The sequence below is a fragment of the Anarhichas minor genome, unplaced genomic scaffold (assembly GCF_050575085.1).
Source record: "Anarhichas minor isolate MPS153535 unplaced genomic scaffold, ASM5057508v1 ptg000028l, whole genome shotgun sequence".
Lineage (NCBI taxonomy): Eukaryota > Metazoa > Chordata > Actinopteri > Perciformes > Anarhichadidae > Anarhichas > Anarhichas minor.
Genome location: NW_027466474.1, coordinates 14151939 through 14220391, shown reverse-complemented (window position 1 = coordinate 14220391; position 68453 = coordinate 14151939). Strand labels below are relative to the sequence as shown.

Genomic DNA, 68453 nt, shown 5'->3' with positions numbered 1-68453 from the left:
GGTCGATTCCGGCCCCGCCGACATTCCGGAGTGGTCTGTCTGCGTTCACGGTCCAGTGAGGTCGCTGACAAAGCCGTGATGGGGCGAGGCTGCGTGTGGCGCCTCCAGGGCGAGCCCAGGTTGGTGCGACAAGACCGACCGGGGACCACAGACCTGAGCCGCAGCATCAGGCCAGAGTACAGGATGAAAGAGTGATAACAAAGTCTCAATATTTCTGATAGACTCAAGAGAATTCTGGTTCCCATGCGTGGCTTTTTCCAAACTCTTCTCCTGGGCTTCAAAGCATCTGAGAGAGGAAGGCTTTGAAAGTGATTTTCAAGTCTGGGCTTTATCTGTGTGTGGGAAATCACCCTCTAGCTATTTTGTAAGCTTAGCTACCTTTGAATGGACTAACAGAGCCTTAGGATGAAGGGATCTACTGAGCTAGCGTAGCAACACACCAAAATGAGGCGCAAACCAGCTTCTCCCTGTGCTGGTGTGGAAACGACAACAACTCTGTCAGGATATTAGAAGTGGATAATGCGAGTATCGAAACAAATCTAAGCAGTTATTAGTTGTGATTGAGGTCTGATAGCAATTAGTCCCGCTCCGGCACACAGACCGACTCCTGTCTAATGATGTCATTGACCTTGTCCCCCCCCAGAGGTCAAAGTGTCCATGTTAAACCATGCGTAATGGTTCCGTGTTTAGACTACAAGGGCCTGTCCGGCTAAATGGTGATGGATCGCTTCTTTCTGCTGCCGGTGGTGTGTGTTGCATCAGATGATACGGGTCTCAACATGATACGCAGTTGATTAAATCAATACTCCGAGGAAATGTGCGGTGGTCTCTCCATTTCAATCCAATAACGCAGGGGCTTAAGTCGTGCGTGCGCGCACGCTGCCGCACAAGATCGTGCCTGCGTGTACCCTTGAGGGGCGTTTGCACGGTACACAAAATAAAAAGGACAAGGACGACGTGTTTGTTTGCGATATGCTTCTGAAATGAGGTCATCAACTGCAAATGCAGGCCTTTAAAGAGGCATCATGATCGTCTGACACACGTGAAAGCAGAAATCCCCCCTATCGACGATGACAGACTAGACGACGGAGGTAATTTACTGCCCCAGGTTCCTAAATCATAAGGGAGGGATGGGAAAAAAATGACAGCCAACCGGGCTCATGCAAAAACCGAGTGGCGTTTTTCTATTTTCTCCGGCTTGTTTATTAGATTTGTTTGTCGAGAGGAGGCCAGCTGCTGCTGGTGGAGAGGCGGCGGATCTGGATGTAGAATAGTGGATATGAAGGAATATCCAGCCATATGGCCACTGCCCTACGCGTTGTGTCAGGGATTGTTAGCAGGACAGGTGTTGCCCTAAGGCTCTTTCGCATTAACAAATGCATGCACGCTGTTCATCACACTGTTTCGCACGCAAGCACAAACACAGCACAGCGACACGGAGCTCAGGACAGGGGAAATCATTTGTGCTATTTTACTGCCTATACCTGCTTCCTCTCCTTCTCCCTGTTTTCTCCCCCTTTGTTTTCTTTCTGCCTCACCCCAGCGGTGACCCGTAGCAACCCCCAGTCTAATGACCACAGCAGTTTGACACTCATTAAAGGTGGCCAATTAACCAGAGGGCCCAGAGTCACTTTCATTAGGCGACTTGTGAAGGTCTATTTTAGTCTGGCTTTAAACAAAAGTGTGTGTGTGTAGGGGGGGGGGGGGGGGAGACAGGACGGGTACCTGGAGGTGGTTGTAGACGCAGCAGAGGGGGGAGGTCTTAAAACCTGCGAGAGGAAGAAAAAAGCACCTCTTGAGAGTCATTTGTTTTGTTTGTTATTTGTTTTGTTGAACTGGATTCTGTTGGTGTTTTATGGAAAACAAACTGAAATGGTGAAAAACAGCGAAATTGCTTAACAGAGCACAGAAAATGAGATCTCATGAGAGGGAAGATGAAAAACAGAGCCATCTGCTCTGAGGGCTGGCTCTCTAAAGACGATCTGGTCTCATTTCAGTCCTCTGTATCACTCTTTTACAGTAAATCAAGGGATAGGTTTTTTTTTTTTTCTTCCTATGATTTAAGCCTGTGTGTGTGTGTGTGTGTGTGTGTGTGTGTGCGTGTGTGTGTGTGTGTGTGTGTGTGAATATACTTAAGGCAGCATGTGTGCAAATATAGCTGCGAGTGCACCGAGGGGAATGTTTTTCCCATTGTGCATGCTTCCTGCTGCAACATATCTTAGTAAGTGTGTATCTGGTTTTAGGCAGAAAGCGTCTCCCGGTCCCAGGCCTCCAGAGTCATCGGCCTGTGAAGGTCAAGTCTGATTCAGAAAGAGACAAGGCAGATTGGCATGGAAATGGAATCTGCTGTCTCTGTGCCAAACGTCCAGACTGACTGACTGCCCTCAGCCTCTCATCACATCCAAGTCTATCCTCTCATCGCACCGTCCACTCCTCCTCCTCCTCCTCTCGCCGCCGCCTCTGCATACCAATATCAGAATAACACAAAGGAGGAGCAGCACTGAAATGGGCCTGTTTAATAATCGCGATGTCAAACAATGTCTGCATGGACGGGAAACATGAATCCAGCTGTTAGTTGCAGCTAGGAACCATCTGCTTAAAGCAGAGCTGTCTCTTCTCATTGATTTTTATTTTTTATTTTATTTTTGCATATGGCAGATGCAGCCTGAAGCCATTTTAAGCAGTTATTTTATAATGAAACAAGAAATGCACTTACTGAGCTTGTGAATTCATAAGCAGCCGCTGCTAAGAGATATTGCTCAAATGTTTATTATATCTTTATGAGAGAAGTCAAGTTAGATGAGTTGCATGAGGCCTAAACGTGCGTGTGTGTGTGTGTGTTTGTTCCGCTGTTGTATGTAATGAGCATGCGCTTTTGATATGAATGAGTGCAGTGAGGCGTGAGATGAGTATGTGCCTGCTGGTATGGAACAAGTCCTTGCACTTCTTGTGTGTGTATGATTTTGTGACTGGAGTGAGTGAGAGAGAGAGAGTGTGTATGTATGTATGTGTGTGTGTGTGTGTGTGTGTGTGTGTGTGTGTGTGTGTGTGTGTGTGTGTGTGTGTGCGTGCGTGCGTGCCTGTGCATGTGTGTTAGAGCGAGAGAGAGGGAGGGAGTGTTCATTGGGCTGAAATGGGTCCCTGCCCTTCATGAATATTCAGTTACCCCCCCGAGTTCCCCTGATGTCTCACTGATGTCAGCTTGCGTGTGGGAAAAGTATAGTTACCCCGGCTACCATACTCCCCCAAAGCTGTTCTTACTGCTGCAAAAAAAAGAAGTTTTTATTTGAGGACACATAGTGTAGTTCATCCACGAAATGCAAAGCGTGCTGATCTGGAGCCAGTAATAAAAATACAGCTGAGGGAAATCTTCTTGATCTCATGTGGCACCCTGAAAACTAGGGCAGCACTTAGGTCACATGTTCAGGTCAGTCACCCTTCACTGGGGGATTCTCTAATGCATCCTGTCAACCGCTGTGCAGCCGCAGCATCGCAGGGAACACAAAGGCATGTCTGCGCCCGCTCATGATGGCTCCCGACTGCTCCTCTCACTTTTAATTTCTCAGCTGGGTGTTTGCCGTGAATTTGCCTGCTAAGCTGAAAAGCTCCGATATAAAAGGTCTGTTTTGCTCTCTTCACGCCGGGTGACATTGAGAGATCCTTCAGTGCTGCACTGAATGAGAGATATTATTATTCTGACACTGTCATTGTCAAACAGGCTTGCAGACAGACACACAGGCATGCACACACAAAAACACACACAGACAATCTCTCTATCCGTCAGCCTCCACCATCTCTGCCGCCACAGATGTTGCCTAGTATTTAGGTCAGTTAGTTTGCAGATGGGTGGTCAGTGACGCTTGTATTAGCTTGGGTTTCAAGGAATTGATACAATAGACCAGTCAGCTCTAAGAGGCCACCCTGGAGAAGCCGGAAGTGAAGCTCTTTATAATCATAACGGACAGAGTTCGCTTACGGATACTAAACAGCTTTAAGGTCCGACTAATGATCGTATAAGATTAAGGCTGTACTGATGAATGCTTCTACTGTAGCTATGGAAATACGATTTCTCATGTGACTCTGTACCACTTAGCCTACTGTGTACTACCACTGAGAATATTATGATCAAGCATGTTTTTTGCATTACTGTCCTTTGGGCTATACATGCTTTGGCCACGAGTCAGCTATTTTATCAATACTTAAAGGGCACATATCATGCTCATTTTCAAGTTCATACATGTATTTGGGGTTTCTACTAGAACATTTTTACATGCTTTAATGTTCAAAAAACACTTTATTTTTCTCATACCACCTGTCACCTGTGGACACCCTCTGTCTGAAATGCTCCGTTTTAGCGCCTGTCTCTTTAAGGCCCCCTAACGAAAAAACCCAGTCTGCTTCTGACTGGCTTGCGAGGAAAATGTGGCGCACCTTTGCAATGGTAGTTGTCAAGCTCTGGGTGCACATAGAGAAAAGTTCATGACATCTCACCAACATAATGTTTGAAAAATGTCTCCTTTAATGTTACTGAATATCTACTCACCCATTGACACAAAGTATATGCTAAAACTGTATTACAGTACATAACAGAAACATCATTATGTCAACATCATGCATAGTATGTATATACAGTATTTCATTTAATATTCTCCAGCTTTTACTTCATGTTTTTAGGCTTTTGTTCATTCCCATCAGGTTTTAGTTCAATATTTCCATATTCTGATTCAATATTCTTTGGTATTCATTTATTTTTCTTTAAATATTTATAAGAAATGTCTTTCTATATCCTCAGGGTTCGATATTCGCAGACTTTCATTTTATAGTCACAAGTTTATATTCAATAACCTCAGGTTTCACCTCAATATGTTTCAGTTATACAAAGTTTTCATCAAATAGTTTCAAGTTTGAATTAATTAACAGTATAGTCTCAGGTTCTCAGACAGTGTTCACATCTTTTTCTATTTAAATTCCGTCGGATATTCAGTCAGCAATTCCATGTAGTAGTTGCTGAATGGTGTGCCAGTGACTGAGACAGTTTAGTTTGTTGTATTTTGAAATACATTTAAGACTTTAATTTATTCTTTGGGCTTTGCCAGACATACCTCCATCGTCTCTTCGTCCTTCCCCCACCAATCAGTCAGCCGACACACGTCCTTGATATATACCATAGCTTAAAAACAGGTAGAAAATAAAGTAAACATCAACAATGCACAAAGAAAAGTGAGGCCATTACTCCAAAGTACCAACGTGTCTGTATTTGTCGGGGTGATTCTTTTGTAGTGTTAAACATCAAGAGCGGTTTGAGTGAACGGGGGGCAATGAGAGAGACAGAAGGAACCAAAGCTTCAAGGCATAATACTGTAATTGGAAAATTGTGCAAATGCGTTTTGGAGTCATGTTATATAAATGGCCAGGAGAGATAATGCCTGAGATTCGAGGCATGGCCTAATTGAGAGTAGGAGATGGAGGAGGAGAGGGGTGGTGATGCAGAGGGGGCGAATGAAGTGTGGGTTTTAAATTGGGTGGAGGAAATGTGGATGGAAATGGGATGTTTTCAAAGACGTGGGAGGGAGGGAGGGCGAGCGAGCTGTTTCTCTTTAAAGGGGAGGAGGGAAAGAAAGAAAAGGGAATAATTCCCACTTTCTTCCTTGGTCTCCACACCTGTGACCCGGCAGCCAGCCGCAACAGCTATTTCTCCCATGCGTGCGCTCGTGTGTGCGTTTCTTCCACGGGCATAAGTCTCTCAGGTTCTCTCGCTCTCTGTATGATTGATGAGTCTTGGTCAGACCATGGATCCCTGCCATAGCCCAGGTCTGATCAGGCATGTTCTGGTCATAACAATGCCATCAATATGTGGCTGGCGGCCGTGCGTGTTGTGCGCGTGTGTGTAATGACACATAAAGATGAAGCATACCATAAACCCAAGAGAACCAAGATGTTTCGGTGGAATTTCCATTTCCTGCCCCTTTGAGGGATGAAAGAGGAACGTTGTTTAGATATAGTCCCCCCCCCCCCCCCCCCCCCCAATTGATTGGGACTTGAATCACATTAATTAACCCTTTCATGAACGATCCACATGTAGCTCTTTGACTAATGAACTCTCCTTTCATGGTTTTTCTTCCTCCAGTTTCCGCTTCTTTGCGCCGTCTCAGGTTGCGTACTTATAGCTCTGAGACTGACCACCAAAACAAAAAAAATAAGAAAAAAATGGGCTTGATATTTGATGAGCAGCATTTGATGAAAGGCATTAGTGGGCCTGCATTATTTATGACTGGCTGAGTGATGCATTAACCCATTAAATATGCATAGGTACATTACATGAGAAAGAACATGTCCCATAGCATGTCATATTGATTCTGGTGTGAGTTACGAGTCGCCTGCACGATCCATATGAGCGGGGGGGGGGGGGGGGACATTAGGAGAGACGGCACACTGAATCGTTTAAGAGCTTATATTGACGGACTCTCTCCCCCCCCCGGATGCATTGTCACAGTCGAGGAGTTGCGGAGTTTTGAACTTGCTCGCCTCTACAGATCAAGGGGTAGTATAGTGTCTGCACATGCAGCAGATTTTGTGTGGGAGCCGAGAGTGTGAAATGACGTGAGAGGAAAACTAAGATGTGGCGCCAACTTCCACCGTCAGAGTAATCCTACCAGCGTTGTTGAAGACTTTTCCCTCATCTGGTTGGATATCGCTTCAGATTTCCCGCTGACAACTTCATTTTTCTCCATCCATGCATGGCTTCTCTGCGGAAGTGAAAATGACTCACCTCGCAGGCAGTGATGAAGCAGCAAACCAACATGATAAGTAAACTATGCTAACGCGCAACCGGTTGGTGATCATCTGAGGCAAAAAAAAAAGAAGAATAAATAACAGCACCAGTGCAATTTAAAACGAATTACTCAGCTCTAAAGAACATCAATCGATGCTTTCCTCACCTTAACAGACCCTGTGCTCGTTTAGTTTACATCAGATTGATAGTAATTACGAGGGCGGCCACATGCTATGAATTTATACTATGCAATTTTGTTGTCAGCCCGAAAGTTCATTTCACACATAAAAGTGCAAGTTTGCTCCGCTTGAAGGTCTCAACGCCTCAAAGGTGACACTATGATAATCTCCAGTGATTTACTTCTTTTCCACATTACAAACTGTTAGAAAAACTAAACTGGGAAGAAAAAAATGTTCTTTTTCTCAATTAGTATTCACGGTCATGGAGGAAAACGAGTTGTAAGTTAAATTGTTCCCAAGCCACCTCAAACTGCTGGCAGCTGTTGCTTTCCCAGGTGACTTGTTCCATCTATAAAGACATGCCAGCCACCATGTTACACAATCCTCCCAAAAAATGCCAGGTGGGGGATGACACATTCTCACACTAGGGTGTTTTAGCTGCACTTTAAAAATGCACTGGTGCTTAAATATGCAAATGCAGAGGCTTCCAAGTAAACGGAGTAGTATGGATGTAGCATGATGCTACATCCATACTACTCCGTTTCTCCTTGGATGCAGATTTGTCAAATAGAAACGATCTCCGTCCACACGGGAGTTTCAGCATCATTCTCGAGTTGATCTGCGTCCACACGGCAGCCTTCGAAGGCGGACAGCACGTGACCATTAACGTACACTGGGCATGCGAGTGACGGTGTAAACAGGAAGTGGATTGCTTGCTTAGTTAAAAACAAATACGACAGAGTAATAAAGTAGTCTTTAATAATGAAAGGTTGTATTTGATACTTAAAATCTTCCTCTATAAACTCAAACAGACACAGTTCGTGGAAAGTTTTAGAAGTTTTATTTTTCAGACGTAGTTACAGCGCTGTGGGTCTATCTCTCTCTCTCTCTCTCTCTCTCTCTCTCTCTCTCTCTCATCAGGGGATAAGCTGGGTCACCTAGCAGAAAAACAGGGACAGCATCTTCGCCCTCTATCAATTCTTTAGGGCATGGGGGAATTGCTCCATCTTTTAGGGCACAACTCTAGCTCTGAACATCATGTAACATGTCAGAGTAGCTAGCTTCTAAGCTAATTTTAACATTACCGCCAATTTGGAAATGCTAACCGCGATTAGCATTAGCGAATATAATATATCTTCGTACATCTTTTCATGCTTCATACAGACATACTTACAGACTAAGGTCTCTCAAGGCTACCAAACGGAAGAAATAAAACGAAGCAGCGTGTCTTCTCATTAGAATCTAAAAACAACGAGGCACTAACTGTTGTTGTAACTCGTAGCTCTGAATAGCATTTACGGCTAACTGGCTTGGCCGCTTAATAGGGCTGATGACGCCGCTGGTCACGGCGCTCGCTAATCGCCCCAATAACAGCTGCTTCCTCCACAGAAATGCAGACTTTTACTGCAGCAACGCTTGAAATTAGTTATCCATGTTGAAATGAATTACTGGTCGCCCTGGCTGTTTGTTTTCTTCCGGGTACGGGTCACGTGATAGTGAGTGTGACGAATCAGGGACAGAGACGTCATGGCTGCTAATAACCAATCCAGTAGCGAGCACGGGTGTGGGCTCATTTTTTCTAACACACATCCGTTTCCGACCGTCCACACGCAACCAAAACCCCGGAGTTTTCAAATACCTCCAACCTCGGGGGAGTTTTCAGACTCCTCCGTTTAGGGTGCTCCAAAACTCCGGCGTAGTGTGGCTGCTCAGTGTAAACGTAGCAAATACGGAGTAAAAACAGAGTAATGTGGACAGGGCCTGAAAAAGCCTAAATACTGACAGTTAAAGAGATCAACCATTGATCAAAGTTGGAAGCTGCAGAGGAGGATGCAGCACTATGTATATTTATATATATATATATATATATAGATATATATATATATATATATATATATATATATATATATATATATATATATATAAACTGGACAACTGTTACTCCAATATTGATTTTAATAAGGATCTAGAGGATGCATTTCCCCCAAAAAAATGAAGAGTAAGAATGCTGCAGTGCGTGCTGTAACAGTAATATTTCCTTGTTTTTGTGATGTTGACTCAGTTGTCGAACAACTGAAGAGCCCTTTGGCAAATGCGCGCGCACACACACACACACAGTAAAAAACATGCAGTCACACACAGTGGCTCAGTGGGGGGAAGGTTTTAATAAACCCACAGTAACGTGGATCTATGGGGGCGTCTCGGGACGGAGCCAGGAAACCAGATGAACGTACCTGCCCCAGGGCGCAGAGAGAAACAGCGAGGATGGGGGTGGGAGCCAGTGAAGCCACAGGCACATTATGTCTCTCATTGCCCTGACTTTATTTATTTTTTTCTCTCAGTCTCTTCACTCGCCCACTCCCGTCTCCGCTCACATCGTCAGCCACACGAAAGCCATGCCCACAAACACTGATGTGTTTGTGGGAGAAAAATGCCCAATCACTTTAATAGCATTTCATGCCATCTCCACTTTCACAGAGGGGACTCAGGAGGAGTTTGTTCCTCAGTTTGGTTAAATGCGGACTGTAATTTCAGACGGAACGCAGTGGAAATGCAGAGTGCAGCCAATCAGATTTAATCATGTATGAAGAGATGTAATTTTGGAGGACACCAGGGCAGAGCGGGTTGATACGGGTATTAGTTACTATGCAGAAAGGCGTGTCCGTATACTCCCCGAATATGAATTTATGAAGCCTGCTTGTGATTTCAATCTGACTAATGTATCAGAACAAACCCATCTGTGCAGCACTGACCCCTGAGGTGAGGGTTTTAGGGGGGGGGGGGGTGCAGTGAGCGTGGGCGGCTGGTTTATGCTCCCACCATGAACCAAGGTGGCCAGTGAGAAGGCGAATGAAATGTTTTGTCCACATTTGTAGAGGCTTGAAGGAAGAAAAACACAGAACAAGAAAGAAAGAAAGAACATCTCTCCAGAACAAGTTCCATGGGAAAAATTTTATTTATCAATATGCGGTAGTTTCCAAACTGGTGGAACGTTATTTCCATTGTAGCTGGTGCCAATAGGTTACGCTGAGAAGCGGCGAAAGAAGTGAATGGCAAAAAAAAAAGAAGAAAGAAAGAAAATAACACAACTTGACAGTTATGATTCAAACAAAGGGAAACAAATTCAACAGGTTTTTTGCTTACACATGCACATTGAAAAAAATAATACTGTGGCTTTTGAACAATAGCAGAAATCAACCTACAGTGAGGCTCATACCATGAGCGACCAACATCTTTGTGCTGATTTAGGGAAGGGAGGGAGAGAGCAACTTTAAAACAAAGACCGCCTGGGAGATAATGAGTGGTGTAAACCGGATGATTTATGGCGAGCGCAGAACGGTCACACTCTCATTCGTGGCCCCCTTTTTCTCCTCCGTCTCCCCCTCCGTCTAGCCCGATGGTCTTATTAAAACTGAGAAAAGATTAATCTCCCTGGACCAAAATGTTTTTGTTTCATCTAATAATGGAGTGGAAGGTGTGGGTAACTCAAAGGCAGTGGAACAGTGGAATTACACAGTCTTCATATGCAGAGTTAAGTGCTGTCTCCAACAGGGATGGGTGCCTCATCATTCATAGCTTCAATGATCTATCCGTTTCAAAGCTTCGCTCGGTGGCAAAGCTTCAGTCCTGAACAGTTTTATGAGCAACTAGAATCCTGTTGAATGGCGATGTAAAAACTCTGAACCCCAGCTGTTGTTGTTGTTGTTGTTTAAACATGACTAAGACTTGTTTGACAATAACAAAGACTTTTTGACAATACTGGACGCTGCAAAAATAAAATAAAAAATTAGACAGCTCATGGGTCCGTTGCAATATTCAGTTTAACTCTAGAAGAAACGTAAAATAAAAACATATTGCGAACAGAGACAAAAAAAATGCAAGGATTCATACAAAACACACTTTTAAAAAGACAGCTATTTACAAACATCCTCCATTACAAAAATCTAATCTTAAATTCTTCTTATGAGCAGTGTTCAGGTGAAGTTACATCTTAAATTGGGCTCTATCCATATATTTACATTACTCTGTAATCTCCTTTTAATTTTCTTTTTTTTTTTCTCTCCCAAAAAAAAAAAAAACCAAACATTTAAAGTGGTGACTAGAATGAATAAAAATGAGATATGGTGGGTGGTAATTTGATAATGACTCCCTCGGCTGGCGCAGGTGAATGGATGCGCACCGATCCGAAACAAAAATATTTGATTTAAATGTGTTTCACAGAGGGCCACTGAGGGCTGCATGCTGAGCTAAAACACAGGGCCGCAAAAGCACGAGCAGCTGTTTAGGTTGTTAACTCTGAGGTTAACGACACGCAAACGCCACTGGAGTCACCCCCCCCCCCCCCTCCCACCGAGTCTCCAAGCTGCCTTTTAACTCAGCGGTGTGTGTGTGTGCGTGTGTGGATGGCAATAGTATGTGGCAGCAGATGATGGGTGTCTCTGCCGGTGAATAAACATTCACCAGGCGGCCTGACCCCTTTTCCGACTGGAGATAAACCTGGACCCGTCAGTCTCGGTGTGTCTGTGCGCACGAGCGCGCCGAAACGTCAGCTCGCGTCTTGCGCGCTGAGGAATAGCTGTCCTTATCTGCTCCCCCTCTCCTCTCACACATCATTAACTGGGACTGCGGCGCTCTGTACTTTTTGGCAGCCGCACCGTTTGGGAGCACCTAGTTCCAGTTCCTCGAAAAACAAGTCAGCTGATCGACCACGGAGAGCATTCATACACACATAACACGTGGAGGGAGGAAAAAACAAACAAAAAAACTGCAAATATAAGCACAAATAAGCACTCACACTTAGAAGCACCTGCATGTGCACACAGAGAGCTCATCCATCCCCCCCCCCCCTCCCTCACCTCACCTAAAAGCGAGCATCAGTGTGCACGTGTGTGCACACATCCGGCTGCAGTAAATCCTGTCTCGGTGCCGGCTGTCCTGGGCTGTGTGATAGCTGAGCTGCAGTGTCCTCGCTGGCTGAACACCTTGACTGAGGAATATTCTGCACAGCATTTTTTATTCACAGCACAACTGGCGAGAGGATGGGAAAACGAATGCTAAACTACCCCCGCCCCCACCCACCACCCGCCATCTTCCTCTAAGGTAAAAAGCCAAGTCACAGGAACATTTTCTCCCTCATCCTCTCTCTCTCTCTCTCTCTCTCTCTCCTCCCCGGCTGGCGAGTGTGGGCACGGAGATGGCACATAGATTAGTCACATGCTGGCGACACCACTCACTGCGCACTCCACTGACTCATCCCACAGATGGCGGCCAATTGGCGTCCGGCGATACTGTATGTCCCAACGTTCAGCCGCGGCCCGCCATCCAACTCATATATGGGGCATCCTACCTATGTAGGCCAGCCAATCGGTGGCGGCCACCTCAAACCCACGCCCACCTCGCCCAGACGGCAGGCACCACACGAACTGTTTGATGCTTACACTGGAGCACCAGAAGCCAGAATAAACAAATATCAACCTGCCTGCTGTCTTAAAAAAAAAAAAAAAACATCCCTCCCCCCCAAAAAGCTCATCAGAGACAATAAAACCTTCAGTCGGTGCCAACAGGAGCAATGAGAGGGTTTTTCTAAGATCTTGGGCTTGTCTGTCTGTTTGTCGGTGCGTCAGTCTGTCTGTCTGTCTTGTTCTTGAACCTTACCATAAAGTAACTTAATGTTCTACCACTAAGCCAGCAAGTCTGCCCAGATACGGGACTGGTCCGGACATGCCCAGACACACACACACACACACACACACACAGAGGACACACCCTCAAATACAAATAAGTAGGTCATAAATACAAGAGTAATGGTAAAGCTCATATCAGACCAGTAGAGAAGGGAGTTTTCCAAGACACACACACACACACACACACACACCTCAACGTCAAGAGTCCGGGTCAAGGTACATTCTCAGGTAAAAAAAAAAAAAAAAAAAAGGACAAAATGAACGTGATGGATGACATGGGTGGTGAGAAGAACATGGAGTGATAATGATGATCTATTCAACTCTATACATTGTGCACTTGTAGGAAAAGTCTAACAAAATACAACTGCTTTGTGAACTGAATCAGGGTTCGAGGAAATCCTCCATCAAAAATAGTAAGTAAGGCAAACATCAGAGGTGCGAACGGGAGAGGAACAAGTTATTTTTCACACGCTGTGTCTGATACCTGAGCTACCTGGAGAGTTGTTTGGCTCAGCGCGGAGCCCTGACTAACACACACGCACACAGACACGCACACATCCACACGTGTAATGCTTGCACACAAACTGCAGGCTGAGTGGTGTCCGGGGCCTGTGTCTGCCTGTCCCTGGCTTGTGTGCTGGGATGGTGTGTTTAATTGGGTGGACCACAGACTGTACTTCAGGGAACTGAGATAAGTTATATCCTGCCCGTTAAAGGGGACAGCAAAACCAGGAAGCTGGAGTTCCATCTGTTGGTTCGCTTCCCCCCCGTCGGAGCACAGTGGGGAGATGTAACAGGTGTGGAGGTGAGGGGGGGAGGGGGAGGGGGAGGAGGGGCGGGTGGGGATTGTCAGACAACCCAAACAAACAGAATAAACCTCTCCCATCAGTCAGCTCACAAACCCCCGCTGGTTACTGGTCAGTGCTCGTCTCTCCAGATTTGTGCAGCAGGTGGTAGAAATAATACTGGGCTTGAAGACGCATCAAGTCCCCCAAAATGCAAAGGAAAGTGTTCTTCCCAAGGACATAAATCAAGCGCTCCTCTCTCCCTCCCGACCGTGTCGCTGGCTGTGCACGGCCGAGCGCGTCAGACTTTGTAGTAGATGTTGGCGGGGCTCTGCGGGGGCATCTCCTGGACAATGTAGACGGGGTGGCCATAGTCGCCGCTCACCTTCTCATAGTGAGGGCAGTAGTTGTTCTCTGTCCGCAGCGGAATGATGATGTCACTGGGCTCCGTGCCAGCCGTGCCCCCGGGCATCTTGGGATTGGACAGCGTGCTGAGAGACAGCCCCGAGGGGCGGGGCTGCGAGTGGACGTTTTTCCTGGTGCGCTTGCGCATCTTGATGAGCAGGATGACGAGGAGGAGGATGAGCACGAGGAAGATGATGCAGCCGGCCCCGATGGCGGAGAACACGGCCACCTTGGAGTTGAGGATGCCGTCCGAGTTTCCAGAGTTTCCAGAAGGGTCTTGATTCATGGGGTCTACAGAGAGGAATAAAAAAAGAGAGGGCTTAGGGACTGTGCATAAATCATTCAAAGATGGCTTTCATGTGAGCCATAAAGGTCCGTTTTGCCATATGCAGAGGACACGGGGTGGGGTGAAAATATTGCAGTGCACAAGCCCTTCGGCACAGAGCTGTTGCCTGTTCCTGGTTCAGACATTTGGTGGCTAGGATAAGAGTTTATTCAGGAGGATCTTTATTCCAAAACAGAGAGTGGCCGTGTTTCCACTATTTTGTTAAGTTGGCAATAAACAGTGCCCGTTTAAAACAAGGCTGAACGAGCTGAACGCTTGGTCGGCAACCTGAGCCTGGGGCCCCAAATTAAAAGGGTCCCAAACAGCTGTGGATTTATTATGATGTTTAGATATGAAAAATATTGAATTGTGTTATTACTCAAACTCATTGTACCCAGAAATAACTTACAAAAGGGACCCAAAGCACTTACAAATATGCGCCTCAACTGAATACTATTAATGTTCAGATTTGGCTCACGAAATTTAACAACTCAAATGCGTGTAGTATTCATTAAACTATCCGGCATCACTTTAGAATTAAAAGCTCCACCTTGAACAGATGTCACATGTAAGCACATTGTGCTGATAACGCCTCTTTCACTCTTCTTTGAATGCAGGACTTTGACGGTGCAGTATTCATAGTTTTTTTAATAACAGGTAATAGTTTTACTTCAGAAAAAAAGGTTTGAGTAGCTATCTTCTTCTACCACTGCCGATACCAGTGAAATACACTCTACTTCGATTCTACTTCCTGTTTGCTATCTGCTCATGCTAACTCCAGGGAGATGAAGAAGATTCCGGTTGTAACGTTTTATCCAGCGCCCATGTGACATTAGCAGGCTTTGTCCAGCATCCAACAGCAAAAGAAAGAGCAGTGAATTTAAGTCAGGCCCGCTGAGGACGAAAGAACCCTTAATCTCCGCCCCCGCTGCTACACAGAGGGCCGTGTGCTTGTTCTTTTTTTTAAATAATGAACGTGTCGCGTGTCCAAGTGGCACCAAATTCGACACTGCGCTCCCTTAGGTCCCCAGCAATACGCCTGCCAAGTGTGCGGTAAATCGGATGAACGGTTGTCCAGATATGCGAAGAACACACAGACAGACGGAGATCCCTTGCTTTATAGTTTGATACATTATTTAGAGATTTCTTTCTGTCGAACAGAAGGGGAGGTTAAGAGTCAGCGCCCCTTCCCAACTAAATCATTTTCATACAGTCCCCTCAGAGGCCGCGGAACAATCCGAGGATCATATCATTTACAGGAAGCCGCCCCCGTCACGTGCAGATCTGACTGCTCGGTGCGTAAATCAACTGTGATCACATCCCTGTTTGTTGTTCGCTCTACATGACTAACGGCCCCCACTGATGTGATTTAATTGAATTAGCTCATTCAAAATAGACTCCTAATGAAATCTGCAGACATCACTCCACATAACAGAGATTCCCGCTCTGATAAGGCTGAGCCCCGGCAACTCCTGCGACATGTCGGGGCCACGTTTGTATGGCAAAGGCCAAGCGAGATGTGGAAAAAATAAAAAATTGACGAGGACATATCTGAACATCTGATTTTATTTTGTCCTTTAGTCTCTGGGGTTCTGAGGGGGGACGGGGGGCTGGCTCCTCTAGTGACTGAAATCTGAGAAGGACCAAATCTGTTTTCCATGTATGCATGCAGCTGCTGCCAAAGAGCAGCACTCACCTCCTCCCACCACCACCTCTTTACTGTCCATGACCCCCCACCCCCACCCCCCACCCCAAAAGCCTTGTACCTCCAGAGACTGCCATCCCCGCTAATGACTGTGTCTCCACACTCGGCTGTCCACTCCGCACTTAACCATTTACCGAGGGGAGGGGGCGGGGGGGGGGGGGGGGGGGGGATAACTGAGCCTTGCGCCTTATCACGGCTAAATGACATCACTCAAAGCTACCGATTCCCGGACTTATCGGTGAAATCAGAGGCGCGAGGAATTTTTCGTACATTCTGGGCGCTGGAAGGGGAGCCGGAGAGAGGGGCTGTCAGGCATCTCATTCCTGAAATATCAGCCCCTCTCAAACCGCGGTGACACGTCCTTCAATCCGCCCTCCGCTTCCTTACTTGACATAATCACTGATCTAACAATGGTAGACGGGTAAAAGCCCCGGTATAGGGAAAAGTGACTTTAGGACATCTTTTTATAGAGCAACTAATGTCAAATAAGCAATTATTACACGAGGGCAGCTTATCACGTTGGGACAGGCAGAACGGTTTGTACTTTGGGGGAAGTTTGTGGCGTGCAAAGTTGTGGAGTAAGTAAAAAAAAAGTTGAGAAGCGGTCCCTTCTGTGGGAAGGAAGTTACGAAAGGTGCTGGTGGTGAAAACAGGAAAGGAGGAGGGGCCCCCGGAGCCTCCGCGGACGGCTCGAGTGACTCCTTCAATTATCTCTGCTTTTAATCTTCATTTATCTGCAATTCAAATGAGGTTTAAAAAGAAATATTATAAAGAGGAATGTCTTTGAGTCTCCTTGGGTGCAGCACGCACTGTGTGTACAGTATGAATAAGAAAGTGACTCAGGGAGAGCCGTGTTTGTTTTGGGGCGTGGTTCCTTATTGTTTTATTGCCAGCTGCATTTTGGCGAGTGCTATTCTACTCCGTATAACATTTGGTTTTACATCGTTTTTCGCCTGTTGACCCCCCAGATATCAAAGGAAAATGCCTGCGGCATGAAAAAGCCATATGAGAGAATACCTACATTGGGAGGCTCAACTATGATTTTTATTTTCTCTTTTCAGGCTAAATGTGATTAATTATTAGAGGAAGCCTTGAGGCTGTGAATATTCCCTTTTTACACTTCAAAAACCTTTATTTTACTAAAATATTTGCACTCTAAAAACGAGAAGGCATTCTGTAAAGAGTCTGAAGCTGCAGTTTTCTGGGTAGAGCGTTGGTCTGTCAATCTGCTCACCAGGGTTTCTTGGCGCCTCGGGCCCGGCCCGACCCGGGTCAGGCGGACTGGGACTGGGTATGGCGTTGTTCTCTGTAGCGTCCGGCGCCACGGGGTTCGCTGCGTTTGGGACTGTGGGAAAACACAAAACACATAGAAACTCAGCCTCGGCAAGCTGCATGCGCTGAATTACAATGACTCGTTCCCCCTGCGTCGGCAAGGATTATTTATTATTATCTTCTGATATCTCTTTTACACACAGAGAAGGTTGTCTTTGCATGTGTTGAAAGCGTCTAAGAAGTGAAGATGAAAGCAGAAAAAAAAGAGGAAGGACAAGTTAGCGAACGTCTGCGAAACACGCAAGTATCCCTGTCCTGTCGTAAAAAATGAGCTCACATCTACATCAGCAGCTCCTTCAGCAAACACTCAGACAGGCATTCCCAACACTGACACATTCATGAGAGGGGCACGCACACACACACACACACACACACACACACACACACACACACACACACACACACACACACACACACACACACACACCTAGAATATACTTACAATACACTTAGGCATGGCAGAATGAGGGTAAAGTAGTTATATATTAACTTTTTATTGTTGTACATTATTCATGACGTTAAAAGGCCATAATATGTCTTATTTATTGCTCTGGATTTAACTCTGCCTGAAAGAGGCACACATCTGAAGAGGAGAGAATGGGAGGACGGGACGAGAAGGGGGGGGGGGGGGGGGTTGTATAAGCTCTGAGGGGGACGCAAAGGAAACAGACGGTTTATCTGTCCGTCTGTTGTGATTTTCAGAGCAAGCACTTTGAAGTCTTTGCGCGGTAAACACCGGTGCGCACGCGGCGCGGCTTTAACGAGGGCAGGGCCGGCAGACAGCTATAAACTATCACCGAGGCCGGCCTGATGGATTCCACAGAACACTATCAGATGCACTATCAGCAACTGCCCCCAAGGCCTGCCCAAAGGGACGGGTGTACGGGGAGGCAATTTACATTTAAAAGTCCCTCGTGGCAAGTTTGCGTGGCATGTGTGTGGCCGTGCATATATATATATATATATATATATATATATATATGTGTGTGTGTGTGTGTGAGAATATAGCCTGACAGTCTAGCAGTCTATTTTCTATTTCCACCTCAGTTTGGCCGAGACTGGAGAAGGGAAATGATTCGGGTGTGGGATGTCTGAAAGATATAAACGAGAGAAGAGAGAGGGAATAAAATGAAGAGGGAGGACATTTGGAAAGAGGAAAGACAAAGATAAAATCATGGGCAATTGTGCTTTTTGTTGTTTTTTTGGCAAACATAACATAACTATGAACAAATTGATCTCCTCTTTTATCTTGTCCGTGTCCAGACCACCGCATTGCTCCGCACCGACTGCAGCAGTGGTGAACCCAGCCGTGAGCTGTTGTGCTCCGTCAATAATTGATGAGAAAAGACAGGAGTGAGAAGTGGGGAACATTGGCATATGGCAGCCGATACTAGAGGACACGGTGATCTGATTCACTCACATAGCCCCAACATAGCCCCACTGAGCATGTGCGGGGAGCGTTCTAATGTTGTGACCCATTTTTCTGTGTGTGTGTGTACTGCTGACATTTCCCTTAGCTATGCAGACAGCAAACTACCTCAGAACTGCCAAAACCCGCCAGAAGGAGGGAGAAGGCGGGGAGGGGAGGAGGAGTGAGAGTGAGGGAGACAATGATTGAGAGAAGGAGGAGAGAGAGAGAGAGGGAGAGAGAGAGAGAGAGAGAGAGAGAGAGAGCGAGAGAGAGAGGGGGGGAGAGGTGCGTGCGAGGCGGTGAGTCAACATATTTTCTAATGAGCACGGTGACATGATGTGGTGGGGGAGAAAGAGAGCGCTGAATGTATGAAATATGGGCCGCCTGTATTTCTCCTGCAATCAACTGCGCTTCCTCTTCACTTCACATTTTATATAGAGACAAACGGCGGAACACGAGGCGTTTAAAGCACAATTAGGTATTGACGTGTCAGGGCGCATATTTTCCCACAAAGCGATGATTCAACGTGATTAGGCACGGGAGTGTCTCCACAGGAAGATACACTACGGAGCAATGCGCGCACTGGCGTGAGTCACCGAGATGTAATCCATGGAGCAAAGTGCAAAAGGGGGCGCGGAGTGGACATATGGGAAGATCTCGGGGACGTGGCTGCAGGAAGCGTTGGCATTCGGCTGCAGAGGCGAAGGAAGCGTAGCTTTAACACAATAGCGCGTGGGGTCAGAGCCAAGCTGAGCCCGGGATTGTTTTGTGTTAATTGAAACAACGTCCAGCGTGGCTGCAGACGGTTAGACTCTATAGGGCTGCAAAATAACGATTGGTTCTTTATCTTCAAAAGACTTTGGTTTGTCTGACTGACAAATATAGATATATATATTCAATTTGTTGTTGTTTCAATGGAACAGAGAAAAAGCAGCACATTTTCTGCTGCAACTGTAAGTGTTTGAAGTTTGTTGCTCGATGAATTCCTAAAACGCATCATTGGTAATGGAAAAAAAAAAAAATGTTCAGTGAACTTTCAGTCAACCCTTTTGGCAACTAATCAACGTTTACTTTCAGCACCAATAGAGTCAGTCAAAAGTATCACTTTTCAGTTATATTGCTTTTTTATGGTCACTACAGCTGGAATGACTTGTTGGTTAATGAGGAACCGATGCTGTTCTTTGACATGTATGATGGTCAACACAATATCATCCAACGGTCGGATAACAGTAATGGAGGAAGTATTCAGATCCAAGAAGCAAAAGTACCAATACCACATTGTAAAAATACTTCATTACAAGTAAAAGTCCTGCATTATAAACGCTGCATGGGTAAAACTATGCAAGTATTATCAGTCAAATATACCAGGAGTAAACATCCTCAATGTAGGAAAACGGCCCCTCTAAGCGTTATTATATCTTTGTATTATTATGATTGATGCATTAATGTATTGACCGAAGTAGCATTTTATCTTTGTAACTAATTTTAACTATTTTACATAATGTTGCGTTATCTTATCTATAACAATGCATCAGAATTCATCAGAGCATCATGTTTGTATGGGTTAGGGTAAGTACATAAGAACCACAGCTGTCTAATTACTGCTCAAGTAAAGTACAAGTACTTCAGAATTGTACTGAAGCACAGTACCGTCATATAAAACCGGCAGTTTAAATACGTCTCGGGGAAATTACACTGCATTTATTAGTATTTTTAATTCATCGTTTAGTCAATAAAACAATCGGCATATTGATCAATATTGAAAATAATTGTTGGTGAACCCTAGACTCCAAAAAACGCTAAATTTTGTCTTATTAAGTGCATTTGTCGAATAAGTAACATCGGTGAGATATAGCCTCTTGTTTTTTGTAATGCATCTTGAATATAATTTGAATTGAAACAATACTACTTCTGAGCATTATGATGACACGCAACACTTCCCAATACTAGTGAAATACAGCCAAAAAATAGATTTTTATTTTGAACCACCTAAATATTACATCTTGTTTCAATAAATCTGTATTACCTCTTTATTACAAGCAACAACACCTTGTAGTCATAATTTGTTTCACTTATTTTTGAAGGGGACTTTTTTTTACGGTGACTTCCTCAGAAGTTGTAAACAGCAGCTCAAGTTTCAGTCGACGCTCTAATTTCTCGCGGCCCTTCCTCTGATAGCTACTGGGCTGGACGGGCACATTGTGCATCAAATATTCCGCTCACAGAAATAGATTTAAAAGTAGTTTTTCAAACAAGGTTTTTAGGGCACATGGATTGTTGATTGACAGCTCGCTTCGGACCGTTTTGGGAAATGTGCGCACGGCCCTGGCGAAGTTGAGGAACAGCCGGGGAGGGGGGGGGGGAGAGAGACTTTCCTGGACGTTTCCTCGAATAACACATTTTCCTTTTCAGCTTCCATTAACGTGAGCTCAGGGGATTTGTGTTTTCTCCCGGTTAATAGTTTAGTGTAAAAGCCCGTGCTGCCCTGCATTCATGCAGCCATGTTGTCACTTGGCGATGGCGTTGCAATCCCCGGCCTGTCGGATGCTCAAATCGACCTACATGGGAAAAGATAATGCGACGCCTGTACGTTCCGCGAGACTGTTGCGGGTATTTTTTCACTGTTTCTGCTGAATTTGTTTCCGACGTGGACCTCGCTAGCATCAGCAGATTGTTAGCTTCTTTTCTCCCACAGACTGCCAGGATACGCTGCTGTCATCCCACTGGCCAACATTCAAATATCTGCACACAAATATGCAGACACACACACACACACACACACACACACACACACACACACACACACACACACACACACACACACACTGCAGATTTCTCAGTTTATTCTTCACATGTTGAGAACGAGCTCTTAAGCCCCAATCAGTTCATCGTGGCGGGCAGATGTTCCTCTCATATGGCGGTTAGTGTCTGTTTGGGTCAAAACAACCTCGCTGATGATGGGGGGTGGGGGGGGGGGGGGTGTTTAGAGAGTAACATCTGTGTACTGTGCGCTGTCGCTTTCAGGATATAGACGTCCACATATTGAGTAAAACTGCGTCTAAAAGTGAAACGTATGATGCGAACCAAATGTTGTGTCCAAGGATATCCAAACAAAGCTGGCTTGTTTACTCCCAGCGATTCTGAGATGACTTACCCCGACCGTGCACTTACATATGAATTTCAAACACATTTTCATTCTGTGATTACTTGAGAGGAATCTTGAATCACAGCTGAGGGATATCAGAGGCCTGTCTTACGTCCCCTTTCTTCTCAGTCGTTTCTTATTTTGCTGTTCTTTTCTTGGGGATCTCACCATTTGAACAAACTAATTATGTGTATCACAATAATCGTTCAAAAACTCGCATGTATCATCATTATTACTACATATTGAGCTGAGACACAGCTTGTACACAAAGTAACCAGGTGGCAGACGAATACCTAACGAATACCTAATCTAATCAGTGCACTTCATCACACTGAAGGGAAAATCCTGTAAATCCAATACTGCAGTCTATAAAGCAGTCCTGCTTATTGATTTGCAACATTGCTTTCAATGGCCCGATACGAGCAGTGATATCAAAGCATTGGTTACCTCAGTGTGGTACAGTGTGAGGCAGAATCTTATAACCATATTACTTAAAGACTAACCAAATAGCTGCTGATTTGAACGGGACTTAAAGCTGGAACACTTAGTAATAATACATTTTATCCTCCCCTTTTTAGCATCAATAAACTGTGTGAAATCAATATTTAATGGTTTAAATAACAAACTATACAACACAATGATGTATTTGTACACTTATAATGTAATAATAATGTATTTTTGAACAACTTCAGATAATATTACTAACAATATAATCATAATCACCCCCTATTTCATATGAATGTATGAATGAATTATATTCATTAATTACATAAACTGAGGTAATATCGCATACATTTCTTCGAATGAAGTCCTTAATAAATACGACATATTTATGGTATTCATTATATTCAACAACTTCAAACAAACTCCATCCATGAAGGCCACAGGGATGCGTTTGTGTTTAATCATATATTATTAAATATGATTGTTATGTGTTATCAATCATTCATTAGCTATTCATACACCAGTTATGGCTGGTTTGTAGGGGAGATTATAACTGTTTAAAAATACATACATTCAGACGAAGAAGCAAAAGATGACACTACTCATTTCTGAGTGTATTCATATTGTGTTATGACCTGTTTTGCATGCGTTAATATTTGAACTACTATTATATCTTACAATGGTTGTTAATGGCAAGGCTGGGTAATATGACTGGAATGTTTATCAACAACAATATTTTTCTTTTTCGATACATCAAATGCAAATGTTTGCAAAATCACATATCAACTTTATAAAACCGTTAAATATGAATAAATCACATTTAATAATACAAACTGAATGCCATTGTTAAGCATTTAACAAAACTCCTCAAAAGTAGCAAACTAAATGTTATATTTTGCTTGGAATCATTCATTTGGAGACTAGAATTTCATAAAATGATTGCGCGATATGATCATATCACCCAGATGTGACACCACCATATCAATGGTTATATTGAATAGCAACCAAAACCCAAGTAATGCCTTTAAAGACGGCGTATAAACAATATCTCTAAAACCTCTACAGTTCTCAGAAAGCAGGTCCTGTCGGAGGCCGGCAGCAGACAAAGTCACGCTGGACACACATGGCGACAAATGTAAAATGTCACAGCAGAAGTGAAACACGGCTTTGAGGCGGCAGCGCTGTGTTGTGTTCCTAAATGTGAGGCGAGCGCACGTTTACCTTGCCCGACTTTCATGATGACTTTCATGGCTCGGCTCTTGCACACGCCTCCCTCCCGGTTCTCCAGGCCGTCGACGGTGCCGTTGGAGGTTGCTGGAGAGGGGAGAGAAGGAGATGAGGTGTGAGGAGAAAGGAGAGGAAGGGGAGAAGGACAAGGAGAGGGGGAGGGGGATGTGACGGAGGGAGAAGAGAAGCAGGAGGAGAGAAGAGAAGATGACACACTGGTTAATGAGCACGTCCACAACGCACAGAACCAATCAATATTTACGACAAGCACTGATTAGCTGTTCCAGTGATTAGCCGTTCTCACCCTCAATCAACCGCCAGCTCCTCTCAACGGTATCTCTCATTAATGCAATAAAGTGAAGTCAAATGAATGGAACAACATTAGAGCCTACTGAGGGGCGGAGCGTGGTCAGACCTGTGTGCGTGTGCGTGTGTTTTCTGTCTGTGCATACTTGAACATTGAGACATGCCAGCCAGAGTTCCAGCTGCTTGCCAAGTCCTCGAGCTGCTTACTCCCTCTGAGCCACATGTGTCATTACTTGCTGGTAGCGCCGAGAGCTAAATGCCTCCCTTAATGTTTGTGTGTGCGTGTGTGTCCATTTCTATATTAGTGTGTGTGTGTGTGTCGGCCTCCCTTCATTTGTTTTAAAGTGTGCGTTCTGCTCGGACTTGAGCGAGGCTGTTTATTCAATGTCACATTCACTTCAGACACCGTGACACAATTGGCTGTCTATTTCAGGGCCCATGATAATGACCTAGGGAGACAGAGTGTGACTCTGACCTTAACACTGAGCGGCCAGCGTAAGGCGGTTGTGTGTGTGCGTTTGCGCGTACATGCGTGCGTGTGTGTGTGTGTGTGGCCGTGCGTCTGTGTGGGCGCATGCGATGGCAGCTCTAATTTTGGAATTCCCCGAACAATCTCCATCTCCGCTTAGTCTGCTGTTTTAACTTACTCCCTTCCTCTGAAATGCTTTTGTTTCTCTTCCTCGCATTATCCACCTTGGTCTCTCTCTCTCTGTCTCTCTCTCTCTGCTTTTTCGCTCACTTCATTCCGTTTTTTTATCTGCCCTATCTGACTCTACCCCTCCCCTTCCCTCCCTCTTAACTCAATGACCATCTCCCTGGGTGATTGCTTCAGATGGTACCCTCATTATGACGAGGTAGTCTTGGAGAGGGTGCTTATCTAATGATGACACAAAGAGAGACAGACTCAGACGGGGGGGGGGGGGGGGGCACGGAGGGTAAATACTTACCCTCCGTGGTGTGGTGTGTCAATGCTGCTGCATGCATTTCCCTGCCTTAAACTGAAGTTTCATCCAGCGGTGCAGCAATCCGGCTCTGTTGCTACGGAAAAAGCTGGTCTGGTTGATTCATGCCTTGTCATTCCTAAGTATTATTAACGTTGACATTTTGTTGCCCTCTGGGAGTTCAGCTTTGTGCTCGGGCGAAATTGGAGAAAACTAAATAATGAATTGCGCTAATATTATGTTACATTATCAGATCACACTCTCTAGATGACGAGTGGGGGGGGGGGGAACCACAACATTTTGTTAGCCTGGCCGTGAGTGCGTGATCATTTGCGAGGAATGATTGCGATAACATTGTGACAGCACAGCTCTCTTCGGGGCAAATTCCCCCAGCTGTAGACTCAACACAGCCTGAGTGAGCCGGACACTGAAATATATATACGAGGGGCCGGGCCCTGCCAAGTGCGGCGCAGGAACAGAAAGATTTTTGAGAAATTTACGTGGGACATTAATGTGAATGAACACTCAAGGCTAAGTGAGGCTTATGGTTTATGTAAAGCCTACGCAGGGAGCACGTCTCTTTGTAAAGGGAACATTCAAAGACAGTGAGGTGAACAGGCCTGCTTCCAGTCTTAAAGGCGCACCGTCTCCCCACCCCCGAACGGCCCAGACGCTGCTGCGATTGCTGACCTCATCCTGCCATTTTCTCCCCTTCTTTCAATTTTTTTTAATTTCCAGGGCAAGGTGATGCGAGAATCTTTGAAGTTTGAGCTCAAAAGGCGCTTGAATAATCTGAGTAAGAGTGAGCGTCATGCTATGAATTTTATATCCACTCAGGGGGAGCAAATCTTCTCAGCGTTAACTTACTCCTGTCATCTAAATAAGCTATTCCTTCAGGCTGGCTGAACAGGCTCCCCCAGCTGATGTGGCATAATGATAAGTTGGCCCTTCGAGGCCTCCGTTTGGGCAAAGCGACTGAAAGAGAGCCGGGGTTTTTATGAAGGGATGATCACTTTATATGTTGTTTGTGCTCAGGCCGTTTAAAACGTCAAATAGTTCAAGGCTTTTACTGTACCGATGGAAAGTCATAATCCGATTAACCGTGACCAATTCCAACCACATTTCCTTATGTCCTTACATCCTTTAAGCGCTATTCAAGATGGAAATTGACTCCAGAAACAACTGTTGAGTCCATTAACAAATGTGCGGTGAAAAGAAAAAAAGAAAAGAGAACTTGCAGCACACACTCCTGTGTTTGTCATTTCATCCCGTGTGTGATATCGCCGTAGTTACATTTATCATGTCGGTGTTCACTTGAAAACAGATAACTGCCAGACACGTTAGACAAACTTCCAAACCGGCCGTCCACAACAAGGACACACTGCCGGCTCGGTTTTAATCTGAAAGCTGCCCTCTCTCTCTCCTCTACTGACGTTAATCCAAATCTGGATTTCCAGATATTAAAAGGCCGACGGTCATGTCGTGTTTTGGAAAGAGGAAACTGGGGAATTGGGTCTTCCTGTGTGTCTCTGCGGAGATAAAAACACAAGGGGATAAAGCCAACCGCAGGATGGAGAACAAAGAAACTGCCTCTCTGCTGCTAATGATTTAGTGGAACAAACCGGTTTCGGCACGAGGAGTCCAGAAAACCGAAAGAGCTGGTCATTGCATAAAGGAATGTTGCTCTTTTTTTTTTTTTTTTTTAATAAAGCGGTCAGGCTCCAAAGCTGTTTTTTTTTTTTTTGTACGATGGTTAAGGCCCTCTTTGTGGGTGTGGATCACTGGCCGCAGAGTGGCCAGTGGGAGAACAAAAGATCTACAGCTGCTGAAGTCATAAGAGAAACCAGGTGCCAAATGTTAATGTTGGGAAATATCTACAGCACAAAATGTGTCAGCCAAGAGAAAGAGCTGGCCCGCAACAAAGGCTCCCGTTCCAATGCTACACATGCATACCGCTGCCGCAGAATGCATGTGAATGCACACAGGTTTCACAAGGACCTTCTGGATGGAGCGGAGGGACTGCTCCCACAAGGTGCGGGAGACGTGTGAGAGACGCGGCGCTGACTGGCCGAGACGACACGAGCCAAAGGCTAAAGTGTGACGCGGCGGTCTATATTTATTCTCAGGTCTGCTAAATGAGGTCACTCAGGTGGTCCTGCTGAATACATCTCCCCCCCCCCCCCCCCCCCCACCTCCATCTCCATCATGAATCATCTGCTGCTTATTATTCCTGTCCAGCCCAGGAGGGGATGCTGGTTTTCATACAGTGTGTACGTGTGTGTGTGTGTGTGTGTGTGTGCGTGCTCAACATCTACCCCAAAGCACCAAACGATGGGGAAAAGATAGATACAGCCAATGTGACAGACACAGAGCAGGTTGTTTAATGAGAAAGTGGATGAGAGGTGACATTCATTGGCTACCTTTCACACACACACACACACACACCGCCCGCAACCCCCCCCCCCCCCCCCCCCCCCCCCTCATTCTCCACAGCATTCAGACTTCCACTTAGACGAGCCGAGCCTAGCCGGGGCCGGGTAGTCACAGTAACCACCGCCAGTAATAATGCCTACATTTTCAGAAAACAAAACAAAAAAACAGAAAAAAAAGGAGCTCAACACATAAGCAGACACAACCACAATCCGATCACTCACACTTAGCATCAAGAAGAAGGAAAAAAAAAAAAAAAAACACACACCGGCAAACAGAGCCGGTTTCCTTCCATTCCAGGCAAAGCAAGGGAGCTAGATACGGGAGTCTGTATCAAACAACAGTGTCACAACAGAGCCGGGGCCATTTCTCATACCTGCCTTATTCCTATCTCGGCTTTTGTTTACATTAGCGCACCGGAGTCGAAGTCGGGGTTGAAGGAGCCTATTGGAACAAAATATTTCACTCCTGAACGAGCGCGGAGAGGGTTAGATTAGGTTTATGGGCCTGATTCCAGAGATAACCCTCCACAGCAGATCTGGCACGCATGCAACCTTGCACGTGCACACACACACACATACAGAGTGAGAGGTTGGCAGACTGGAATAATACTGGGGGATCTAGATGTTTGCACTTTGAACCATTTTCTAATCCTGAGTATTAGGCCATGGCTAAAGTCTGATTACGGCAGAATGAAATGGATCTAAATAGATGTCCTCGCCCATCAGCCCTCCGTTTCTTTGTCCCAGGAATAGCAATGGAAATCAGTAATCAACCTCCAACCCCTCGCTCGCCGCCTCTCTCGTAGCCTCCTGCGTGGGTTTGGCCCCGGCAAAGAAAACTTGAGACTTTTCATATCATCTCGGACGAATCGGGCACGCTCGGCCCAGCCAGCGGTTTCTTCTTGTCACCTTCTCAATAATAAAACCTGGCGGACAACATTAAATAGTCATATCTTTGACTTCAGTGCTGCATATTTTTCAGGCTATTTTTTATTTATTTTTTGCAAATCCAATATTGAATTTGGGTCAGAATAAATGTGGTGCGCGGACACAGATGATTTTCTCATCTATGCGGGGTTTTTTTCACCATTTTGCCAAGCATCGCCATGTAGCAGCTCCGAGATGAGCGCGTGCTGCCTGTTCCCGGGAGCCGCTTCGCTGCGCGTACGGTGAGCAGGTAGCAGCATTAGTGTCAAGGTTTGAGGTGGTTAGCGGCCCAGCGCACACAACTGTTGCTCAGCTTACTGCTTCGGTATACAGCCAGAGGGGGAGCTCCTCTCTTGCGTCCTGATTAGACTGCTCTCTCTCTCTCTCTCTCTCTCTCACACAAACACACACACACACACACACACACACGCACGCACTAGTGAAAATCAAATACACGCACGGCTGCACACACACAAATACAACCCTAGTTGAAAACCGGTGCGAAAGAAATATACAGACATGTAAGCACTTGGCCCCATGGAAGCGAACACACACTGAAGCACACACTGACAAGTGCACACACACACACACACACACACACACACACACACACATTGACTGCCTGTGTAGCCAGAAGATCAGGCAGGATTTAAGAGCTCCTCGGGCACCAAAATTACAGGGTACCTCTAAATCCTTCCAGCAGAGAGCACTATGGGATAGTACGGGGGGGGGGGGGGGGGGGGGGAGGTGAAGTGGAGAAAGAGAGGTGTGCGTGTGTGGGGGTGAGGTGTTTAGAGAAGGGATGGAAAGAGGAGTGCGGGGTGAGGAGGGGAAGGAGAGGAAGCAGGAGATTCCTTTTTTTGAAGATGAGGGAGCGTACGGGCCGGGGAGGAGGTGAGACTTGATCTGTCTGAAGTGTGCTTGCGTGCGAGCGTGTGTGTGTGTGTGCGCGTCAGTGCGTGCATATGCCGGTGAGGGAATATGGAAGGAGGTGATGAAGTGAGGAGTTGAGAGGAGGAGGAGGAGGAGAGCTCAGTTTGGAAAGAAGAAGAAGTGGGAGGTGATCTCTCTCTGGGAAGCGGAGGAAGCATATGCGAGTGTTGGATTGTGTGCATGTGTGTCTGTGTGTGTATGTGTGTGCGCGTGTGTGTCTGCCAGCCTGCTTCTCTCTTACTCACACTCACCATTACTTACACGCTCCCCTGACTCTGTCGTTGTGTGTGTTTTGGTTTCTGTGCAACTGTGTGCATTAGAGTACGTATATGTGTACGAGTGTGTCTACATTTGTGTGTATTATAGTGTGCGTGCATGCTTGGACGGATCTGTGACTTTGTGTATATTTACAAATGTTTGGGAACGTGTGAATTTTCCTTGATGATCTTGGTGATTTTTTTTCATTTTGTGCGTCTGTGTGTGTGTGTGTGTGTGTGTGTGTGTGTGTGTGTGTGTGTGTCTGTCTGTGTGTGTGTGTGTGTGTGGTCCCTGTACATCAGTCAAGACAGTCCCAGATTACCGAGCCAAAGGTTGGGCATTCTGGACTTCCATAGCCGGCACCACTGGGCTCGTGCTTCAAGACTACTTATGACAGCTTTTAACCTCTGCAGAGGACCTGTCAGCAGCTCCCAAAGTGTCTGTGCGTGTATGTGTGTGTACGCGAGTGTGTGTGTCTCTACAAGACTCACAGCCTGCAGACACAGAGAGCTTCTGCAACATTTAGCTGAGGGTGTCTGTGTGTCCCCTCTCCGGTGAATCCGGCGAAGAACAGAGCTATTACACTTTTTTTCCTCCATTTCCCAACTCGGCAAACCCAGAGCACCCGTACGCGACATAAAAACTTTCCCCCCGCGTATCCACGCACGCAAGAGACGGAGCACGACACTGTCCCATGTGCACGCAAGGAAGCACATAAGACGGGGGCGTGCACATGCAGAATTGTCACACACACGCAGAAACAAACAAAGGTGCACAAGCGGTGCAGGCCGTCTGTCGGATCAGTAGGAGATAAAGGACACAGAATAACAGGAGGACCTCTGGGAGCAGAGCAAGTCATCTGTCTCAAACACGAACAGACTGAGCACACTCCAACATGACAGATGCAGACAGACTCATCTTAGAGTACATCGCATCCTGAACCTCTCTCCTGCACTCCTGCCCCCCCCCCCCCCCCCCCCACAACAAACACACACACACACACACACACACAAAATAAAGACCCGCTCACAATGTGCACACACGCTTCTAAGCCGAAACCCACTTAATCTGACAGGTGTGCACCGTGGGGACTTGAGATCATACAATTTTTGAATGCGGTCGATTGGCACAATAAAACAGTGTGACCTGAGGGATGGGGACCTATAACGCTGTAAGCTGCTGTATATAGCATTAAAGTTATGAGAAGACAGCAGCAACGGTGTCCAATATTAATTTCATATAAACGCTGACTGCAAAAAGCCCGCCCACCACGGCTCTGTTGTTGCTAATGTGGAACATTTTTAGATATTAGCCATTCCAACTTTCGCAGCTATTCCAGCTATAATGTATTCGGTTGTGTGCAGAAGTTGCCAGTAGCCCACACAACCCTCCCTAATGACAGAGTAGCTAATTGGCTGTAATGGCTCTTTTCACTGATATCATCGAGCTGCAGCCGCAGAAAACCTCAGCAGTTTTAAACACATCATGTGCAGGGGGAAAAACAGGGGGGGGGGGGGGGGGGCTGAAGAAGTGGCCCGCTGCAGCTTGTTTTGCTTCATGTGACGGGCAGTCGTGTTCATCTAAAAGCACAGACTCGGCAATAGAAGGGAAAATAACATTTCAGGCGTTCGAGGCCGTTTTCTGTTCTTTGTTCGCGGTATATTATCGCTGATCAATTATAAGATTATTACCGTTTTTAAACTGGCACAGCCCCTGTGGACACACACACACACACACATTAACACCCTTGAATACACAATAACTAACAGGTGAACAAACATGCCCTTAAGGGCGACACACAAAACACAGCCAGTGCGCACACACTTGCCTCTGCCGTCTCAGACAGTGCATCATTTCACTAATAGCAGCTGAAATGTTGCGTGTTCAGAGAAATAAGCAGAGGGGAAAGTGGGTCAGAGAGAAAAAAAATGGCATTGCACCTTCTTATTGGTCCGAGGGAAAGGTTAGAAGAGATGCAACACACACACACACGCACAGCTGCGCGCTCAAGAGCTAAAGGTTAATATTGTTCATGTGGCCGAGTTACTGTTTATCTCGTGCTTAGTTAATGTGTGTGTGTGTGTGTGTGTGTGTGTTTGTGTGCATAAGGCTCGTTTGTGCAGCCGTGTGTGTAACTAGCAATGAGCACGCAGAGTTTATTCCTTGTTAAAGACAGAGGGAAGTTCCACATTAATGTTTCATGAATCCCATCGGGGGCCCGGTGTTACCCTCACCCCATAAATCATTGGGCTCTCTTCTCAACCCGCACGACTTCCTTTCAATCCTGGATGTGTGTCCCTGATTTAATCCGAAGCAGCAACTCGTCTGATCCGCCATCGTTTGCCACGTTATTGGAGCTGCGGACCACTTCCTGCTGCCATTTCAAATTAAAAGCAGCCATATCCTTCGGTCGCGTCCTTGGGTCAAGACAATTCCAGGAAGTCATACATAAAGAAATGGGGCGAATTATTCAATTTTCACTCTCCATTAACCGTCCTTTGTACTGGGGAGGGTGGGGGAGAATGCCATGAGAAATGGTGGTAGGGGGGGGGGGGGAGAGACAAGTGTCTGTTGACAACATTAAGAGTAACTGCCTTAAAATGAACTACTAAAAATTGGCTGAACAAAATATGTGTATAATATAATGCAGGGGTGTCAAAACTCATTTGAATTCGTGGCACACTTTGATCTCAAGTGGGGCGGAACGGTAAAACCATTGCATAGTAACCTATATAGTCAGTATCATTACATGTGCATTACAATTTACAGATCACAGTGGATCTACAAAGCACAACACCTCAAGTCACAAGGATTTTGGAACAATGTAGTATTTCATTGTTGTTTTTAAGGTAACTGTCTTCCGGTCAGGATGGAAAAGACACCTCTTAGCCTCTTGGCATCAATATGTTGTGTGTTGGAATAGCAGTGCATTATATGGAAAAAAAATGGAATCCATGACTTCTCTGCAATTTCCACACTTTGCAAAGTCAACCAATGGGCCGGATTGGACTCTTTTGGAGGGCCGGTTCTGGTCCACAGGCCATATGTTTGACACCACTGATGTAATGGGTCTTACAGGTTTGTTAGGGCACTCAACAGTAACTCAAAAATATTTTTTAAATGTTTACTTTTGGCTTGATGATAAGGATAGCTTAAATAACATCGGATTACCCCATTATTGAGTCCATTACAATGCCCATGCATTGATCCTACAGCCTATTACAAATCACAGCAGGCATTTCCTCCAAACAGCAACATCCGCATTAGTGGGTGGTGTTGCTTTTGTCAGGTTACACGTGTGTAATCAGCTGACAGATGCCCACACGAGATCTTAAAGAGCCTGTTCCTCAGCAGGAGGCTCATTGAAGTCTCCGTCCTGCTTCATTTGCACTGATAATCACGCGAGGTGAACCACGGTTCACTCGCTAAACCCCAGCAGATGATAAAACTGATCCTCTCCGGCTTCCCCCTGGCCTTTGTGGTCGTCTACAAAAGGTCGTGTGGGACTGTGGACTCCGGTGGAGGAGTCGCCCTGAACGATCTAAAAAAGCTCCACGAGACACAAATCAGCCCGCGCTGCCTGATAAAAGAAGCGCTGGGATGGATCGGAATGTGGCGGGTGATAGCGGTGGCATGTCAAAGGCCACGAGACTTCCAAAAAAATCTAGACCGACTAAAGAGCTAATCTGCGAGCAAACTCCCCTCTGAGGGAAACCAGAGGCGGCGAAGCCCTGGAACACGTTAGCGAACACCAAAGGAAGGAGGACGAAACGTCCTCGGAGAACCCGCACGGTCGTGCTGGTGCATGTTAATAAAGTGTGCTCGCAGTGTGCTTTTCTGTCTGCATGAAAATGCATGGAGAGGTCTCAGCGTGTCTACGTGTGTGTGTGTGTGTGTGTGTGTGTGTGTGTGTGTGTGTGTGTGTGTGTGTGTGTGTGTGTGTGTGTGTGTGGCTCCTACACTGTGTCCATTCATCCTTTTGTGGAGAGACGAGCTTCGATTCGCTGACCTTTTCAATCTGGCCTCCAGAAGAGAGTTATGACAACTGAAGCAGCCTTGTGTTCCTCGGCACAACAACACTCATCAAAGACGTGGGGCGCAAACAAACAAACAATAACTCGCGCCTTTCAAGTTGCAAATAGGCAACGCGAGACAAACCCCAATGAGGTGATCTAAGTAAGAGGGAAAGGCTCGGCGATGCAGTGCGTCACGAGGGACGAGTGCTGTGGCTCAGGTGAGAGAACTGGTCTCGGGGTAATGAAGCTGCCCGGGTGACGAGCAGGTCAGAGGAACGCAGAAAGGAGTCTGGGCTTCAACTAATGATTCTCGACCACGTACTTTTTTTTAATTTTTATGCATCGATTCTTTAGTCCGTCACATGCCGCAGTGGAAAACAGCCATCACGATCACACGGTGATGCTTCCAAATGTGTCGTTCTGTCTGAGCGATGCCCCAAAACCCACAGATATCCAATTTTAGAATTATGTGACAGAGAGAAAAGCAGCAAATCTTCACATTAGAGTGGCTGTAATGAGTTCATGTTTGGGATTGTTGCTTGATAAACGAGCGAAACATGTAACTGGCGAATGCGCGGCGAGAGAGAGAGAGAGATGTCAGAGACAGAGCGTGTACTTGTTACTTAGCAGAGAGTCGATGTCAGCCCATCTGTTGTCCGCAAAGAACAAAATCTGCAAGCGGCAGAACAAAGACCGAGATAGAGAGCGAGAGGAGAGAGAGGACAGCTCATAAGTGTGTGGGCGACCGTGTGTCCCTGTGACCGTGCACGGGTGTTTGTGCGTGTTTGAGCCTGAAGCCCCAAGGGGGGGGTGGGGGGTGGAGATCTCCTGTACCTGCTAACATGGAGGCGACCGAGCAAAGCTGACTGCAGCCAACATGGGACTGGTGTCAGGAGCAGCTCTGGAGCAGCTCGACATTGGGATGCGCGAGGTGGCGGGCAGACAGACGGATATATATAATAGATGGAGGGTCTGATGTAGCTGGTGTGTAAAAGAGCCAGAGCTGCGAGCGAGGCTCCAAAACCGCAGCGAGGGCTCCTCCAGCTCTGAGGCCGGGCTGCAACACAAGACGCAGGAAAAGAAACACACTTTCCCCCCCCCTCCCTTCTCCTGTTATTCGCCAAAACTCCAATCAGAGAGCACAGCAGACCACAGAGAAAACGCTGCTGATTACATCCTAATACACACAAAGCCAGCAGCCGACGCACACATACAAACACACGCACGTACGCGCACTGATTACATCCTCTCTGGTGCTCCTCTCTCCGCATCCCCCGGTATCGGTTACACGGTAAAGCCACGCTGATCGAGGATCAGTGTATTTTTTGGCGCAGGGCGGTGGACGAGTTCGGAGGCTTAACCTCTAGTCCGAGGGTGGGCTGGGGGGGGGGGGAGAAACCGGGCCCCCATCCCGGTGCCCCCAGCACAAATAAACAGCTCCAACACAAAAAATAAAAAAAAATGTCTGGCAGACTCAAAACAATTTCCTGAAGGATCTGTCACTGTGCAGGAGGGATGGGGAGAGGAGGAAGAGGGGGGGTGGTGGCGGCGGTGGTGGGAGGTGAGATCTAAGGAGGAGAGAAAATAGGTGGAATGGCAAGGCGGAGGGAGAGACAGATTAAGTTGCAGAAGCAAAAGGGAGAGAGAGGAACAGACAGAGAGACAGAAATTGAACCTGTGGAGGGGGGGGGGATTGTTCCACCGCCGTCTACGAAATAACCGGGAGAGGCCTGAACGCAAACACATCACGTATTTATTTGAAGGCGCTTTCTTTTCCGGTGTCTCATCCCTCCATCGCGATACACAAGCACAAACTCACCAACAACACGCGCCTTACACACCCCCCCCCCCCCCATCTTGCGCTCAGCTAAACGAAATTCTCTTGAATGTGCATTAAGAAATGCACACAGCAGCTTCTATGACGCAAGCAAATCTGGGCAGAGAGAGCGTCGTGCTTTTTTTTGTGTGTGTGAGCGTCTATTTGCATGCAAGAGCGAGCATATGTGTATCTATATATATATATATGTATCTATCTATCTATATATCTATCTATATATATATATACACACAAATACACATATACACTCACACACAGTGTCTTTGAATTTGCTTATGTGGCTTTGTGCTTATGTATGCCCATGTTTGTGCGCACACACACACACTCCTGTGTGTTTGTCTGCTCCTGTTACTGAGTTTGTGTGCCTGCGGTCGTGCTGGAATGGAACACGGACATTTTGCCACCGAGCAGAATTCACAGAAACGGGCTTGGTCCTGGCCTGCGGAGCAGTATTTAGACTCTGTATTTATGCGTTGGACGACCACAGCAAACTCTATCACCGCCACGTAATTCATGTCTTGTTTGCTTTGCTCGGCTCGGCGCTGATTCCATTCCATCAAGAAGCTCCTTTTTTTTCTCCCCTTGCCCCCACACCCCAAAAAAAACACCCCTGCTCTCCGCAGAAATGTTCACGCCATCCCCGGTCAGAGTTTCATCAGCCGCCGTTCATCGTAGCTGACCAAGCATGCAGTGGTTTCCATAGCGAGAATGCAACATTAAAACTAACAGCCTCTATAATTACACATCCATATTTCTCCGATTGAGTTTGTGTAAACAGGCCCGGGCTCCAGCTCGGGGAGGCGGACTTCTTGGCAGGCCCTCGGCCGAGGGTGCCACTGAATGGCTGTCGGAAAACAAAGCCATTTCGGAGTGCGCCTCGGAAAAGAGAAACCACTGTTCTGGGGATGGTGGAGAGGGAGATCGAGCTCCATCTGACAGACACAGAGAGCTGTGATTTGAGCTTAGCTGTTGGCCTGAGAAGAAAGACACCGAGAATATGTGTTGTTGGCAAAGCAGAGGGCGAGCAACCTCAGACATCTCTGACGGAGAGGCAAATATGCAATTCCAGAGTGTTTTAGATTACGGGCTGTCATTGTTTTCTCCTGCTCTTATGCTTTCTTAAAAAGCCATACGCCATTGTCCCATGCAATTTGCCTTTTGGACAACGGCGCTAATGTTCTCGCGTCCTGCGTTCACTTTTCCTAATCGCACACGGACTCCAAACATGCATCTTTCCGGCAGTCTTAAGTTGTCTCCTCTCCCTTTTGCCTGCAGCTATTTTTCGGGGTTTGCAAAAAAACTAACAACCACAGAGATGGTTTGTGCGTAGCGGACGGAATTAAAGAAAACAAGGAAGCTGCTCTCAACAGCTGAAAGACGTTCGCAGAAGAAAAAGAGTCATTCTCCACATGAGTTTGTGTTGAGCTGAGGGGATAGAACAAGAAGGGGGGGAAAAACAACCAAACAGTGTTGTTGTTTCACAGAGTTAGCTATGTGGTCTCTTGTGGTCTGTGTGTTGAGAGGAGATCTAAGCTATCAGTTAACAAAAATGACTTGAACACAGACTTCAGTACCTACACACACACACACACAACTTCCATACGTGGGGGCAGGATAATGGAAGCATGGAGCGAGGGAGGACGTAGTGGGAGAGAGAGAGGGAGAGAAGGGAGGAACTCACACGCAGGATAAAATATTCTAATAAGATAAGCATGGAGCGCTGCCGAGGAGGGATGAGTGTCTGCATTTGAAGATGCACGGAGCGGACTAATTGAGACGAATACATGAATATATCAGCTTCATCTAGCAGCGACGGGGTTCAGGCGTAACCAATGGTTACCATTCACTTGTACCGCCACGTGAGCAGCCCTCCCTCTCAAAGAAAGTCCTCGTGTGTCGCCCCCCCCCTCCCCCCCACCCGCCTCCCAACAACAACCACCCCGCCCCCCTCCCTCTAAACAAACTCCTCTGTAATAAACGAAAGGCAATAACCAGCGACAATAACGCTGTGCCTGCTAACCCTCTCTGAATGAAATATCCAGAGGAGAGGTAGCAGAGGCAGCCTGGATGGATTTGCAAAGCAAGCAGAAAGTCATATATTACACTGGCACTCTAATAAACACCGGGCTATGTTCACTCACAAGGGAGGGGGGGGGGGGGGGTTAAATCTCCTTATCCCAGGCCATGCTGCTTCACCATTGCTAACCCGAACTGTTAGCAGGGTTTACTTTGAAAATGAAATCCGTTAAGGCTTACTGATTAGCTGCTTAGAACGCTAATCGGCAACATCAATGACAGCTACTCCAAGTCGATTCCACAACCGACAGACGTCTCGCTGCCCACGATGATCTGCTGATTCAAAAACAAGACGCACACAGGAACAAAATGGCCGCCAACACCGCGTTTACACAATTAAACGGCGTGAATGAGGCGACACGTTTTTTATCAGTATGATCGACAAAAATTATAAAACGGATTATTTTCAACCAGTTTTTTCCAGCTTTTAGATTTCTTGATCCCAAGAAGTATACACCATTTAAAATAGGACGGATAGAACAACTCGAATCGTTATTTCAAGTTCTGGGAGCGAAGCTGCTAAATATGCAACAATAAAGTATATTTCAGTGGGATTTTACAGAAGCAGGTTACCAGATGTTACCAGTTATCACTTCACGGAGAAATGAGAATCATTTGACTGCGACTAGAAGAGGAGTGAGTTATTTGTAGCTCTGTAATCTGACAATCAAAATGCTTTTGTTTTGTTAAAACGCTCCGCTGACAAATGTAATTGTTTTTTTGTGAGTGGCTGTGATTTGATTATGGTAATTATATGTTCGCTCTAAAAGATGACATTTAACACTTCTTTTTTTTTTCTAATCAGATTACAGTTATTGCAGTGCAACAAATTGAGCTACAAGCCTGGCGGTGTTTCTATTTATTTGTCTGTGCCCGTGCCTGTGTTTGTGTGTGCGTGACCCACCGAGCTCACTTGCATTACTGCTGCGAGAACATATGCGCATGTGCACATATGTCGCAGCGTTGACATGCTCGCGAATGTAGGGCAGGGGAGGATCTTGTGACCCGCTGCAGCCGGGTCAGGGATTTCAACCTTCACCCTGGACTCTCCATAAGGGCAAACGCACTGTAAAGCAAAAGAAGCCAAAGGGCCCAGTGGTGGTGGGGGGGGGGGGGGGATTATTCGGATGGACGGGTGCACAATGTGTAGGGGGGATTATTCGGATGGACGGGTGCACAATGTGTAGGTTGTTGAGCAAAAAAACAACAGAGATACGGAAGATAGCCCACGCAAAAGAGTGTTGGTGATGCAACATGCCTCCTAATCCTGTCAGGTGTGAATGCTGCAGACAGATCACCCCACAGCGTCTAATGCACTTTGTCAGATATATTCTCCGGTCTAGGTACCCACATTTAAACGAGTCAGGAAATAAGTAGCCATTATCAATTTTATCCTCAAATGATAAAAGTGCTTATCAGTAGCTTCCGTGTTTCCAGTCTCAAAAAAAGAAGGAAAACAAAAATGGAGGAAGTCGGATTCACCTGCAAAGTCAAAGAAACGCAGCGACAAGAATGGAAACAACTTTGCCGTTGGCTGGTGGCGGCCATTATGCGTTTGGCCGAGGCAGTCTTCTGGAGGTGCGATAGCGTGTGCTCCACTGCGGCAGTGTTCTGGTGGGGAAGTCGGAGTGTTTCAGACTCCACGATGGAACACCGAGATGGAGAGTGACAGCTGTCAAGAGGGATCAGGCTTAACCGGCCCGCTGCGCTGGAAATCAGGGGGGGGGGGGAGAGGAGTGCACGACGACAGGCTGCCTCTGTTTACTGCCTGGTGGCGTTACCCTTATATAGAACAACAGAGACTCACCGGCCCAGGCAGCTCCCTACTGAAAACAGATCACAGAGCAGTCATGGTACATTATTTCAGTGAGGAGCGAATGGGAAAGAAAATGGAGAAATATTTGTTTTGCTCCAATGGGGGGGGGGGGGGGGGGGGGGGGGGAGTATAAAGACTATCTATATATATATATATATATATATACAGTATGTATGTGTGTGTGCAGGTACGTATGCTTGTCCCTCCTCTCTCGTTCCTGCTCCGTTGCTCATTTTCTCCATTACATTTCCTCCTCCTTAAAAGCCTCCTGTCTAAAATCACTTCCTTTCTGACTCCAACCCCTAAACACAGCACGGCCATTTTACTCACAAACAGCTCATTCCATATCCTGTGTTTAGACAACGCAGTGAAATACAACCAGTTTGTGCGCTCATACACCAGAGGGGTGGGAAGGTGTATGTATGTATGTATGTATGTGTGTGCGTGTGCGTGTGCGTGTGTGTGTGTGTGTGTGTGTGTGAGTGTGTACATAGGGGGTGGTGGGTGCTGACGGACAGCACAGGCTGGTGCTGGTCTGGGGTTTAGATCAGTCCAGGGTTATCATTACTGAACCCCCTGCTGTGTTTCCGCGACCCCTTGTCCGTGAGTTTTGACCTTTCGACCCCCCCACGACTCCTGTCAGAGCTGTGCTGGGATAGACGGGACCGGGGTGGACGTGGATCCCCTGCGGTGACACCAAGGCACGGCGACACACACGCAAAAAAAATATACACACACACACAGACGCCATTTGTTGCTTACTTTACCCCACACCCTTTGTTGCTTATTCTACCTCATGGAAGGAGCAGAAGTGGGGGCAGGGATGATCAAGGACAAGACAAACGGAGCCGTGGAGTCAGAGTGGAGCCCAGGGGAGAGGGGGAGAGGGGGGGGACAGGAAAAAAAGACTGTTGCGAGATTCAGTGGAATGTCCACTCCCTGTGCGTCTTCTTCTTGTCTCAAACGGTGTCTGCCCCGTTTGACCGTTAATCAGGCCAGATAAGCCGAGTCTTTATAGGCCGAGCAGATTTACGTCGCTCTGCTGGCCGGCTGGGCCGCATTCCCAGCAGAGACGGTGGGATAACGCACCCACATCTTCTAGGTGGGGATAAGCTGGCCTAAAGAGGCCTAAAGCAAACACACGCACACAAGTCGACTGTACAGGAAAAGCAGGAAAGGTGTGTTAAGCGCAGGTGCTCGCCGTCCCTCGCTCCAGCAGCCACGCGTTGTCTAAATGATGGATGAAGTGTGTCGCGGTGAATGCACAGGCCGCAGCGGAATAAATAAAGCGAGCTCTCCGTGTTGCAAAGGACAACAACATTACCATAATACCGAGGCAAATACCTCATCCGATTACCGCTGGCGCGAGAATGTTACAGTATATGAGCCTAATGATGATCCACCATCATGCTGGATCCTGCACGGCCAGCCTCCCTTGTGACGGATTTAAAACTGGCTCTAGTTATGAGTTCACAGTCTGAAACACCGAGGAGCGAGAGTTAAGTATTCTTAACACTCAGCGAGACGGGTGCTACGCGGCAGAGACTGTTGTATGAAAGCAAAGTTGACCTCAAGTAAAGTTAAAAGTTTTCCCTCTGATGTCGGATCATACTGTAGCCCGCGCACATGTCACTAATAGAGTTGTTTAAAATATTTATGATGTAATCAGGAGACAATATGTGGAGCAGCAGCCCCGCTAACAGCCGGCTAGGAAAACTTTGAGCAGACGGCGAAAAGTGCCCAAGGTGTATTCCGAAAGACATGTGGGTGTAATAAAGCTCAAAGAAGTATTTCTTTAAAGTCCACATGATGTGTTGCCACAGGAGCGGCCCCCAAAAACCTGTCGCTTGATAACATCACAGGCTTCATGCTTCCCCGCGCTCCGGCTTTGAGGGCGAGTTCGCAAATATCGACAGAACTGCTCAAGATCAAAGGGATCACATATATGCGGGATTTAGTTCAGCGTGGATTTTTGTTTTTGTCCTTTAGAGGGAGATGACATAAAGAGGCTATTCTTTTAAGAATAAAGCATAAAGTAGCTTGTTTTTATTTTCTTAACATAAGACCAAATTAAAAACTTTCTACCTTCTGAAGGATTGAAAACACTTAGATAAGATAAGATATAAACATAAATCATCCACCGGGGGGGGGGGGGGGGGGGGGGGGAGAAATGCAAGGAGTTGAATATTTTTAAAGTTTTATGGGTATTTCAAAATAAATGTCATTGTATATTAACGGTGTTAAGCTTCATGAGACTATAGATGTGTTGTGGATCAGTATATTTATTATGGCCTGAAGACATCGAAACTCTGATCATTTCATTGATACGGAGGAGAATCAATTACAGATGTGGCAGAACCCCCAACTGATAGTATCCTCACACCAGATCAACCCCACCGCATGTAATCAAGTCATTCCAGGAAATGTAGGACTGAAGTAATAATTAGATAAAGCCGAAGCAACGTCTAAAATAACACCGTCTTTGGCATTATGAACTGAGCCCCAGCGTGTATGTTTCTGCAGCTACTGAGCTAACACGATGGAGAAAGAGTGGCGAGGTTGTCGTCGTACCCCTCGGATGAACTGTGGCTTTGTACCTGGCCGCTCATTATTTACAAATCCCATCAAAACACCAAAACTGACAATGTGTTAGTCTGTCTCTCAATACTGCCCGACTTCCCCGAGGCAGCTTTAAGTCCGTTCTTTCCCTACTGAAGACGTAAATCTTTAAAAACTGGTCAGACAATATATTACTTCATTAAAATAAATTATAAAAAAAGCTGGGCACTGTAGTTTTTAGCAAACCTTACTCAAACAGAAGAAGTAGCGCATCCTTTTGGGACTATTTAATAATAATAATAACTTAAACCCAGAGACAGACTGTGTCTCAGTATAAAAAGGGAAGTGTGCACAATGCCTCTATGCTTTGTGTAAACCGGGTTTAGTGACATTACTTTCAAGCTAGCTACATTTAAAATGTTGCTTTCGTAAAAGTATGGAAGTATTATCAGCAAAATGTAAAAGTACTCATTGTGCAGAATAGACTCTTTTATAATCATCCACCTCATACTACAGGTCTGCAATGTATTTGTACATTTCTTGGGAGTTTAGTTAATAGTTTGGGACTAACTGAAGGGAAAAGCTACTGTCTAAAAAAACAAAAACTATTCATTTATTATTAAAAACTTAGGTCTCCATTAATGCTGAACAGCAGACACTCTGTGCAGTGACGAGCAGACACTCTGGGTTAAGCAGTTAGTTGGAATTCATTAAATGATGGTGCACCAACTAAACAACGTCTCTGTTCTCCAAAAACAGAAGACCTAATTACATGGTTACTTCTTGGGACATTATAGGGAAATGATTCTGAAAGTAAAGTCTTGTAAAGCAAAGGTTTCGATGATCTTATAATAATATAGAATTTTCCATTTGTAGAAGTGAAAATGGAGAAACAAGCACCTCAAAACTGCACTTAAGTAAAGTCGTATACTCGTAAATGTCAGTCAAGATTGTAGGTTTGCATCCTGAACTCTACCTCCCTAAACGCCAATACCCACTATATCATGAGCGAGGCACGTCAGCCCCAGTTGTTGCTATGGAGCCGCTGTGGCGGCCATTAACATGCAGTGTTACCAGGAAAACTCCCAGGTGTGACTGTGCGTAACCGAGTGTGAAGCCGATTATTACCCTTCGCTTCTCTGCTTGAATGGAGGTTGAAAAGCTAAATATCAACAATAAATCATGTTGGGAGACAAACTCACAGGTGATGTAGTAGTTGACGTTCCTCTTGAACTCCAGGCCCATGTAGTTGGGGCTGAACTCCTGGAATTTGATGGTGAACTTGATGTCCTTCTCGGGCTTGTTACAGTTGACCAGGACGTTCGGATCGAGGACTGTGCTGCAGCTCTCCGCCTGCTCCCTCTTCACCAGGTACAGCTTGTAGAACTCGTACTCTCGGCCTTGGTCCCCTTTGGGACAGATGATGTCCAGCTTGTCCCCGATGTCTGGGTAGATCACAAGGCCCTGTCCAGCCACGAACCTGGCAGGGCGAGAAAAAAAAGACGGTGAAGACAAATTATCACCAACACATCATAAAAGTAGTCTGGAAACGCAGCCACATAACTCAACAACAGTTTATACAATCTTAATACTTTGAGCTATGGGAGTTATGGGTTTTAGATTTGTCTGGCGTGGGCCTTTAGGCAGAGCGTGGTTAATTCCCCCCCCCCCCCCCCACACCCACACACACACACACACACACACACACACTACATGTAGCAACTTGACATTGTTCAGCCATCGGGCCGACAGAGCGTTTGACACAAATCCTCTGAAGTTTCTTTTTCATACTTGGATCCAAATCAAAGCATACCGAAAGTTTAGCGAGGAGAGGAAACAAGATGGCCAAACACAAAATGGCTGCCGCAGAAATGGCTGCAGATGGGATTACAGCCAAAGAATGCAGCGGATTGTTGTTTTTCTTCATATTTGCGGACTTCCACATAAGACACGTCCTTCGGCATGATATCTACGCTGCCTCTACTTCAGAGGTCCTGAGTTTTCTGGAGGAAAACAGCGCGCTGGGGGTCAGCCGGAGAGGTTCAGGCTTCCTAGTTCATCTTCCCTCTGCCATGATCATCTACTGGAGGATTAAGATAATCCATCTGGCCTTACTGTACCTCTCCACCTCGCTCTCTGCTGCCAACTCAATCAAATCAGCTCTTGTTCTCCTTTATTCACTAAAGGTGGGGAACAGGAGGAGACCCAGTGTGTGTGTGCGTGTGTGTGAAGAGAGCAGGCGGGGCGGTGGGTACACAGAGTACTTGCAGTGTGTTTGGGCAGTGGTGTGTATGTTTTTGCACGCCTGCATATGTATATGTGTGTGTGTGTGTGTGTGTGTGTGTGTGTGTGTGTGTGTGTGTGTGTGTGTGTGTGTGTCTGTGTCGGTCAGCAAAATGGGCTGACTTTGCGGTCTGATGGGGGGGGGGCAGACGGGCTGAATCATTGTTCTGGACTTGTTTGAGGCTTAAAATGTCAACATGGTTCAGCTCTGCTGTCCCAGTTAGCCAAGCATTAACCCAGACAGCCGGACTGACCACGGGTGTGTATGTGTGTGTGTGTGTGTGTGTGTGTGTGTGTGTGTGTGTGTGTGTGTGTGTTGTGGTCGCAGACAGCGAGCACAGCAGCGGGGCTATCTGCTAGATCTGCCCATGCCAGCGGATTTAAGCAGGATTTAGCGGCGCGCAATGCATTTGTTGTTCTTTCTGATCCCTCACGTTTTAACAAGACATCAGGGGCTGGGCCTCCCTCTCAATCCCTCTCTCTCTCTGTCTCTCTCTGTCTCTCTGTGTCTCTCCCTTCTTTTTCTCTCAGAGTGTAATCTCACCTTATCTACAGCCTCGCATTTCATCATCACACACATCATTTCACCACTAAACAACTGACTCTTCAGACAGGCCCAGGGAAGGGGGGGACTCCTGTAAGAGACTGATAGAGTGTGTAAGTGCAGGCAGTGGGTGAGGGAGGGCCGCTTATGATCACCATCTCTCCTCCTCTGGTGTTAAACACAGGCAAACGTCCAGCCATTGTAAGTTACGATCGTTTTTTGTTGTATTTTAAAGTCCAATTTTCTGAAGAAATAACCCCCCATGAATTATTGGATTAAAGCCATTGTTCTCGGACAGGCGCATTACCAAATAAATTACTTCATTCACAAAAGACTTAAACGCAACCAGAAATTTGCAAAACGGTCAAAATCCTGCCCCATTGACCCCCACTTTCTTTTCTCTTTGGGCTGCACATGATGTCATGAAAGCATGCGCGGGTAGGACCTCTCGTACGAGGCTTGGGAGCGGGTGAGACGTTATTTCCACGCTATTGTCTGGTGCTTATGGGGGGGGGGGGGTCGCACTAATTCAAGGGCCGATAAGAGAGAGAGAGAACGCGGGGTGTGCTTTGTCCTACCTCCCCTAGCAATTTGCTGGTTTTCAGCAGCAACACCCTGCATGTGCCCGTGTGTGTGTGTGTGTGAATGAATGTACATGTGTTTTCATGCATGCATGTGTGTGTGTGTGTGGGAAGGGGGGGGGGGGGGGGGGTGGTACACGTGCGTGTGTCTATGAAGACACGGACACAATCAGCCTCTAATTGGATCTACAAGATGCATCAGTGAGGCATAAACAAGTTTCCATGGCAACATTAGTCTTTGTTGCTGACCCCCCCCCCCCCCCACATCTCAGCCCCCTCTATTTCTGCTCCCCAATCTCATTCCCTCTCGCTTTATCCTTCCCTCTCATTCACCTCTTCAACATTTCCCTCCCTCTGTTTTTCTCTCATCTCGCTCTCCATCCCCCCCCCCCTCCCTCTCTCTCTCTCCTTACATTCACAAAAAACACACCTACAGAAAAACAAGTGAGAAACCAGAGGGAGGGGGGGGGGGGGGGGGGGGGGTAAAACCAGGCAAACATCACAATTAGAACTTGATTTGTTTCACTCAAGTTATTTTCTATTTTCTTTGGAGGGAAATTGCAGCTTCTTTTTTTATTCCTCAAAATGATCAGTTTCAAAAGAATTAAAATGATTTAAAAAGCTCTCGAATGAAACAATGGGCCTCGCACCACCCCGCTTCTCCGTTACACAATCCATTTATTCCATTATCAAAGCGAGCGGCAACAATTTAGATGAATAATTAAGATTCCCAAAATCTTAATATCTTAATATCCCTGAAGGATTTAATCACAAGCCGGCCCCTGTCATTGATTCAATTTTCCGAGCAGGCCTCCTGGTTGGCGGTTAGATAGCTATCCTAAGTGAATTCTCCGCTTCTGTTTCCCAGCCTTTGTTAACTGTCTGCTATAATGAGGCTCTGGCTGCTGTGGAGGTCTGGAAGCGCCATCGCAGATGGGAAAGAAGCAACATAAAAGAAATAGGGCAGCAATTAGTGTTTAGCCCAGTTTAAAAGCCCTCCACTTGGCAAGCTGCGGCCCAGCTCCAGTCCAGGATGTGAAACTAAACTGGTGGGCTGGGACTTTGTCTCCTGTTTGTCTCTCTGTTGGCTTAATCAGCGCCACTCCGGTGCTACACACAGCCACACGCAATGGAGAGGAGGAGACGAGTGACTGAAGATTATTGTACTTTTGAGGAGGTCAAAAGGGAAAAAAGGGGGGGGGGGGGGGGGGGGGGGGGGATTGAATTGCATCTTCCATTCATGTTGTCTGGAGACTTTTTTAGAAGAACCTGTTGATGAAAGCGGCTCGAGTGCACAGAGGAAGGACACAAACGATGTTTCTGGGAAATGACCCCGAAACGCGAGGGAACCTTTATCCCCCTCATGTCAAACGAGGTGGATCTGCCTGAACCAAGCACAATAAAGAGAATCATTTTCAAAACAGCCAAATGCGATTGGTTTTGTTTCATCTGGATGGCTCCGCGGCGCTCTGAATCCTGTAAAGAGCTTATACAAACAGGCCTGCGCTACAGCACAGCGGAGGGAGAACAGAAAACAACTAGGCGGAGGGAAAAGAGACGAGGGGAGAAGGCCCCCCCCCCCCCCCCCTCCTCTCTTTTTACATTCCACTGGTGAATATGAGCACATGATCTCACATATGCTACAGCGCCCCCCCCTCTACCACCACCTCGCCACACACGCACACGCACACACACACGCACACAGGGATGTGAGAGCACACAAAAGCACTGTGGGGTGCATCCTGGACCTTCCCAGCCCAACTTCCCAGCCACCCCTATTCAAGCGCCCTGCCCTCACCGACTTTCATATAAAACACCGCCTACACTAAGGCCCACTCAAAGCCCCTCACAGAGCCTCAAACCCAGCCCTCACCCCCCCCCCCCCTCCACCACACCCTCCACCCCCGTCCAGTCAGCTCAAGCCTCGGCCCCGAGCATAGCACTGGCAGGCAGCCTCGGCCCCGCTGAATGAAAAGGACCCGAGACACAGGAACTGCGAGAGAAAGGAGGCAGGAATGGCTCATATCAACAGAATGGTTTTTCAAATTGATTTGTTCCTCCTGAGCAGCGGCACGAACACACCGTACATATCAATTTTAAATCCGGTACTCTCGACTACATACACGGGGCGATCCATCTCAACCGGGGGGGAACACACCGACGGACCGGATGCAGGTACCACCTTGTTTCCTGCAGTCTCTCTCTCTCTCTCTCTCTCTCTCTCTCTCTCTCGTCACGCAAAAAAACAAACACAATCATCGCAACAGGTTGGTAATCTATTCCCCTCGCCATCAGCGTGGTAATTATCACGGCAGGAGAAGTGTTCCCTCACCAATTATCGTCTCTCTCTTTCATTATCCACAGAATCAGCGTGGCTGCTTCCCCACCATTATGACAGATGACACTTTCCACCCAGGCGCCATATTTACAGCCGATTCAATCAATATCCCGTACAGGCTCGATTCTCTGGCTTCTCATGAAACATCGCCGTAATTCACCCCGCATGACAGGTTAAGGACCGCAAAGAACACAAAGCGGCGTTATGCAAAGAGCTCTTGTGTAGCGACATAGCAGACTCACTTGCCCGAGGCGGTGTACGTTTTGTGTAATCACAGGGTGCAGATCCATCCCGTTCTCGTTCAAGTCAATCAATATCAAATGATTGTCTGCTAGCGGGGACCGTTTCTAAACCGCTTTCAGATCCATCAAGATAGAGTGTTGGCTCGGCCTCACAATGGAAACATTCGCGTGGCAGCTTCTGAAATGGGCTTCGCTCCTCGATGTGTGGTTAAGATCCACTGAGCGCTGTTGACTCAGTGTGATCACTTCATAGTCAGGAGAGGAAGGCACGAAACCGCCAAACTGTCAGTATGCGTGCGTGCAAATAAAACAGCTCCAGAGGATTTCGCCACATCCGTCGAGTCGCACGAGCTGCCGGCTGTGTGACAAAACGGAATCTGGAGCCGGTTTTTGAAGTGCCTCCCTGCTGGCTGTCGACACGCCATGGGAAGAGGTGAGCTGGTCATGGGTCCGCGGCCGTAGCCGGCGGCTCGACCCGAGCGCTTGTATACATAGCTGGCTTCTGTCAGGCCGTCGCGGGGGCAGATGTTCTTAAGGAGGCCCGTCTATAAACACACACACATAAACACACGCCCCCCCAGTGTACACACACCGATTTCCTCACATGTCAAACATGGTAAACAAGTCGCCCCAATGCCGGTGCAGGCCACACACACACACACGGAGCAAAGACACGCGAACAAACACAAGGATCCTGAAGTTAAGGAAAACAAGGCCCATCTGGCTCCAGAATTGTTTAGCAAAGCAGGAAGGATTTGACCCTTATTAGAGAGAAGCAGGACAAACTTCGCCCAACGGGTAGTGGTATTGGATAAACTATAAACTCGGTCCAAGTTGCATTTACACTCCAGCGGGCCAGACTTGGCAACTGTGACTTGCTGAAAAGCAGAAAAACTGAGTATTTTTCCCCCCGGTGCCGTCCCCATTAGAGGGACATAAATGAAGATGTCAGAGGCAAAAGAGAGAGACAGAATATCCTGAATTCCACCCTGCAGAGAGCCGCTTTGTACGTGTGAACACAGACACTCTCTCTCTCTCTCTCTCACACACACACATACACGCACACACACACAGACAGACAAACACGCACTAGCGTTGGTTAGCTCAGTCAACAGGCTGGCATGCAGAGCAAATCAGATTCAGCGTGACTCATAACAGTTGCACACTGGCGAGCTACACAACACAAACATACACACGCACACACACAGACACACACGGGGATAAGACACACCGCTCATGTTCACCGAACAAACTCCGTGCGCTCGCCCTCCATCACCGCCACGTGAGCGGCTAGCATCACACCATCGGCGGGACGCGATGAGCTACCAAGATGGCGCCCAGATGTCCCTTGCCACGAGGAGGTGGCGGGGGGGGACAGAAGTGGATGTTGACGAGAGACGAACTGGCTGCAGAGGACTGACTGAGCGAGCCAGAGGAGTGTCAGAAGTCATTAGAGAGGAGAGAGAGAGAGCATAATCTGTTTCTTCTTATGGCCTCTGTGGTTTCCGTCGACGCCGAGCCCATCCCTCTCTAAGAGCAGGGGAGTTCAGCGAGCGCGGGTGTATGCGGTCGTGATTGAACGTCATCCACGGTATCGCTGACAGCGAGAGAAGGCCCAGGCTGTTGCTCTCTGCCTCGCCACTTATTCATCCCGGATCCCAGGGACTGAGCTCTTCCAGCTGGAGGACTTGGGGGGTGGTGGTGGTGGTGGTGGTGGGGGGGGGGGGGGGGGGAGATTTGGCTCGGCTAGACAAGAGCGCTTGGGTCACTTTCAGCCGGAGTTTAGCTCTCATTCTGGGGGTGCTCTGTGACCCAAACACACACACACACACACACACCTCTTTCCTCCTTCCCTAGTTCCTTTCCTGGCCTCGACACAACACACATGCGCACACACACAGCCAGCTGCCTCCCATCGCTGAGGAGCCGCCACAGATGGGCTCTGCATGCTCCGTAAAGATCTCTCCACAGGCCCAGTCTACTGGCCGCTGCCAAAACCCGGCTGGCCCGAGCCCACTGCATGTGTGAGCGTGTTTGTGTGACCGAGTGTGCAGATATATATACGTGTGTGCACATGCTTGAGTGGGTGTGTTTGTGTGGTGGTGGTGATGGGGGGCTGGACAGTCGTATAGAGAGAGAGAGAGAGAGAGAGAGAGAGAGAGAGAGAAGTCCCCCAGGACCAAGAGCTGCAGAGCAGAGTCGAGAGCTGGACCTGGATGCGAGGCTGTAATCAGCGGCGAGCAGAGCAGGAGGGGAGAGAGCAGGAGAACCTCCCAGACGAACAATAGCATCTCTCACACTCGCCCGATTGTGCTTCACTCCCGCTCGGGGGGGGGGGGGGAGAGCGGAGGAGAAAAACGAGAGAGAGGAGAGGAATCACGGCCGCTATCAAACCCGAGCAGCTTGCCCCGGTTCGTTACCCAGCAGCCATTTTCTGCCCGGTATCTGCAACCCCATCGATTATAAAAAGGCCCTCAGCAAGCATTTCTCAGAAAGAAAAAAAAAAAACAGCCCTTTAATGCTGCTACTCAATCAGCACGTCACATGTGCTAATCAACACACACAAACACGCACACACAGCTCAACTTCTTCTTTAATTCTGCGTGGCTTAGATAGAGCCAGTCATGGATAAATTCAATTTTCAACAATTGGCCTCCTATCACGGCGCGGTTAAAAATGACTCGAGGGATCACAGTTTTTAAACTGCATAATGAAGCAAAGTGAAAAGCTCATTGAGGATGAGAGGCTACGGTTTGCAGCTAAACTTAGCTAATTTTTTTTCCCGAACTTGTGCTCGGCCAAGTCGCCCCGCTCAGCTCAGCAGTATTTTTGGCACCCGCCGCGTCTGGGAATCGAACCAGCGGGTGATCGGCCACGAGACGTCTCCCAAACAGACCCGACATCCATTGCTAATGAGGTTTTCCCTATTTGACATTCTGTGAAACGCACTTATTCGCTTTCTTGCCGCGAGTTCGATGAGAAGATTGATAGCCAGCAGCCGGTTAGCTTAGCTTCAAGACTGACACAAAAAGCAAACGCAAGGGGAAACGACTGGCCTGGCTCTGCAGGAAGGTAAATAAATCTGACCAGCACCACCCAGTTACACCGCTACGTGTCCGTGTTACACTTTGTACAGATTAAATAAACAGGATATAACATTGGAGGTGCTGGGAGGCAGAATTTGTTACTTTTGGACAGAGCCAGGCTGCCTTTCCCCTTACTGTATTTTCTCCCTTTAAGCTAAGCTAAGCTAAGCTTCAAATTCAGCGCACAGACATGAAAATGGTATCTCTAACTGCCAGAAAGAAAGCAAACAAGTGTATTTTTTCCTATGTCTTAATAGACATAACACAATACTGAGCCTATCTTCTTGCCCAGAGAAAGATTTAGGGATGGTCCCTCTCAGAATAGAGAATGAACAGCTTCCAGTGTTAAACATAGCAACACTTTCTGATCAAAGCAGGTGCTGAATCAATATCGCGCGAGTCTGTACGTTGTTAACAGGTGTTAATGTGACACAGCTACAGAGAGTCTGGGATGCTGGAGGGAAACCAAAGCCTTTCCTTCGAGAACAAAAAGGGGCGACATGGCGCACAGAAAGCAAATCAATCAATCTCTGCCGGAACGCGTCTGGCTTTGACAGCGCGGTTCTGAACCCAGAAGTGAAAAGATAGCACGCAGCAAAGTTCAATACTTTCATTGTTCATCTGTCAGCGGGAGAGACAATCGCAGCGGAGGAGGGAGGGTAAAATACTAACACAATATTTATCTTGCGTCCCCTTCCCTCCCGACTCGTTTTTTTTAATGTATTCCTGCCATTGTGAGCGGTGGCGGGAGATGGATGGGTAGAGGAGTCCGGTAGGTGATATGTGTCTGCTACAAGCACAGTGCAGTCACTCACAGTCACTCACCCCCCCCCCCCCCCCCCCCCCTCGTCTCCAATCTCAAGCGAGGGCAATAATTCAGGCACCAACAAACAGCACCGGGGGTTTTTTTTGGGGAGGGGGTTTTCGTGGCTTTTCAATTGTCGGCGGTTGGTGGTTTTTCTTCGGCATTGTTCTTGAATACTTCCCTGGGAAACTGGGAAAGTCAAACAGCTGACGAGATGTCACCTCATGAACTCTCTCCTCAGTTTCACACACACTCACAAACAGCCACGTCGGCGATCCGACACACACTTTTTCCTCTTTTACACACACACACACACACACACACACACACACACACACACTTCTAAGGATCTCTCATCAACTGCTTGTCAACCCCAACAACACACGTCGCTGTATAAACAGGACCGTGAGCCGTAGCTCCCTCACATGCAACCGACTTGGGTTTTTTCCGAGGCTGGTGACATTTGATCGCTTCGCGTCCCGACACGTGAGCCTCACAACGGCTTCTGGCCTTCCCTCCGTTCGCACGTGGCGGTTAAAAAAACTCACAGTAAATCACAGGGACTTCTGTCGAGCGCGAACGCATTCCTTTTTAACTTTTTTTTTTTTTTCTTTCTCTTCTTCATTTAGCCCACAGCTAGGACAGCTTGAGAAATAGAACGTGTGTGGCGCAGTAAAACTTCCACAGTCGTTTCCCTGTGGCGATACCTGTTCCCTCGTGCATGTCTGTACCTGGGCCTCACACATGCCTGTTGTGACTGGTCATGCGGCGCTATAAGGGGAGCGCGTATGACCTCAGGAATTATCCTCTGTTCCGACAGGGACGTATGCATGCATGCATGAGCGCACATGTGCCTGTACATTACACACACACACACACACACACACACACACACACACACACACACACACACACACACACAGACATTCTTTAAAAGCCAACAGTAGCGAAACGAGAGAAGATAGGCCTCTCTGTGTGCGACTGACAGAGTGAATTACACGGTGAGCTAAAACACTAGCTTCCTGTCTCACACAACAGCGCTGGATGGCTTTCAGATGGATTTGGCCGAATCCTGTACAAACAGTGAGTCAATAATGGGGTAATAGCCAATCGTTGGGGGAGAACAATTCGCGGGTGATTTGCGGCGAAAGTGTGTGTGTGTGTTTAGGGCACTTTGCGCTGCAAACTGTCACCCAGCCATAACAAGGGCGCGCTGCCAGCGGGCTCCATTCGCAGGGGCGTGACAGCTTCTCCGCATGCAGATATCTGAAGATTCCTAAGCCCTCGATATGTGGCTCCATATACCTCATTGCGGACAGGTGTGTGTGGAGGGAGGGGGGGGGGGGAAGAAGAAATACCGCTAATGAAAAGCTGCTAATTCTGTCTCCAGCGATTCAGGAAGCCATGAAATCAAAGATAAATTTGCGTTACGAGCAAACGTACAGGACATTTTCATCCTTCAGCACTTTATGCCTCCGATATTTATGTCAGTTGGCCCCTCTGTCATTATCATAAAGAGTGTTTAATATTTCTCAGCTGCGCGAGGACCGCCACACTACAGATGATCGAGTGCACTGGATTTAGTGGCTCTTTCTGTCCTCCCCCCTGTTCTCTTTCCTCCAGCTGTGTCCATGTACTTCAGGACGTGGACACACACACACACACACACACACACACACACACACACACACACACACACACACACACACACACACAGAGTCCACAAGGAGAGAGAGTGCAACAGAGAGAGTGTGTGTGTGTGTGTGTGTGGGGGGGGGGGGGGGGCACTATGCAAGCACCGAGGACACGGTTCCAACACAAGAGGCCCGCCGTGCCTCGGTCCCATCTCTCCAGCTGAGGGCTTTGATTCGCCTGATTGTCTCCAATATTGAGACACACAATAAACACAACACTTGGCGGCCATTTGCAATTCTAATCAGCCCCTCTCGACAGGCCCGGACAACCCAGCTACGGCCCTCTGGGATATCACTCACCGGCCCGCGAAATAATGACACAATCATCGCCATGGCTACGCTCCGAACGCGGGCCCCCATGAGCGGCAGCACGGTGAGGATAGCAACACACAGGAGCGCTCGAAAAGGACCGAATGAATTAGCTCGGAGATTAGCTGGATGAGTGTGCCACGAATGCAACTTCTCCCGTCCAGCATTCGGGGAGTGTTCACCCCATCCCCATCCCGCCCTATCCAAATACCTAGCGGCAAGAAGGCGAGCCAGCAGGTTCACGCCTGCTTCACCAGGGCGTGCTGCAACAGGATCTCAATAAACCATCTTCTTTCAACAGTAAATTCTGACTATGTAAACTTCGGGATGATCGTTTCTTGATAAGGCAGCAAGTTGCAACTTTCCACCATCTGATTTCGACACGCTGACGAGTGACGGGCAACCAGCATGCAGGTGATCGTTATCCGCCCCCCCCCCCCCCCCAAAAAAAGAGTCTGTTTATGTTACACTACACGAACCAAGTTTGTTTTCCGGATGTTAGAGAAGCGTATATCGGTGTAATTCAAGACTGTTCAGGATCCGTCTTAAGCTTTACCTTCAACAAACTGTCCCAAAGTCATACATCTGTGAACAATCAAAAGCCCATCTGTCGGCTGCTCCTGTGCCAGTTTCACTGACTTGACAACATGATGGTAATAGATGCTCGCAGATAAATGAGAGCAAAGTGACACGCAATCATCCACGTTTTAGTGGCCTCGACGCATCTGCTTTAACTAGACGAGAAACACAAAATGTATTTCAGAAAATAACAGGCGCGTCTCGTGAAATGGAGATATTTGACTTGCAAATCGCTCGGTTGATTCATAACGGCTGCCGTGCGAGCACGAGGGGCACGCCCGTGCACGTGCACGTGTGTGTGTGTACACACACACACACACACACACAAACACACACACACAGTGAATGACAGCCTGTCAGTTAAAGAGATGTCATTATCTGGCTGATGGCTGTGCGAGCTGTGACCGGGGGGGCAGGGTCACATCACTAGTGGGGAGCCGACACTCCGGACAGGAAACATTACTTTCTGATTTCCCACTAGAGGGGAAACACTCTTGTCACAATCTGCCCTGCCACTGTTCGACCTCCTGCCGAGGTTATTGCAATACATGCGACATAGCGAGCCACACACACACTCACGACTATAGCACGAAAGATACTTACCTCCAAAAAGGTTTTCTCTTTCTTTCTTTAAAACAACATAGCAGGGATTTTTTCTTCTTTGTTCAAAAGGCCTTGAAGAGAAGAGCAAACCTCCCTCCCTCCCTCCCTCCCTCCCTCCCTGTCCTTAGCCTTTGACTTTTTCTGTGTAACAACAATACGGGGGTTTTAGTTCGGTGTCCTGCAGTCGATCTGTTAGGGAGCTGATAAGAGGAGCTGATGGATAGGTTTAATCAGCCGAGCCCAGGGATCAAGACCAGGACAGATCAATCAAATGCCGGGTTTATAAAAGAAACGGCTTTTACCCGAGTCACAGGGGTCTCTGCCTGCACTTTACTTTCTTTTTTTTCCCCCAGTAGGATCTGAGGTACATGTGTTGAAAAGCTGCACTAATGTGACAAAAAAATAAATGCAGCGGGGGAGGGGGGGGGGGGGGGGTTGAAGGTGCGGTTGAAAAGGAGAAAGGCACATCTGTACTCACCGCACAGTGACTGTTAAACTCCACAAAACGCATAAAGCTGAAAGTGCCCGGCCTCTAACATAGCAAACAACCTCCTGACATAAACCGAAATAAAACTTCAACTAAACACCTTCTGGAACGTAAAAAAAACGTAACTGAAAATAAACCAAAAAGGAAAACGCAACAGAAAGACGAAAAATAAGCTGAAAACTATATCGACACCAAACAAACAATAGATCTCCATGTAAGACGGCGTCGGACGCTTTTGTAACTGGGACGCGCGGTTTTTTATTTTTTTTTTGTTTGTTTTTTTGTTTTTTTTTTAAACACGCAGCTGCCTTCCGAGTCTTAAAAGCATCTTCTTATCACAGAATTTGACTGACAAGTCTATTCTCCGCTTAAAATCTCGGCTCATGATTGCAAAAGACAGCTAACACGTGTCCCATCCGATCCGAGACAAATGAGTTGCTCTTTCTTTCCTCCCGTTGGATGGGAGATCTTATCCAGGCGGGCATGCTTAAGTTGTCAGTGGGTTTCTAAAACCCATATTGAACAGCATATTGACTGATGCAATCGCCGAGACACACATCATTAGGCTCATTAACAGCGAATGTAAAAAAAAAAAGAAAAGGGGGAGGACGGCCTAACTGGTGTAGCGGGAGTCTGTGTCTCCTCTGATAACGCTCGTCTTTAACAAGCAGAGCGCAGGCGAGACGCAGCCGCTCGGTATTAAAATGAATTGTGTGTGTGTGTGTGTGTGTGTGTGTGTGCGTGTGTGTGTGTGTGTGTGTGATATGCGCGCTAATAAATAGCTTGTTTGACAGGATGCTATTCTCATTCACACAGTTCGCTCTGTGATAACCGGGCGGATTGTGGCCTCGTAAAGGCGCTCCATGTGTTGTTTTAGGAAGCCATTACAAACTGGGCCGTCTCCATTACAAGAGCTATCTGATCATTATTACCGCCATCTGTAAGGCACACTCAAACCTTAGCCTGCCAACCACAGCTGCACACACACATCCACACCACCTTCCGCTGCGATATACTGTATATATATATATATATATATATATATATATATATATGTGTGTATGTGTGTGTATGTGTGTGTGTACACATCCAAAACGTGACACGACGGCTGTTCCCTCGTCACATTGCGCCTTTAGGGGTCAACGCGTTTGAGTCCGAGCCGAAGCGCCCGCGGAAAAAACTAAAAAGAGGCACTCCATGCAGTGCAATCCCAAACCTTTCCAGCCAGAACTGCCCGCGCCCTTCAAAGGCTCATCACGGGACGCACATCTAATGCAGAGAGAAGGCCGATTAAAGCCTCAGCCAGACACGCCGCTTTGAAGCGACTGCTGCAGCCCCTTCCAATAGGAGCCCAATCACTTCCCCTTCCCTCGGCCACTCCATTGTGCCAGAGTAAGAGGTGCACCGGGGCCGGCTCCGTTCGGCAGGGCCGCATGTGGTATCACGCCACTCCATTCAAGAGCAGGGCCACGACAGGAAATGAGACTCTCCCCCTTCCCGATGCACAAGGGGCTTCTCGTGCAATAAATATATTCATGCATTCGTGTATATTTCAAATAAGAATTTGACTCGGCCCGTGTGATGCACATGCAAGGCTTCAGACTTTTCGAATCCTCGACGTGCGTGAAGTGCAACAATCAGAAGTGTATAAATAAATCAGAAAGTGCAGCAAACGGAGCTGCTAAAAGCAGGAACACAGGCCCGGGCCCCGGTGCGCCAAACAATAAAACCATCGCAGAAGGTTTTTCTGCAGAAGAAGAAGCTTTCATCTCGGAGACAGGAGAAGGAGAAGAGAGGAGTGATGTGGCGGAGGTTTTCGGGCTGTCATGTTTCACGATGGGGGACTTGAGAGACGCACGAGGGGAGTAGCTAAAAGTAGCTGAAAGTTTTTGCAGTGCAAGGGAGGGGGAGAAACAATTTGGAAGACGAGACGGCCGAGCAATAGAGCGCCACACATTAAGATCAGCGAGTTAAAATCACAGTGTGAGATATTATATTACAGAGCTTTAAGAGGGAGAAACTACCGCGGCTCCTCATTAAACCGAGTCAACGCAACGCCTTTTCGGCCTTACTCTCTATAGTTCATAAAGCGAGCGCGGTGAGGTTCGAGGATATTGTGTTTGCTTTAGCGGGACCTTCGCTCCCCCACTTCCAATATCGGAGAGATGAGAGGCTTCCACGGCCGAGCCCATCATGGGGGAGAATAAACACACATCTGATGGGAAACATGTGTGTGGGAGATGAAACGGCCTCCCCTCATATGAATGGGATGAAATATAGACCTGTGTCCTGCCGCGCTCGGCGTGGAGGGGAAACGGCAGACCCCCGACAGACAGACACACACACACACACACACACACACACACACACACACACACACACACACACACACACACACACACACACAAGCTGCCAATATGGCCATTCTGGAGCGGATTCATGCGGAGGCCAGCGTCTGACAGTGACATCTCCATTCACTCTTGAATTCTTTTTCTCTTCCCAACATGCATGGACACACACATGCGTGCACACATACAAACACACACACAGACACACACAGAGAGAGACAGAGGCCATGGGAGGAGCCTTTCTCTCCGCAGTGGGTCTCCGTGGGGTTTAGCGTGGCATTATGGGAAGATTAGACTTGAGAGTGCCCTACTATCTGATGTCATTGTCGGGTTTTTCAACGTCGTCTGCATGACTTGTGGAACTCGGACCCTGACGGCACATTTCTCTCCCAACCAAACGCTCGGTTGTGATTGATTGCAGGTTCCTATTGTCTGGTTTGGCTCTATTGGACGAGGAATTAGTCGGACAAAAAGACTCACGGAAAACGCTCCACATCTGACTCCATCAATCAAGTCGGCAATCAAAATAATTCAATTAAGAGACTTAAATCCCTCTGGCTTACGAGTCCCCTGCTCCAATGGCCCAGAGACAAACTCAATTTACTGACAATCCATACATGATAGCATTGACTCCACTTTAAGGCTCAAATCTTTTCCCGTTACTTAGATTTTCTGAATATCAAGGGAAACGCAAAAGGAAATAGCCGAGTTCTGCTGTTTACTTATGGAGAGGACTACTCGGGAAACAATGATTAAATAAACAAGAGCAACTTTAGATACAGACTAAAATTGCAGACAGGCCGTCCAGACAGCTAAACTAATTTGCAAGTTTGTTTAGAAGAGCCCATTTGCAAAACACAGAAACTTTAGAAATGTTTTTTTTTTTTCATAGATCTGGTCAATGGGCGTGCATCAGAGACGCAGGACTGTGGAGAGACTGGGAGAGGGAGGTTGCTGAATATGTGTGTAATTGTCTTTTTCCCCTCCGTTTCCGAGGTGTGAAAGGGAATGCAGGGCTGTGCTGGGGTGTCCCAGGGAGAGGCGATTGAAGCGTCAGTCACAGCTGCCACACAGAGCCCCGGCGCGCAGCAAATCCCAGGACCGGCCCTTCGTGGGCGGAGGGGCCGGGGCCGGGCTCTGGGAGCAGCGGGAGTCCCACAGGCCTTTTCTTCCAGCTCCTCTCACCAGCACAAGGGGGACCGGGACCACGCTGGGAGTTTGCTTAGAAAAGGCTGAGCCAAGACTTGGCAGAATGGGTTAACGGGAGGCACACACACACACACACACACACACACACACACACACACACACACACACACACACACACACACACACACACACACACACACACACACACACACACACACACACACACTTTTTGGGGGCTGTTTGTCTTGCCTGTGGGAATGGTGGGGAAAAAATAAAAAGTAGGGGGAAAAAAATCGGAGATAAATCAAACTTCCAGTTAACATTTGAAAATTTGGGACACACGTTTAAAGAGACACGCACGTAGTGTAAGAAAGGGACTTCTCAAATGAGAATGCAGCAGAAATGAGTGTTTTTAGTTTTTTGCCCGGGGAGCCTAATGGTGGTAAAGTCCTGAGGATTATACACTGTGCCATTTCCATGCTGGCCCTAATAGTCTCCATGTCCTGCCCCTGCATGCCGTAGATGGATTATGATGCTTTATAATTAATGTGGGGGAGGTGGGGGGGGGGGGACGTTACAGACCGCCCATCTGCCACACTGACACACTTACAGGGGGGCATCCCTTGGGGAACGGGGGGCCGCTACCACACTATTCCATTACTTTATCATTCTATTATCCTACCACTCCATTCAATTACACTGTCGCTCCATTAGTGTACTCATAACAGTGAACAAAGCGCTCCATGATGGTCATTAATGATACGTTCAGAGCTGGTTGGGTACGGTCATGCCTCATCCAGTCTCCACTTGTAGGATATTATCTGGTTACAGAAGTAAAGTTCCACTTCAGGAGTCAATCTGGTTAGTGGTTCAACAATCCCAAGACAAATTATATTATAATATATTAAGTTATATTAAATTATATTATATTCATCTTGAGTGACATAACATTATTTTTGGAACAGAAAAGAATATTTCTTGTGGCATTCAAAACTTCATAATTTACTTTCAAAGGGTTGACTAAAAGAAGTTCACCGCATGTCACGGTCTTCCTCAGTGTGCTTCATGAGAGGACTCAAAGAGAAGCTGCTAATATTACTCTCAAAGTTAATAAATTAATCTAAAGGAAGGATTTGGTTGTTGTTTTTTCTGTTAGTTTTTGTTTGGTTTACTATACTTTTTGTCATTTTTTTAGATGTGGTTTAAACGTTTAAAATGAAGCAAGTACATTTAATAGTAAAGCTTGGAAGTGGACCTTGAGTCAAGATTTTTCTTTTGTCAAATATATTTATTGTAATTTTGTATATGTGGTTGAAAGCTCCAGAAAAGTAATATTAACTAGTAAAAGGTAGTAAGTGGACCTTGAGTTAAGATTATTTGTGATTTAATAATTTGTATGTTGAATAGTCCTAAACTAGTAAATTAACCGTGAGTTTCTTTTACAAAGTCTTCTATACTTTTTGTAATTTAGATTCAGTTGAAAGCTGCAGAAAAGGCCAAAGCCAGTAAGTGGTCCTTGAGCTAAAGCTATTTAGTCTAATACACATTTTGTAGAAGCGACTGAAACCTCCAGAAAAAAGCTAGTAAAATTACTCGTAAAGCAAGTAAGTAGTTGAATTGAAAATAATTTTTTTGGGGGGGGGATTTTGTTCTTCAACACTTAAGAAATGAAGAAAACATTGTCTACAATTACGTCATCATTTTATAACCTTTTTTTTGTTGTAATAAACATGCACTCCCAGTCCCACCACATTGTTTGCTGGGTAACCCTCGTCCCCTTCCTGGCACATTAAATTCAAACCTTCCCACAGAAGTCTTTGGAGGGCCACAAACTGGGGGTAAAACAGATCCCTCGCTGCCTGTATGCCCGGTGACAACTCATGACGTGTCGTCGTGCAGCTGGCTGTTAAGGTTTGCCTGCCCGCTGGTTTTTGGGGACCTGGCGTCTGATGAGCTCTGCCTCCACAGCACAGAGGGGCTCTCTGAGAAAGAGTTAAGTCTATGAGGTCCGTCCAGAGGAGGAGGTTACGAGTTCCCGAGTCGGAGCCGCAGGGGTAATGGTTTTAGAGATGGCTGTCACACAGATCCGTTCCACTGTCCCACACCGCCGCTGATCTCCACCGATCCAAGGCCGCTCGCTTTTCAATCGCTCCACTTTCTCTCCCCCGTCCACCCTTTCTTCTCTTCTCCCTCTCTTTCCCCCCTCTCGCACTGACACATGGAAGTAATCTGGGAGCTCTACGCTGGACTGAAAGGATGTGCGGTTGAGCCCAGGGCTGCATTTCAACGCTCTACATTAGCTTCCTTTCCTCCCCCTGTTTAATCCCCTTATTTTTCAAACTGCTCTTATGCAAAAATAACTAAGATGGCAAACAAAAGGCAGACTTTTCCCCAACTTCCCCCCCCCCCCCCCACTTCCTGTAACTCCGCATCCCGACACCTTCGCTCGATCCAGCCGAAACGCGTTGGGGCGAGAACGCAGAGAAGAAGAAATCTTAAGGGAAGCCTTTCCAGCGCCATGTGCCTCCCGCTTGGCAGAGCTGGAGCTGATGGGAACTTCCTGGTTGCTGCCAGCCAGGCCTCCGTCTAATGAAGCCGGGTCGCTATGCTGCCTGTGAGGCAGCCACTGTTCAGCCACTCCACACTCGTCCACCGCTCGGCCCTCAGCACTCTCACAGGGGGCACACTGGCACGCTTCTAACACTTCCTTAATGCTCCTCTGTGGCTGGACAAAGAACAATGGCACCGACGTGCACTCTCAAGCACTCATTCACCACCATAAGCTCATACTTGTCCCTTTCATACCAGACACTGTGTCCTTTAATTGTAGTATGAGCAGAATAATTGCACTTGTAATTATCGCACCACATAAAGACCACATATTAATTACGTGCGTTTGTTTTGGCCCACGTCTCTTAATGCGGTTTTATTACCTAAACTATTATGTCGAGAAGCGCAGAGTTTCAACAAGTTTGTAATAGTTTTCTGTGACTCACAGCAGACAACCTAAGCCTAATGTCTGTCACATCCACGTGAGAGTTTCAGTCTCTGGTGCTCAAGATTAAGACACATCTAAGATAATTGTCTGTTCTATGGCGGCAACTAACAATTATTTCCATTATCGATGGATTTGTCTGTTGCTTATGGTTAACCTATGCAGCATTTCATCTGCACACGGAAAACACGCATGACAAGTTCTTGGAGGAAAAAAAAAAGTCATGAATTCAAAAGTATAAAATGTGGGGAGTTGTCAGAGTGTGTGGGTGATACACACCATGAGACCTTTTACACGTGGGAGATCTTTCTATTGTGGCATCTGGTTGTATCAACAGGATTGTTTTATCCACGTGATGAAGTATCTCCACCCGTCAGGTTCTTAATTCCCGGCATAAACCGGAAAAAAAAACTCAGACATTCCTGTCTGGCTAGTTTAGCCACAAACAGTTTCACAACAGAGTTTCTAGAAACTATAATACATCACAATCTATTAATATTGTGATACAGCAAGAAAATATTTGTCTCAATATTGCCTTTCCCCCTGGTCGATTATCAAATTTGGTGGTTTTTGATCAGCCAACTGATAAATTGAATTGTATAAATAAATATATAAATTATCGTTTCAGCTCTTCTGCTAACTGACTCATTACATTCAGCTGTTGCCCCGGTTGTGACTCAGTCCCTATGATAAGTCTCGAACGAAAACCAACTGGAGCTCCGGGTCATGAGGGACAGTTGTGATTACATACATGCACACGAGAATCTTTTTATTTTTTAAATCACAAACAAATAAAATGAGTTGCAAATGCTCCCAAATCTGGGGAACGAAAGCGGGTTTTCATGTGCCCGACTGCCCGAATATAAAGAAATGAACGCATCAGTAACGCACAAAAAGCACAATGATCAGTTTTCAGTGATGTGGCAGCCAAAACCACCGGCAGTATAAAGTGAGTCCATCTGGAGCAAAAAAAAAAACTATGATGGGGGAAAAAAACAAACTGCATTTTCCCCCTGAAATAATCTAAACCCCCTTCGCTGAGCCCAGGTTCTTCACGACGCTACAACCAAACGAAGAATCCGCCGCTGAAACAACGACATGTCGACGCAGGAGTGCACACACACGTGAAGGCAAACGCAGCTGTCCTCGGGAGCGAGAGACACACAGGGTGCCTTCACAGCACCGCGGGCCAGTTGCTCTCCAGAAGTATTTCTTAGTGGTCAGCCCCCCTCGCTCTCTCTCTCTGAGTGGGGCTCAGGCTCTGAGTCCTCTCTGTGTGTAATGAGATCTTTATCAGAGGGAAACATGATCAGGGGGGGGGGGGGGGGGGGGACGACGACTCTGAGAAGCAGGGGAGAGAGAAGGTGTATCGTTAGGGGTAAAGGGGGGCAGCAGGCAGCAGGGGGAAGAAACCAAAACAGGCCTCCGACCCTCGACGCCTTCACCGGACTCTCTGCAAGGAAGCAAACCCTGTTCCTGGTTCCCAAGGTTCAGTCAGAGTCTCGCTCGACAGGTTGCGGCAGTTTATAGTTTTTGCAGTTGCAGCTTGGTTTGTTGAGAAAGCTCCTACCGAAATGCTGGTTACATATTCAAATGGCAGCTCGGGGAAGCGTTTCTGAACACCACTTTGCAGGAGTTAAAGGTTTCTCCGTGTTCCAGAAAAACAATAAATGTTGCTTTGATTGGATCTGGTTGTAAAAACAAAAGATAAAGGAGACGTTTGTTTTTTCTCCTAATTACCTCGTAGGAAAAACTTTGGTTTTTTTTTGTAGCCCCAATTATCTGAACGGAAAAAGCTAATTGTGAAAAGAAAACTTGAACTTTAATTAGGCCTTCTGTGCACCTATTCTAATAGCAGCCAACTCTAATTACGGCTGCTTTGAAAAGGTATTGTACTTGCCACCTCATCATTTCAACGTCGTCGTCCCCCCCCCCCCCCCCCCTCCTCTTAAGAAATGTTCTCTTTCAAGAGAGACTCAATAAACATGTTTGTTAAATATCACAGCGGTATTCAAATCAAACTTAATCATCGTCAAACTCCCCGAACCTTTAAAGCGTGCACGCAACATTATAAACCAAGCCAGCCGAGTGTTAAACGGAGAGCCAGGCAGCTGAGGTCAGCGGACAGCAAAATAAGATGAGTAAGTAAAGACCCGCGGCAAAGCGAGGCTTAAGCTGACTTTCATCAACACAAACGCACCCACCCCCACCCTCACCCTCACCCTGTTATGCTATTTTGTGGGCTTCAAAACCCAACGCAGAGGCCAAGAAATGTCTGCAAAACTGTTTCCATGCCTCGGCGAAACGCGAGGAGTTCAAAACCAGTGCAGCAGACTCCCGGCCAGACCCGCGGGGCCTGTGTGTTTTTTAGAGGTGTGCGAGCGTGTTTTTTTTTGGGGGGGGGGGGGGGGGGGGGGTTTCGCCCTCCTTCCATCATTTTTTGTTTGTCTCCTGAGCTGCTGCAAACAAGGCCGCGGGGGCTACAGGTCACGAGCTAAATATTAGCTAAGGAGGGTTAGAGGACGTGCAGGAACCACTCACAGCAACCTTGTCAGATTATCATTAAATTGGCGTCACTGCAGAATTCCTTAGCACGCTGTGTGTGTGTGTGTGTGTGTGTGTGTGTGTGTGTGTGTGTGTGTGTGTGTGTGTGTGCTGTATAAGGTGCTCGCCTCAGCCATACCGATGGGACGTGATCAGTCATAACAAAGTGACATTTTCGGGCGTAATCCCACTCAGCTAAATGAGAACTAATCCGATTTGCTCTGATCAAATGTTCGACGCTTCTTCACCGGCCCGAGGACGTTGACACATCCGGCCTCCTTCTGCTCGGCTGCTACTCCACCCTGAATACCGCCCTCGCCGCCCTTTCACCCCCCCCCTCGCCATTTCACTCATCCGGCCTCAAATTAAATATATTAAAAAAAAGGTCCGATACATCCTGCAGCAGAAAACATAAGACTCCGGGATGTTTCTTCTTCTTCTTCTTCTTCTTCTTCTTCTTTCTAGACGGCCATGATATATGTTGCCTGTTCAAGCACGCTGGGAGGAAATCAATTAAGCAAACCCCGGTTATTGATAATGGAGGAGCGGGAGTGATGGCATCCTCGCATGGAAATCCATAACAACAGGGACGCTCTGAGGGACCCGCACACACACACACACACATATATATATATATAGATATAAAGAAAGAAAACACACACACCGTAGTGGTCCAAGCCTGCTGGTTTCCTACACTTTGTCTCATAACTCATGGCCTGTAGGGAGGCACTGGTATTGTTATATTTGGTGTGTATGTGGTACAGTGTGCAAGCAGAGGGCCAGATTAATTTATTAGCTGAGGCAGCAGTGCTCCCCAAAGTGAGAACAGGAAGTAAGACATCGTAAATCTAGATAAGTCACCAGATAGTGTACTGTACATTTATATAGGCCTCTCTCTCTCTCGCTCTCTCTCTGTGCGCTCGCTCGTGGTGTGTTATCACTACGCAGTAATATAGGAGGCAGAGAGATGGAGTTTAAAACAACAAACAGTGAAGACAGATGCTGATTGCTGCACAAAGTATTCCCCCTTTCTGTTTTTTTTTATTGCCTCTCAGACGCCGCTGCTGACAGATACATTTCAGGAGAAAAACAGGTTTGTCTTTTGTTATTGCGAGAGCCTGCACACGGCACGATAATTGTCTTTTGTTTTCTAAGCGCAGAGCAGCAGGATAATTAGGTTGCAAGGAACACTTTGCAGAGTGCATTATTGTTCCACTGTGAACTTTATGAAATATCGGGCCGGCGGCGGCGGCAGTGGTGGGGGGTGGAGGGGGTTTAACAAGGAGCGGAGTGGAGGAACACATGGAGAAATGATCTTCCCAGTCCCTAAACCGGCATGGCAACCTTCTAAGACATTCCCAGCAGGTGACATCATCAATCAATAAATGTCTCCCCTCTTTCTTTTTTCTCCATTTGTCTGCCCATGACTGACACAGAGTGTGGGGTTTGTGTCTGATAAGGCTCATTGTTCCACTACCTCTGCAGCCATATATTCAAATAAAAGCTGATGGGCCGTAGTAGTCTCACCATTAGGACCAGGCCACACTCACACACACACTCACACACACACTCCAGTGAACCTGGCAGCAATATTCATACCTACTGACTGCACAACGAGCTCCTGTGACACCTGACATTTGGGGGATGAATCATGGATTCACTTGAACGAGTAAGTTCTAGTTATAAGCTGGTTGAGCTACTCTCCATATCCCCTCGGTGCAGTGAGCTCAAATGAAGGTCAGCTCCTCGGCTCGGCACCGTACAGAAAGAGAGAGAGGGTTTTTTCCCCTCTCTCTCCCTTTTAGTTTATTTCCCCCTTATGAATGCTTTCCAACACCATGCAAATGTGAGAGTCGAGTCTAAGTGGGTGATAATTGTTACCAGAGCGTATTTTATTATCAGCACGTCTGGGCTCACTTTTATACTTGTTTTGATGGGAATAAAATGAATCTTTAGGAGAAGAAAAAATGTCTGGCTTCAGCTGCTCGCTTTTGAGAAAACTTGCACCCAAAAATGAGGCTGGATCTGAGCCAGAAATAAAAACAGAGAACATTTTGAATATCTTTCAAAGCATTTCCTCCTCTTGGTATGTGAAAAACCACCTCATCCCACAGATTTGTGTGGACGAACTCTAAGTCAAACTTGGGGAGAGTTGGGACTCAGCGTGGCCCTCACAGGGAGCTATGGGAGCCCATGTTCAGCCCCCCCGGAAGGTCCCGGATCCAGTGAACAGGACCACTCCTTGGCACACTTGGCAATGATTTCCACGACTCCACCAGGTAATGTCACCAATTAAAAGAAACTGACGGGAAGAAATGGAGTGACTCACACGAACTCCGAGATAAGCCGAAGTGAAGTGTCCCAGCGGACTTTGCCCCCTCTATCTGGTAATAAACAGGGGCGTGTAATATAGCCATAAATTACAACAATTAACAATACATTACAGCGAGGCCTAATGTATATTGTCGAAGCCTGCGCCTACTGGGTTTCTATAGAGTTGGGAGATCCCCCCCGCTGAGAAATAAATCAACACGAAACTGTGCGGCGCAGGAATGACAATTAGCCTAAAACCAAATGCATTTATGTTCCCCTTTTTCCAAGTGCCACATTTAACAGAACATTTAACACAGCTTGCACACAATAGCAACTTTTTTTTTCCAGTAATGTCAGCCCTCCGTTACGCACACACACACACAGTGAGTTTTTTTTGGCGTGCCGGTACAAAATGAAATACGAGACTTACTTGGAATTCTGCGAGCCCCAGATTATAGTCTCCATCGACTTGGCCGAGGTTAACGCCGACCTGCACGTTAAAATAAAGATCCAGAGGTAATACTTCCAACAACCGAGTCCCGCCATTCTGATCGGTGTGTGTGTGTGTGTGTGTGTGTGTGTACGCGGACAAGCGAGCCGAGGATCTCAGAGCGTCGGACGGCGGTGCGCCTTTGGCAGCCTTTTCTATCTGTGGTTCGCCCGGTGGGAAGGTGAGCAGCGATCAGTCGGGAGCATGTGAGGTCGTTATCAGATACATGTCCTTCTGTCCGGCCTTTTTATTCTCCTTTTTTTATTTATTTTTTAAAAATCTGCTCCAGATCCCCTCCCGGATGTCCTTGTCCGAACTGACCGCAGGGACGTGCGACGGAGCTTTCCCCCCCCCACCCGGGTTCTCGATCGGATCTGGGAGGCGAGCAGCCCGCTGAGTGTCCTGGTTGACCTGTGGCTGAGACACAAAAAACAGCTCTTCGCGACCTTCTTACGCGTCGAGACAAGTCGTCAACGATGCGATCTCATGTGCGATGAGACAGATCCAACCACTCGCACAGTTTTGTGTTATTTATTTGGAGACACAGTTTAGCGATGCGGCTGCCGATGAAGCGCTGCGCCGCGTCTTTGTCAGAGCGTCTCCCCTCCCGATGGTGTCTGTACCTGTCGCCGTATTTAGCCTACAGATGGCCACATTCATCCATCAGTCACAACTCCGCAGCACGCCGGGAATCCCGAGGTCCACTTCATTCCACAGTGTTATCTTTCGCTCCTCCTCCTCTCCAACCTTTGCTATTCGTCTTTACGAGCGAACTGAGTCTCCTCAAATATTCCTAGTGGGGCTCTCAGCGCCGTTCCGCGTGCGCGTTGCGCTCCAGCAGGGTCGCCTCTCTCTCTGTCTCTCTAGTCCGCCCGGGACATGCTGCGTTGGCCGGTGCGTAAATAAACTGCACGTCTTCCCTCGTGTTTCGCCGCTGCTCGGTGGAGAAAAAAAATAAAGTGTCGAGGGGAGGTCAGACGTGTCTACCGGTCCGCTCGGTGGCTCCGAATCCGCTGGCCAACATCTCCACGCCGGTGTATTTTTCGTCTTCTTCTTCTTCTTTTAAAACCGTGTCACACACTCTCCGCGATCCGGTGAGTGCAGCAGCTCGAGCTCAACTGTAACCCGAGCTGAAGAGGAGAGCGATGTGGGGGGACGGCCCACAGTGCGGGCCGCGGCCAATCACAGCGCTCTGTCCGACTTTGGATGCAGGAAGCGAAAAGGCATTTATGGGGACGTGGATGGGGTTTGGGGAGGGAGGGAGGGAGGGGGGTGAGGAGGCAGCTATAGGGGAGGGAGTCTGTTATTGGGTTGACCCCCGCATCTCCACCCCCACCACCACCTCGGCCCGAGCCATCGACCCAAATTGAATTGGACTTTGGAGTTGTTCGTCATACTGAAAGCTGTGGAGTTCGAGGAAACGAGCGTGATAGGCTACTGGAGCATGTGCGTAAAAGTGCCTAGTGGAGAAAAAGAAAAGAAAAAACTTTGTCCCCTTTAAGCCCAGGACCTGCTAGTCCCTGGAGATCCTGTACTAAACATGTATGC

At 47.2% G+C, this 68453-nt stretch overlaps 1 protein-coding gene across 1 annotated transcript; it reads right to left on the bottom strand.

Annotated features, from left to right (window-relative positions):
• Nucleotides 1–9888: 9888 nt before the first annotated feature.
• Nucleotides 9889–68039, bottom strand: efnb1 (ephrin-B1). The gene is made up of 5 exons (XM_076104035.1): nucleotides 66846–68039; nucleotides 42718–42995; nucleotides 23409–23501; nucleotides 17090–17200; nucleotides 9889–14116 (listed from the first exon to the last, which is right to left on the bottom strand). The coding sequence occupies exons 1-5, from the start codon at nucleotides 66959–66961 to the stop codon at nucleotides 13722–13724; spliced, it is 993 nt and encodes a 330-aa protein (XP_075960150.1). The 5' UTR covers nucleotides 66962–68039; the 3' UTR covers nucleotides 9889–13721.
• Nucleotides 68040–68453: the final 414 nt, after the last annotated feature.

Bases quoted from the DNA above. Each gene is read 5' to 3' on its own strand.
- efnb1 (XM_076104035.1), bottom strand. From the start codon at position 66,961: ATGGCGGGACTCGGTTGTTGGAAGTATTACCTCTGGATCTTTATTTTA. The intron at 42,996-66,845 runs GTAAGTCTCGTA...TCGCCCTGCCAG, and splicing joins TGGGGCTCGCAGAATTCCAA to GTTCGTGGCTGGACAGGGCC. The intron at 23,502-42,717 runs GTGAGTTTGTCT...TCCCCTCTCCAG, and splicing joins CGTCAACTACTACATCACCT to CAACCTCCAACGGCACCGTC.